Below are 72,089 nucleotides of genomic sequence, written 5' to 3' on the forward strand. Positions count from 1 at the left end.
TTTCAAAAAAAAACTTAGCTCTCATTTGTTCGTTCCCCAACCGGTCATATACTCCACCAGAAGACGACATAAATTTACGTACCAATTCATCGAATTCTCTTTCCGTTTTTCGGACATACTCAGGTTTGTTCATTTCATCATAATTCATAAACATCTATTAACTTAGACAACACATTTTGAAGAGAAAAAATCATTACAAAAGAAATATGAAAAATGTTGTCAAGCTTTGCAAACTCTGACTCAGATAATAAAAATGACATCCCTAGTTCGATGAAGCTCGTTGCCATGCAGAAATTCAACATCGTTATTTGTAACTACGGTCCTGAGCACGGGTGGGATGGGCGACCGCCCAGGGCCCCTTGCCCCATGCTAGAAGGGGCCCATCGATATATAGGTATATGTATACATATATATTATAGTATTATAATTATATTAGAAAACAAAAAATTAAGAATAGATGGGAGTGCAGGAAGCTGAGAATCGATGCTTAATTAAATAATAATTTAAAAATAGAATCGACACGGGTAGTTGAGGACACCTAATTATCTTTTATCTATTAGAATCGACACCCTAACCGGCTAACCCATTTGTCTTCTTCAATAAATTTTTTTTCAATTCGATTAATCAACGATCGTTCATTTATTTGCCGGTTTGGGCCCCATTGTCTGTTGTAACTTGTAAGTTTTCTTCTATTTGTAATTTGTTCAGTTACCTATAAGGCATTAGGGATTTACAGGCTATAAATCTATTATCCTTCAATGAGGAATGCAAATATGTAATGTTTATTTGGATATTGAGTTTTGTGATTTATGTAATATATATATATATATATATATATATATATATATATATATATATAATTTTTGAATTATAATTACTCTGAGTTACCGAGTTTAGAAGAAAAGAACAAAAAACCGTGATTGTGTAGTTGTTTGTGATACTGATACAACTGAAGACTAAGTAGAACTTTTTAAAAATATTCAAGTGTTTTTGTTATTTTCTTATACACAGTTTTTAAAATTGTTTATATAATGTTACCTAAAAAGCATTTATCTTATAGTAAAAAAAAAAGAAGATTACTTTAGTATTTAAAAAACATCAGTCACCGACGGGCATGAAAAAAGAAAAAAGATTTTTTTGTCATGATTACTTTTGTATTTTAAAAATGTCCGAAAATTTTCTAATAGTATTTCATGTTATTTGATATTATTATTTTATTTTAGTATTATTAAATTTAAATTTTAGTTTTTCATATACGGACCCATTTTTATAATTACGTCGGGGGCGCATTTTTATAATTTCGCCCAGGGTCTCAAAAATGTTTGGACCGGCCCTGTCCCCAAGTAGTTAATATAATTAGCTTCAAATTATTTTTTTAAATTTTTTTCATGGTATTAATAAAATACTTGGTAAATAAATGTATAACATTATTTTGTATTATAACTTTGATATTTAATTACAAGATATTGTAAAAATAAGATAATGAACAATGTAATAAATATCAATTGATAAATTTGAATGTAAAGAATTTTGCATGGAGAAAATAAGGACAATATAACTAATGAAATTATTTCTCTTATTTAATTTAATTTTTTGATAATGAATAACTTTTTTCAAATAAAGGTATTGCAGGCACATAATTCTAAATAAAAGAAATACATATGTATCATTTTTGTTGTAACTACTAATTTATTTAATTTAATAAGAGTAAAATAGAGTAAGAAACTTAATTATGTCAAATTTGATTGGGATGAGGTTCGAACCTAAGAACCTTCTTATAGAAATTAATGAGAAAGTTAAAAGTTAACGGAATGCTAACGGAGAAAAGAATATTTAACGAAAAACTTAACGGATAATCATATAATTAAGGATAAATTAGGAAATTTCAAGTAAAAATATAAATCTAAACAATTTGAACCATTCATTTGATTAAATAATTTGACCGCCATTTTTTCTACCCATTTTAGGCCTAACTCTCTTTGGCTCTTATTAGTATAGTATAGTATAGTATATATATATATATATATATATATATATATATATATATATATATATATATATATTAGAAATCTTGTGACTGATTTTTTTATATATCATTTTATTTGTTTGTTAAATTTAACTGTTGCTTAGTTATTTGATTTTCTTTAGTATATTGTGATTGAAGTTTTGTTATTATGTTTTAAAAAAAATTTTAATGAAAATTGACTGTTGTAATTTTTTCATTTGGGAATTATATGTCTTAATAATTTTAATGTTTGTTTGTAGAATATATGTTATTCTTTTCGAAATTTTGTTTTTCGTATTTTGTTTGAAGATCACGTATGAAATTTGTATAATTTATTTTCCAATGTTTCTAAATAAAACATTTCTATAGTTGTAAATTAGATTGAATTATATTTTTTATATAAATTAAATATTTAATATTAAAATAATATTCAAGAATTTTATATTAATAAGATGAAATTATATTAAATGGGATTTTAATTGTTTACGAAACATACATGCAATTGGTCTTAGACTCTTAGTGTATGATATCACATTTCATCTAACGATGATTAATATAATAAATAGTAAGGTAAAATTTAACCAAAGGAAATAACATTTGTTCCAATATATTATATGAATATTGGCAATATTTTTTTAGTGTTATGAGATTAAATTTTAGCTCTTCGATAAAGTTTTTGAGGTTTAAATTTACTTTATATTTGGTTTGTAATTTTAGGACATCTACGTTTAATTTAATTACTCTTATTTAATCTTTTTTATGAAATTCTTTGAATTTCCAATTTAAAAATATGGATTAAAGAATATTTAGTTTTAAATACATACAAACACCGACAAAAGATCAATACAATTTTTGTGATCTTATTTAATATTATATAATATATATGTAATATATAACTGTTTAATTATAGTATATATTGTTTCTTGTTTTGTATTGGTATTTCATTTCCAGTTTGTTTGTTTGAAAATTTTTTAGGTACGAGTACCCGTGTAAATGTTTTATCTTCTGTTGATTGTGGTTCAAGTTTTCGCAATGAAGGTTAGTTTATGATTTCAATTGATTACGACTATAACTATTTTTTTATTTTTTTTTTAAATCGTATGTTTTTTAGTATTGATTTTTTTATTTATTTTTATTTGGTTTTTTGTAGTTTCATATTGTGATCTGGGTGACCCTATATTCACTTGAAGTGATGAGAGATTGAAAAATGTTAAAAGTCATTAGTGGCCCAAAATATTCAGGCTGTTGTTCTAAAGGGAAGATAGTGTTGCCGATATTGAATGTGTCCCTATATTTATTTTTGGAATTATTTTTCAAACCATGTGCGCGAAGCAGACATTTCTTGCACCATATACGTTCGTATAATAACATGTTTAGTTTCACATCTATGGACGGTCGTATTGATAGAGATGTGAATGCAGGCCGATCACCTCCTTTTTTCGATTAAATGGACAAAACTTCCATTTGGTAGGTAGTTTGTTGCCGGTTGAGGTAGTAAACCTAAATTTGTCCAACTTTATATTCATGATCCTGATAATTAAATCTTTAATAGAATGAACTCAGTAAGGTATGTTATCTTTTGTATTTGTTACAATTGTATGGGTTATTATTGTATAGCATGTTATAGGTTAAATGTAACATTTTATTATTACTAAAATATAGGTGCCTAAAATAATGAGATAAAGTCGTTGTATGTATAATATAATGAATAATTATTATTATAATTATAATGGATAATGGATTTGCATACAAATGTTTTCATAGGAGAAGATTTATATATGTTGTGTTGTAAATAACATGTATTTGCTAAAAATATTTTATTTTAGGGGTAATAAAAATTGCAATGATCTACATGAAGATTTAGTTTTGGAACTCCAATCAACCTTTGATGCAAATAATGTATTGGTTAAGTGTTTTCGGATGGCTCAAAGTGCAATACTAACAAATCCTTCTGTTGAAGTGAAAATGAAATTGATTGGTAAACGCACTCCGGATTAGACTACGTATAATTTGCCAACAGTCCAAGAAGTTGTTACTATAGTTGTTGGTGATTTAGACTCAACAATGGGAGAGCGAGATATATTGATTGAAACGCATTCTGGTTTGCTGAAGAGGATTACAGAGATTAGTTCAGCCTATTTAAAACTGCAATACCCTATTCTGTTTCCATACGGGGAGGACAGTTACAGGGAAGAAATTCCTTTGTCTGTTGAGGGCAGGGTGAGAATGGGTGTAGGCATGCTTGTGTCTATTCGTGGATACATAGGATTTTGGGTACATGAACGACCAAATGAAATCAATACTTTTATGTTCGCTAAAAAAATATTCCAACAATTTTTAGTGGACAGTTATAGGATGGTCGAATCTCGTAGGTTACTGTATATTCGTACACGTCAACAAAGCCTGAGATGTGGGTCATATAAAGGGTTGTCTGATGCTTAACTCGTGGGGTAATTGAACCAACAACTCAAGGGAAATGAATTATACTACCGTCTTCTTTCACTAGTGGTGCACGTTATATGGTGCAGAACTACCAAGATGCCATGGCCATCTGTGGTTGGATAGGTTATACAAATATATTCATCACATTCACGTGCAATCCTAAGTGACCCGAAATCAAATGATTTTTAGAATGCCAAAATTTGAATCCTGAGGACCGTCCAGATATCTTGTGTCATGTTTTTAAGATGAAATTGGATGGTCTTATTAAAGAAGTGTGGTCTGGTAATGTTTTTGGGAAGATTATTGCAGGTATATACCGCTTTATTGGTTTGTGCATATTTGTTTCTTTATGGCTTTATACATGTAGCTCTAACACAGCTGCTGTCATTTGCAGTCATATATACAGTTGAATTCCAAAAGCGAGAACTGCCTCATGCGCACATTCTTTTCTTTATTGATCGTGTAGATGCCCGTGCTTTTGAGAGTAATGTTGATTTGGTTATCTCGACTAAGATTCCAAGTAAGGAAAAAGATGTTAAGTATTACAAAGCTGTTGAAGAGTTTATGATACATGGTCCGTGTGGTCTGGCAAACAAAAGTTGTCCATGTATGGTTAAGGGTTGTTGTTCAAAACATTTTTCGAAGAAATTTGTGGAATCATTGGTTATTGATTGCAACGGATATCCTTTTATAGGCGTCGTGATAATGGTAATACAGTTTTAAAAGGTGGTGTTGAGTTGGACAATAGATATGTCGTGTCGCATAATAGGTATTTGTTGCTGAAGTATAGAGCACATTTTGATGTAGAGTGGTGTAATCAATCTCACTCTATTAAATATTTATTTAAATATGTGAACAAAGAAAATGATAGGGTCAAAACACATTTTTATAGGACTGGTGAATCTACAAATAAGGATGAAGTTATAGATTAGATTAGTATGTATTATGATTGTCGCTATATTTCTCCTTGTGCAGCTGCATGGCGACTATTTGCCAATTTAAATGAACAAAGTATTATGTTTGATGATGATGCTGTTGGGAAATTGAATGCAACGTCAACGAAGGCTAGTAGCTCTCCTGGAACAAGAAGAATAGGGTTTTAGAAAGTCTGTGTCGTGTTACAATAACACTGCCTTAAAAGCGTTTAATTTCCGGTGACGGTCCGGAACGCTCTTGACTGGCAACACAGATTATATATTATGTGCTCAGACAATAGAAGACAAGGAAGGAAGAATAGAAGTTCTCAACTTTTTCTGTGTTTATTCTAATGGAAATGAGCTCAATTTATAGTGTAGATGTCCAACAACCAATTCCATGTAAACCACACAATTATGACAACCCACAAGAATTTGTGCTATAAAAGTGGAGTGCATCTTGAAAGAGTCCAAACATGCTGCCAACAACAAATAATGGTATGCATGGCTCTGAAAATCAAGAAGGCACAAAATAAACTAAATAAAGGCTTTCTTTATGAATGGTTTTCCAACAATCCCCCACCCATTTAAAAGAAAGGCTTAATAGAGGAATGTCTGAGCAATTCACAACAGTTGACCTTAATGTTAGTGAATGAGATCTTGAACTAACATGTAGTGACACTGAGTAATTTTCTTCCTGAGAGTGATATGAATCTTGAACTCATCGGTTAGATAAATTTTGAACACTAATGTACACATCAACTTTCACAAATCCCGTCATGTCTACCTCAATGTAGACTTTCCAAACTCGTCAAGTCTATCTCAACATAAACTTTAACTCTGTCAAGTCTATCTCAACATAGACTACACATTCTTGGTTACAGGGTGAATTATGACTACTTTACAGGTCAGACGTAAGCCTTTCCACGATTTCATTCTGACTACCTTAGTGGCATATCCCTACTTCTTAGATACTCCCAGGTCGAGTGGTGAAACAAAAGTTTACTTAAAAACCACCTTCCTAGACAGAGTATTCAAGAATGATGACTTTTCCATGCTATCAACACACTAATAAGTACTAACATGTATTCAAAGATTTAGACAACTCAACTAACATTTAGTACCAATAATATCTCATTTTATGCAAGCTCTCAGAAACTAGAGCAAATGCGAGTTAATAAAAAATAACTACTAGTTAAGGGAATGCTATACTCATCTTGCGCTTATCCAATTGATCTGTGGTTCAATCTGGTTCAGCTTTGTCCTCCACTAGTTTTGCCCTTGCGGTAATAGCATTGAAACGCTCAGTGCCCTTGCTTACCGCACACGAAGCAGACTCCTTTGAATTTCTTGATTTTTCCACTCCTTTTGTTCTTGTTATTTCTGACACTTTGACTTTCAACATCATTTGCACCATATTTTTCTGATAGTGTTTCCCAAATGATCTTTGCCGAGTCTTGTTTGACATAGATGTCAAAGAGCTTGTCATTCATCTGTGACAGAAGGTATCCTGTGGCTGCAATGGGGTTATGTGGGTCTCATGCTTACTTCCCAAGGGGTCACCCATCCCGTGACTGCCGGAAGTCAAGCACTCTTAACCACAGAGTTCTTTGGCTATCTGGTTGCTATATCCTACTTAAAACTAATTGGTGACAGGTAGGATGGTAAGCCACAACGCCACGTCTCGAATCGAGCAGGGGCTGAACTCGGCCAACCTTGCCGACGCCCAACAATCCCCCTCCCAGCACCTGCATCAACCTTTGATCACCAAGCCCAGCTATGCAGCATGCTTGACTCGGTCCTCCTGACCTACGCCCACATCCCACCTAGGACTGGACTCGGCTTTCGCCTCGCCATCGATTCGAACCCGTGACCTCGGCTCTGCCTGACTCGGTCCGCCTGACCTACGCCCACATCCCACCTGGGACTGGACTCGGCTTTCGCCTCGCCATCGATTCGAACCCGTGACCTCGGCTCTGATACCAATTGTGGATCTCAGCGCTGCACTATGCTTACTTCCCAGGGGGTCATCCATCCCGTGACTGCCGGAAGTCAAGCACGCTTAACCACAGAGTTCTTTGGCTATCTGGTTGCCATATCCTACTTAAAACCAATTGGTGATAGGTAGGTGGACATTAACCATTTAACCACATCCCTCCATGGTATGCCACAACGCCATGTCTCGAATCGAGCAGGGGCTGAACTCGGCCAACCTTGCCGACGCCCAATAGGTTACACCCCATGCTTGTCCGGGGGTGTAATCCGGTTCGGGGCTTGTTTCTCTCGATTCTTGACCAACAAAAAGGAACACTGGTTTAGCGGGTTCAGGTGGATTGGAGAACAACACATAGACCAGCTTCAGTTGTTGGAAAAGAATAAGCATCCTTCGAGCCCACCTTTCGTAATTTTTCCCATCTAGGGCAGCAATTTTGGATAGGTCGGGTATGACAGAAGGAGCCATCGATTCTAAAGGTTGACTGTTGCTAATTAAACGCTTTTAACTGTTGGGAAATTGAACGCAACGTCAACGAAGGCTAGTAGCTCTCGTGGAACAAGAAGAATAGGATTTTAGAAAGTCTGTGCCGTGTTACAATAACACTTCCTTAAAAGCCATTAATTTTCGGTGACGGTCCGGAACGCTCTCGACTGGTAACACAGATTATATATTATGTGCTCAGACAATAGAAGACAAGGAAGGAAGAATAGAAGTTCTCAACTTTTTCTGTGTTTATTCTAATGGAAATGAGCTCAATTTATAGTGTAGATGTCCAACAACCAATTCCATGTAAACCACACAATTATGACAACCCACAAGAATTTGTGCTATAAAAGTGGAGTGCATCTTGAAAGAGTCCAAACCTGCTGCCAACAACAAATAATGGTCTGCATGGTTCCGAAAATCAAGAAGGCACAAAATAAACTAAATAAAGGCTTTCTTTATGAATGGTTTTCAAACAATCCCCACCCATTTAAAAGAAAGGCTTAATAGAGGAATGTCTGAGCAATTCACAACAGTTGACCTTAATGTTAGTGAATGAGATCTTGAACTAACATGTAGTGACACTGAGTAATTTTCTTCACGAGAGTGATATGAATCTTGAACTCATCGGTTAGATAAATTTTGAACCCTAATGTACACATGAACTTTCACAAATCCCGTCATGTCTACCTCAATGTAGACTTTCCAAACTCGTCAAGTCTATCTCAACATAAACTTTAACTCTGTCAAGTCTATCTCAACATAGACTACACATTCTTGGTTACAGGGTGAATTATGACTACTTTACAGGTCAGACGTAAGCCTTTCCACGATTTCATTCTGACTACCTTAGTGGCATATCCATCATGATTTCCTTACATCATAGGTTTTAACCCATCTCCCTTGATGCTCCAAGGATGGCTTTCCGGTTTAAACCTTTTGTGAGAGGATCTATCATATTTCTCTCGGACTTCCCATGTTCCGTTGTAATCATCACGTTAACAATTAACTATCGTATGGACTTATGTCTAGCTCTTATGTGTCTATTATTTTTGCAACACAAATGACAATTTGTGAATCACAATGCATAGGTACTGAAGTTGTGGGACTCCCCCATAACTGCACATCTACCAACACATATCTTATCCACTCAGCTTCTTGGCTTGCTAGACCAAGTGCTATTAATTTTGCTCCCATAGCGGATTTAGCTATGAAGTGGCTATATCACACATAGTGAACACATATCCACTGATCACTGAACCTCAAATGCTCATGTGTGCTCTAGAAAGATAGCTCATTTTCACTCAAGTAGGTGATTTCGTTAGGTCTATCTCAATATAGACTATACCCAAGTTAGGGCATGGAATCATTAAGAGCATTTTATGCCCACCCTCTCAATTATTAAGCGGTGACTTCATTAAGTCCATCTCAATAGGCCATCTCATAGGGTTATAAATTCATTAAGAGCTATAGCTCAACCTCATCAGTACACAACTCATAGGGCTAACCAATTAGTGTACTACTTTGTGATTCTTTCCATGGCTTCGTTTGACCACAAAAGTGGGATCCACCACGAATTCATCACCTCTTGGATTTTAATTCATCCCATCAATAATTCAACGACTAACCTCATAATTAGTCCTTTCTTTTAAAGTAAGTTGATATTATCGATCAAACTTACGTACACTTTGACATGTACTTTATTTACTCACAAGTGATTCCCTTGAGATTTTCATGGTTAACATGAAACATTATTCTAGGTACAACAGAAATGCTTTAAAAAAAAAAAAAGAAGGAAATGTATAGATTTAATTTCCCCCACAATACAACACTTACAAATAATTTTCTCAAAAATATTTGTTTTCTTACCCAGAGCATACTGTGATATGCAGACTTTATAACAACTATGTACTTGGTTAATACATACTTAATAGTGGGATATATTTCTACCAATAGGTTGAAATAATATGTATAAACACTCATTGCCAGCACATTTTAGAGATAATGTTTGTTGAACATTGCTTCAGATTGTACATCACAATATAAGTTTCACATATTTTCTTAGAAAATTAGATCTCATACTCAAAGATCCAAACTGGCATGCATTAGAGAAAGATTTATTTACATAATTGTTGAAATTTAGCATCTATAACTTTAGCATTCAAAGTTAATTTCAACTTCACAATTTTCCCTTCATTACATAACTCATTATAATCTCGATGTAATGCAACGTAGTACAAATTTCATATTTATTCTCAAAAGAAATTCATACTTATAAAAAGACAATTTAAGTCAACACTATTATTGCACTACTTAAGCAATATCTATTGCAAGGCTTTGATTGTTTAATAACATATTAAAGTCAACCTCATTTCAAGTGAGGTTCAAGTAGCCCTTCACTAGCCTGCATGATCAACCCCATACTTCTTTGATACTCCCAGGTCGAGTGGTGAAACAAAAGTTTACTTAAAAACCACCTTCCTAGACAGAGTATTCAAGAATGATGACTTTTCCATGCTATCAACACACTAATAAGTACTAACATGTATTCAAAGATTTAGACAACTCAACTAACATTTAGTACTAATAATATCTCATTTTATGCAAGCTCTCAGAAACTAGAGCAAATGCGACTTAATAAAAAATAACTACTATTTAAGGGAATGCTATACTCATCTTGCTCTTGTCCAATTGATCTGTGGTTCAATTTGGTTCAGCTTTGTCCTCCACTAGTTTTGCCCTTGCGGTAATAGCATTGAAACGCTCGGTGCCCTTCCTTACCGCACACGAAGCAGACTCCTTTGAATTTCTTGATTTTTCCACTCCTTTTGTTCTTGTTATTTCTGACACTTTGACTTTCAACATCATTTGCACCATATTTTTCTGATAGTGTTTCCCAAATGATCTTTGCCGAGTCTTGTTTGGCATAGATGTCAAAGAGCTTGTCATTCATCTGTGACAGAAGGTATCCTCTGGCTGCAATGTTGTCATCTTCAAATTAGATCGAGGTTACACCTAGGGATGTCAACGGGGCAGGGCGGGGGCGGGGAATGGGGTCCCCGTCCCCGCCCTGTTCCCCAGTGGGGATGTGGTATTGTTCCCCATCCCCGTCCCCACGGGGATTTTTCGGGGACGGGGAATCCCAGCGGGGATTTTTTAAAATTATGTAAATTTAAAAAAAAACTAATATTATAAAAAAGAAACTAAGCATTGAATCCTTAAACAAAGTCCAAATTCAACATACATAAATCAATAAAATTAAAATATCCAAACTCTAAAATTATTATAAATATCCAAAAGTTTCAAACTTTCAAACAAAAATACATAATCATAAAATGCCCAAACACTTTAAACTGTTTCAAACTCCTTCAAAGTCCAAAGTCCAAATATAAGTACATAACAAAACAAATGAACTTCTAGGATATATTTTAATATTTAGTTTCTTATATACTTTGTATATAAATAATATATATAATATAATATAATATAATAATATACGGGGAATCGGGGACGGGGCGGGGAGCGGGGAGCGGGGATCGGGGTCGGGGTCGGGGCGGGGGATACCCTCCCCCNTTCACATATTTTCTTAGAAAATTAGATCTCATACTCAAAGATCCAAACTGGCATGCATTAGAGAAAGATTTATTTACATAATTGTTGAAATTTAGCATCTATAACTTTAGCATTCAAAGTTAATTTCAACTTCACAATTTTCCCTTCATTACATAACTCATTATAATCTCGATGTAATGCAACGTAGTACAAATTTCATATTTATTCTCAAAAGAAATTCATACTTATAAAAAGACAATTTAAGTCAACACTATTATTGCACTACTTAAGCAATATCTATTGCAAGGCTTTGATTGTTTAATAACATATTAAAGTCAACCTCATTTCAAGTGAGGTTCAAGTAGCCCTTCACTAGCCTGCATGATCAACCCCATACTTCTTTGATACTCCCAGGTCGAGTGGTGAAACAAAAGTTTACTTAAAAACCACCTTCCTAGACAGAGTATTCAAGAATGATGACTTTTCCATGCTATCAACACACTAATAAGTACTAACATGTATTCAAAGATTTAGACAACTCAACTAACATTTAGTACTAATAATATCTCATTTTATGCAAGCTCTCAGAAACTAGAGCAAATGCGACTTAATAAAAAATAACTACTATTTAAGGGAATGCTATACTCATCTTGCTCTTGTCCAATTGATCTGTGGTTCAATTTGGTTCAGCTTTGTCCTCCACTAGTTTTGCCCTTGCGGTAATAGCATTGAAACGCTCGGTGCCCTTCCTTACCGCACACGAAGCAGACTCCTTTGAATTTCTTGATTTTTCCACTCCTTTTGTTCTTGTTATTTCTGACACTTTGACTTTCAACATCATTTGCACCATATTTTTCTGATAGTGTTTCCCAAATGATCTTTGCCGAGTCTTGTTTGGCATAGATGTCAAAGAGCTTGTCATTCATCTGTGACAGAAGGTATCCTCTGGCTGCAATGTTGTCATCTTCAAATTAGATCGAGGTTACACCTAGGGATGTCAACGGGGCAGGGCGGGGGCGGGGAATGGGGTCCCCGTCCCCGCCCTGTTCCCCAGTGGGGATGTGGTATTGTTCCCCATCCCCGTCCCCACGGGGATTTTTCGGGGACGGGGAATCCCAGCGGGGATTTTTTAAAATTATGTAAATTTAAAAAAAAACTAATATTATAAAAAAGAAACTAAGCATTGAATCCTTAAACAAAGTCCAAATTCAACATACATAAATCAATAAAATTAAAATATCCAAACTCTAAAATTATTATAAATATCCAAAAGTTTCAAACTTTCAAACAAAAATACATAATCATAAAATGCCCAAACACTTTAAACTGTTTCAAACTCCTTCAAAGTCCAAAGTCCAAATATAAGTACATAACAAAACAAATGAACTTCTAGGATATATTTTAATATTTAGTTTCTTATATACTTTGTATATAAATAATATATATAATATAATATAATATAATAATATACGGGGAATCGGGGACGGGGCGGGGAGCGGGGAGCGGGGATCGGGGTCGGGGTCGGGGCGGGGGATACCCTCCCCGNGGGGTCGGGGTCGGGGCGGGGGATACCCTCCCCGTCCCCGTCCCCGTTCCCCGCGGGGATTAGGAATTTCTCCCCATCTCCGCCCCCGTTCGGGGTGGGGATCAGTTTTCCCCATCGAGGGTGGGTTGAATTGCCATCCCTAGTAACACCCCATGCTTGTCCGGGGGTGTAATCCGGTTCGGGGCTTGTTTCTCTCGATTCTTGACCAACAAAAGGGAACACTGGTTTAGCGGGTTCAGGTGGATTGGAGAACAACACATAGACCAGCTTCAGTTGTTGGAAAAGAATAAGCATCCTTCGAGCCCACCTTTCGTAATTTTTCCCATCTAGGGCAGCAATTTTGGATAGGTCGGGTATGACAGAAAGAGCTATCGATTCTAAAGGTTGACTGTTGCTAATTAAACGCTTTTAACTGTTGGGAAATTGAACGCAACGTCAACGAAGACTAGTAGCTCTCGTGGAACAAGAAGAATAGGATTTTAGAAAGTCTGTGCCGTGTTACAATAACACTGCCTTAAAAGCGTTTAATTTTCGGTGACGGTCCGGAACGCTCTCGACTGACAACACAGATTATATATTATGTGCTCAGACAATAGAAGACAAGGAAGGAAGAATAGAAGTTCTCAACTTTTTGTGTGTTTATTCTAATGGAAATGAGCTCAATTTATCGTGTAGATGTCCAACAACCAATTCCATGTAAACCACACAATTATGACAACCCACAAAAATTTGTGCTATAAAAGTGGAGTGCATCTTGAAAGAGTCCAAACATGCTGACAACAACAAATAATGGTCTGCATGGCTCCGAAAATCAAGAAGGCACAAAATAAATTAAATAAAGGCTTTCTTTATGAATGGTTTTCCAACAAATGCTTCTATGCAAGCTGTGCTTCAAAGAACAACAATTAAGATAGTATGTTCCTAGCATGGTTTGAAGCTAATAAGAATTATTCAAGTGCTAGGATGTTGACGAATAAAGAAATGCCAAACAGTTCTATTTAGAAAAAAAAAAAAAGGAACGAGAATGGCATATAAGAAAGCGGGGATTTTCTATCTGTCGTTTGTATTATGTGCCTCCTGGAACTAGGGAGATCTTCTACCTTAGGTGTTTATTGAATTTCATTCGTGGCCTGACATGTTTTGAAAATCATTAGGTAGTTGATGGAATTTAGTATATGACATTTCGCGATGCATGCTATGCTCGTGGTTTGATTTCTGATGAGAAAGAATATATTGATGCAATACTAGAAGCTAGCAAGTGGTCAAGGCTAGTGCCCTCCGCCGCTTATTTGTAACATTACTTACTTCTAAATCTATTACGCCCCAGAGAAGATTTGGGACGCAACTTGGGAACATTTATGTGAAGATGTAGAATATTGTTTGCGTTCAACCATGCTAGGTAAAGGTGTGTTTTAATGTATTTTATAAAATGTTTTGTTTTAATAGTCTACTTTTAGTTTTATATATTCTATATTCAAATCATAGAACATGTATCGAAATTATAGTTGCCTCTGCAGATTTTGTGATGGTAGATGAAAAGAAAAAATTGTACGTTTTGGTGGAGTTAGAAAAACTTTTGTCCCCATGGAGTCAGAGCTTGAGTGACTACCCTCAGATGCCAATACCTGATAGGTCTTCCATTCATTGTAAATGTGGATTGGACTTGCAATATTGCGAAGGGGAGTGAACTAGCAGAGTTTATAATTAAATGTAGCTTGATTATTTGGGATGAGGCACCCATGATGCATAAGCACTGCTTTGAAGCATTGGATAAGACTATGTGTGATTTGTTGAGATTTTGTAATCCTTGAAGTTCAAAACTGCCATTTGGCAGGCAAACAATGGTTTTTGGCGGTGATTTCTGACAAATTTCTGAAAAATATTACCGGTTATAACAAAGGGGTTTAGACAAGATATTGTTGGTGCATGTGTGAACTCATCGTATTTATGGGATCATTGTACTGTCTTATGGTTGACAAAGAACTTGAGGTAAGCGTTGTAGATCACCGAGAGTTAAATGATTTTGCCAATTGGATTACTGACATAGATGATGGATTGGTTGGGGCTCAAGATGACGGGGAGGCAAATGTAAATATACCATCGCAACATGTTTTGGGATTTGATGGTGATCCAATAATTGCAATAGTTGATAGTACACTCCCACTTTTTTGTGAAAGGCAACATGATGGTGCTTATTTAACTGGTCGAGCAATTTTGGCACCGACACTTGATGTTGTTGACGATGTGAATGAGTACATGAGTAGTATGAATGATGCAATTGGATGCACATATCTTAGTTGTGGTTCAGTTTGTCCGACTGAGAGTATTCCGAATGTCGTAGCGGGGCTACACACACTTGAATTATTGAAAGGGTTTAAGTGTTCTAGCCTGCCAAATCATTGCTTGTCTTTAAAAGTTGAATGTCCAATTATGCTTTTACGTAATATAGATCCATCTATTGGGTTGTGTAATAGGGCTAGGTTAATTGTTTTAAAATTGGCAGATCATGTCATCGAGGCACAAATCTTATTTGGAACTCATGTAGGAAATAAGGTTTTGATACCATGCTTATCGCTGACTCCATCAGATATGAAGTTCCCATTCAAGTTTCAACGAAAACAATTCCCAGTGATATTGTCTTATGCAATANGGGGCGGGGAATACCCTCCCCGTCCCCGTCCCCGTTCCCCGCGGGGATTAGGAATTTCTCCCCATCTCCGCCCCCGTTCGGGGTGGGGATCAGTTTTCCCCATCGAGGGTGGGTTGAATTGCCATCCCTAGTAACACCCCATGCTTGTCCGGGGGTGTAATCCGGTTCGGGGCTTGTTTCTCTCGATTCTTGACCAACAAAAGGGAACACTGGTTTAGCGGGTTCAGGTGGATTGGAGAACAACACATAGACCAGCTTCAGTTGTTGGAAAAGAATAAGCATCCTTCGAGCCCACCTTTCGTAATTTTTCCCATCTAGGGCAGCAATTTTGGATAGGTCGGGTATGACAGAAAGAGCTATCGATTCTAAAGGTTGACTGTTGCTAATTAAACGCTTTTAACTGTTGGGAAATTGAACGCAACGTCAACGAAGACTAGTAGCTCTCGTGGAACAAGAAGAATAGGATTTTAGAAAGTCTGTGCCGTGTTACAATAACACTGCCTTAAAAGCGTTTAATTTTCGGTGACGGTCCGGAACGCTCTCGACTGACAACACAGATTATATATTATGTGCTCAGACAATAGAAGACAAGGAAGGAAGAATAGAAGTTCTCAACTTTTTGTGTGTTTATTCTAATGGAAATGAGCTCAATTTATCGTGTAGATGTCCAACAACCAATTCCATGTAAACCACACAATTATGACAACCCACAAAAATTTGTGCTATAAAAGTGGAGTGCATCTTGAAAGAGTCCAAACATGCTGACAACAACAAATAATGGTCTGCATGGCTCCGAAAATCAAGAAGGCACAAAATAAATTAAATAAAGGCTTTCTTTATGAATGGTTTTCCAACAAATGCTTCTATGCAAGCTGTGCTTCAAAGAACAACAATTAAGATAGTATGTTCCTAGCATGGTTTGAAGCTAATAAGAATTATTCAAGTGCTAGGATGTTGACGAATAAAGAAATGCCAAACAGTTCTATTTAGAAAAAAAAAAAAAGGAACGAGAATGGCATATAAGAAAGCGGGGATTTTCTATCTGTCGTTTGTATTATGTGCCTCCTGGAACTAGGGAGATCTTCTACCTTAGGTGTTTATTGAATTTCATTCGTGGCCTGACATGTTTTGAAAATCATTAGGTAGTTGATGGAATTTAGTATATGACATTTCGCGATGCATGCTATGCTCGTGGTTTGATTTCTGATGAGAAAGAATATATTGATGCAATACTAGAAGCTAGCAAGTGGTCAAGGCTAGTGCCCTCCGCCGCTTATTTGTAACATTACTTACTTCTAAATCTATTACGCCCCAGAGAAGATTTGGGACGCAACTTGGGAACATTTATGTGAAGATGTAGAATATTGTTTGCGTTCAACCATGCTAGGTAAAGGTGTGTTTTAATGTATTTTATAAAATGTTTTGTTTTAATAGTCTACTTTTAGTTTTATATATTCTATATTCAAATCATAGAACATGTATCGAAATTATAGTTGCCTCTGCAGATTTTGTGATGGTAGATGAAAAGAAAAAATTGTACGTTTTGGTGGAGTTAGAAAAACTTTTGTCCCCATGGAGTCAGAGCTTGAGTGACTACCCTCAGATGCCAATACCTGATAGGTCTTCCATTCATTGTAAATGTGGATTGGACTTGCAATATTGCGAAGGGGAGTGAACTAGCAGAGTTTATAATTAAATGTAGCTTGATTATTTGGGATGAGGCACCCATGATGCATAAGCACTGCTTTGAAGCATTGGATAAGACTATGTGTGATTTGTTGAGATTTTGTAATCCTTGAAGTTCAAAACTGCCATTTGGCAGGCAAACAATGGTTTTTGGCGGTGATTTCTGACAAATTTCTGAAAAATATTACCGGTTATAACAAAGGGGTTTAGACAAGATATTGTTGGTGCATGTGTGAACTCATCGTATTTATGGGATCATTGTACTGTCTTATGGTTGACAAAGAACTTGAGGTAAGCGTTGTAGATCACCGAGAGTTAAATGATTTTGCCAATTGGATTACTGACATAGATGATGGATTGGTTGGGGCTCAAGATGACGGGGAGGCAAATGTAAATATACCATCGCAACATGTTTTGGGATTTGATGGTGATCCAATAATTGCAATAGTTGATAGTACACTCCCACTTTTTTGTGAAAGGCAACATGATGGTGCTTATTTAACTGGTCGAGCAATTTTGGCACCGACACTTGATGTTGTTGACGATGTGAATGAGTACATGAGTAGTATGAATGATGCAATTGGATGCACATATCTTAGTTGTGGTTCAGTTTGTCCGACTGAGAGTATTCCGAATGTCGTAGCGGGGCTACACACACTTGAATTATTGAAAGGGTTTAAGTGTTCTAGCCTGCCAAATCATTGCTTGTCTTTAAAAGTTGAATGTCCAATTATGCTTTTACGTAATATAGATCCATCTATTGGGTTGTGTAATAGGGCTAGGTTAATTGTTTTAAAATTGGCAGATCATGTCATCGAGGCACAAATCTTATTTGGAACTCATGTAGGAAATAAGGTTTTGATACCATGCTTATCGCTGACTCCATCAGATATGAAGTTCCCATTCAAGTTTCAACGAAAACAATTCCCAGTGATATTGTCTTATGCAATAACCATAAATAAGATCCAAAGTCAAACATTATCTGTTGTAGGTTTGCTTTTAAGAAAAACCAGTGTTTGTGCACAGTCAATTGTACGTGGCATTGTCTAGAGTTAATAACCCCGGTGGTCTGAAGTTACTCATTTGTAATGACAAAAGAGAATATGTTTCTTCTACGTCGAATGTGGTGTATAAAGAGGCCTTTAATAATTTATAAAGATATTTAGTTAGTCTGTATTATGTTATCCAAAACAATTTTTACGTGTGTGTGTGTGTGTATGTGTGTCTATATATATATGTGTGTGTATGTGTGTCTATATATATATATAATTATACATACATATATATATATATATATATATATAGATTTTTATTCAAATGTGGCCGCGCCCTTACGTGCGACCGTGCGGTTTACACCACTCAATGTTAAGAAATGCACCACTCAATGTTACGAAATACACCACTCAATAACATTGAGTGGTGTATTTCATATGACCGTGCGGTTTACACCACTCAATGTTAAGAAATGCACCACTCAATGTTACGAAATACACCACTCAATAACATTGAGTGGTGTATTTCATATTTTATGAAATACACCACTCAATGTTATTGAGTGGTGCATTTCGTAACATTGAGTGGTGCATTTCTTAACATTGAGTGGTGTAAACCGCACGACCGCACGTAAGGGCACGGCCACACCTGAACATGACCCTGTATATATATATATATATATATATATATATATATATATATATATATATATATATATATATATTCTTATACATATAATCCGTGCATCGCACCGGTGCGGTACTAGTAAGGAAGTTAAGATTGACTGAATGAGGAAACTTTTTGCATGGATGCACATGAGATAAAGCATGAAGGCCTCAAAATCACAAGTGGATAACTTCAAATATAGTTGAATATGGAATTTATTTTATCTACATCGTGGCGTATTATGAACAAAAGGCAAGGAGATTTCAGCTCCAGAATTTATGGGAACCAGTCAGCCAGCCACGTAGGCTATAATCAGCGTTCGTGAAACCAAGTCTGAAAAAATGGCATATTAATGTCACCTTTGCAATGAAGTCGGTAGGATCGCATGGTTAAACCGAGGTAGAATCACATTATTGTCAATCAACCAAGATAAAATGATGTTGCCCATATTGTTGTTGCTTCAATTGCTTTTGATCCGAATGTTTGGAGTGCAGTTTTGGCCAACCCAGGGCTCCAGGAACTCCTCATGACATAGAAAACCACTGTTTCTATGAGTTCTGTCCTTGATGGTGAATATAGCGTGGAGGAATCCGTTGTAGAAATTGATTTCTTACGTTATTCATCACTGAAGAGTGATGACTTGACATCAAAAAGACGGGTCCTCTAAGCCCGAGAATGGTTTTACAGGTTTCTTGCAGAATATTAAAGCAGCGGTTATTGATATGATAGAACTGCTTATCCGATTTCTTCCAAAATCTCTTTGGAGGTTACAAAGTATTTGCAAATGCTGATAGAAGTGCAAAAATAAGTGTGGTAGACAGGGCCTTGGGTGCATTGTTAATGGGATTGGAAATTATGGTGATAATGGTGGTACAGTGGTGCTGTAACGAGCTTAATCATATTCTGCAAAAATTCGTCGAAGCTACATAGCCATATAAATATATTATAGTACAATTTGGTTGCTAAAGTTATTTTGAAATGAACAATTAAGCATGTACTATATAAGACAGAATAAAGAAATTCATGAAACTATTAAAAAAATAGCNCGGTACTAGTAAGGAAGTTAAGATTGACTGAATGAGGAAACTTTTTGCATGGATGCACATGAGATAAAGCATGAAGGCCTCAAAATCACAAGTGGATAACTTCAAATATAGTTGAATATGGAATTTATTTTATCTACATCGTGGCGTATTATGAACAAAAGGCAAGGAGATTTCAGCTCCAGAATTTATGGGAACCAGTCAGCCAGCCACGTAGGCTATAATCAGCGTTCGTGAAACCAAGTCTGAAAAAATGGCATATTAATGTCACCTTTGCAATGAAGTCGGTAGGATCGCATGGTTAAACCGAGGTAGAATCACATTATTGTCAATCAACCAAGATAAAATGATGTTGCCCATATTGTTGTTGCTTCAATTGCTTTTGATCCGAATGTTTGGAGTGCAGTTTTGGCCAACCCAGGGCTCCAGGAACTCCTCATGACATAGAAAACCACTGTTTCTATGAGTTCTGTCCTTGATGGTGAATATAGCGTGGAGGAATCCGTTGTAGAAATTGATTTCTTACGTTATTCATCACTGAAGAGTGATGACTTGACATCAAAAAGACGGGTCCTCTAAGCCCGAGAATGGTTTTACAGGTTTCTTGCAGAATATTAAAGCAGCGGTTATTGATATGATAGAACTGCTTATCCGATTTCTTCCAAAATCTCTTTGGAGGTTACAAAGTATTTGCAAATGCTGATAGAAGTGCAAAAATAAGTGTGGTAGACAGGGCCTTGGGTGCATTGTTAATGGGATTGGAAATTATGGTGATAATGGTGGTACAGTGGTGCTGTAACGAGCTTAATCATATTCTGCAAAAATTCGTCGAAGCTACATAGCCATATAAATATATTATAGTACAATTTGGTTGCTAAAGTTATTTTGAAATGAACAATTAAGCATGTACTATATAAGACAGAATAAAGAAATTCATGAAACTATTAAAAAAATAGCACTGGAGACATGAGGTTGGCACCCCTCGGAACGTAGTGGTTGGCCTAAGGCACCACTCTCCGCAAGGCAGTTAACCTTATTTGGAGCATGAGAATGAGATATGACCTTTGCGGTCGAAGTGGGCATGCAAGCATCCTGATCTGTGTGCCGGACGACTATGCCTTCTAGAATAATAACTTGGCCTATGATATAATAGAGTCTAGAGTCGACCAGACGACCAGTCACCAGCGTGATATATGTGTGTGTGTGTGTGTGTGTGTGTACACACACACACACACACATAGATATATATATATAGGGTCATAATCAAGTGTGGTCGTCCCTTAACGTGCGGTCAGTGCGGCCTCACCACTATGTATATATAAATATACACCACTCAATGTTAGAAAATGCACCACACAAATATGCATCATTAGGTACGCATCACCAAAAAACACACCACTGGGTATGTAAATATACACCACACAATGTTAACAATCGCACCATTAGAGGTAGGGGAATTATGGTGCATGTTTTGGGTGTGTGGTGTGTTTTTAGGTGTTTTTGTGTATTTTCATTGTGGTGTGTTTTCTAACATTGAGTGGTGCGAACTGCACCAACCGCACGGGAAGGCGCGACCGCATTTGAGCATATATATATATATATATATATATATATATATATATATACGATCATATGAAACAATTGCCTTAGGTGCCTAGGGGTGTGTAGAACCCGAGTTATCCGAAAAACCCGACCGATCTGTGAACCGAGTTTGCCCAACGGAAGCCGACCGAACCCGAGATGCTGTGGACCGAACCGGCGACCAAACAGCGTTGGTTAATAGGGGTTCGGGTGGGGGGAATAAATTCCCAATCGACCCGCCCAAAAATCCGATTAAAGCTTAGGGTTGCGTATGTGTGTAAGGGTGTGACGTCGTTTGGTCATAGTATGTATATATATATATATATATATATATATGTTGGTAAGGTTGAAAGGCATTCAGTCATTTGCGCAGTCGTGATTTTGAAACTAGGGTTCCTCACTTCTTCTCCCTTCTACTTCGCGATTATGATTTCTCTCTTCTCTAATCTCTGGACTCTAGTCTAGTGGTCTCTCCCTTCTCCCTTCGCGAATCACGAATGTGATTCACTGATTTGTTCATTTGTCTAAGACTCTGGACTCTGAGTTCTCTCTATTCTAGAGTCTAGATTCTAGTTTGTTCTCGGCTTTTCGTTCGTTCTCTAGTGGTAGTCTGGTGGATACCGTGCTGGTAGCTGGTGGCTGGTGGCTGGTGCAGTGGTGCTGTGGGCTGTGGCTTGTGGTGGACTGGTGGTGTAGTCGACTGTCGACTTCGGCTGGTGATATTTGTACAAAGAAGCCCTTGTTCTCCGGGGTATTGTGAGAAACGAAGTAAATCGTCGAACCCTAGTTCTTTAAATTTGAGTTGTTAAATTTATATGCATATTCTGGTGGAAGCACTGACTTTTGATTGCAAACCCTAGTTCAATTTGTATGCTTATTATGCGATTTTGTGATATGTTCTGTCATAGTATGATATTCTAGATTTTTTGTGGAAACACTGATTTTTGATTGTATGATAATCTGGTGGAAGCACTGACTATTTAGTGTTTACTGAAAATTTTTATTCATTGGCCATTATTGGTGAAAATTTGAATAAGGTGGAAGCACTGGAAAATACTGAAATATGTATCAGGGTAAGTCCCAATGGTGAAATCCAGAAAATGATGAACTGTACAAGATGACAGGTTCCTGATTCTGGATTTCTTTGTGTGATACTGTGATTGTATCACTTTATGTTAAATTGTTTACAAATTACAAGTTTATGGATGTAAGACCCTTAAATTACAAGTTTAAGCCCCAATTATGAAATTTAGACAAATGATGAACTTTGAAATGCCTGTCTTTCTAAGTTTCTGATTCTGGATTTCTGTAGTTATGTGTTCTGTGTATAGTATATGAAATTCTACAATATGTTTACCACTTTACTGATAGTATTCCATTTCTTTAGATGGAAAATATCATAGTCTCACTACTACAAAAATCACTTTTAACGTCGGTTATTTTTGACATACGACGTTGGTTATTTTGCGACGTAGTTCTGGAAGACGTTGTAAGTAAATTATACGACGTCGGTTTAACAACCGACGTCGTATGCTTTTTTTTTAAAAACAAATAAAGAAAAGGCGTCGGTTTTTATTTTTGTAAAAAACCGACACCGTTTCTTCTTTTTATAAAAATATAAAGAAACGACGTCAGTTTTTTTAATAAACCGACGTTATTTATTTATTTATTTTAAGAAAATCAGAGAACAACGTCGGTGTTTTTTTAATAAACAATAGCGTTTTTTTTTGTTTTGTTTACAGAACTTGAGCATTGTACCAAAGAAGAAGAATGCTAATACCTGCAACATCTCAACAAATACGTATGCATATGACTGAGTGTGTATTCTTATTACAAAAGAAGAAGAATGCTTACAAAATAGTAGCTTTTTACAAAAATAAAAAATAAAAATACGCCGTGGCTGAGTTGTAGCACCGCCGCTGAGTCTTGTTCTTGGGATGTCTGATCTCTGCAAACCATTTCTTCCGGTGTTGTTGCCGCATGCGGAGCTCTGGCTTTTTTTGTGGAGCTCTTTGTGGTTTCCGGTGTTGCTGTCGCATGCACAAACCATTTCCGCCGCATGAAGCAATTCGCAGCTTTGTGGTTTATGTTGTGGAGCTCTGGCTTGCTTCATTGGGATGGATCTTATACCAAGATAGCTCATTCTCACAGATATGGAGCTCTGGCTTGCATCCAACGGCGGACTGGTTGCTGCTGAAAAAAACAAAGAGAAGAATAAAGGATGAAGATGAGTGAGAAATAATAACATAATGGATAAGAATAAACAAAATATAATAGAATAAGAAGAAAGATAAGACTATAAGAGAATGGATGTTGTATACAAATAAGAATACAAAAAGCAAAAGTAGCACAACACCCCATGAAAGCTACATTAAAAAGATACTTTGAATTTGAAATTTGAATACATTCATTTTTTATCTGGATCCCGCACCTGCCACATAATTTTTTTTAAATTAAATAAAAATCATACAACGTCGGTTATTTGAGGTTATTTCAAATAACCGACGTCGTATGTTTTTTTGAATATTTTTTAAAAATAGAAACGACTTCGGTTTTCTAAAAAACCGACGCTGTTTCCTCAAATTAAAATTTTTTAAAGATACGACGTCGGTTTTTTAAGAAAACTGACGTCGTATTATTTTTAGAAATAAAAAAAAATCCGTAATTATTAACAACGTCGGTTTTGTTAAAACCGACGTTATATGCTATTTTTGTAGTGGTGTCTGGTAGTCCCTTCCAACTCTTCCAACTCTTCAAATGATGGGTCTACAGTGGTGGAAGCCCAAACTGTTGACACAAATAGTTAACAGAATGTGCAACCTACTGCTGTAGTTCCTGCGAAGAAAAGGAAGCAAGTTGATTCCAGATCAAGAGTTTGGGACAATTTTGAAAGAATTACTAATGATAGTGATGTTACTATAAAGGAAAAGTGTATATATTGTGTCAAAGTATATCAATGTAAATCCAAAAAACATGGTACTTCATCTCTGAGAAACCACATGCTTAGTTGTCTGAAAAACCCTCACTCTAAAGACACTAGACAATCACTTCTGACCTTTCAAGTTGTTACAAATTCTGATGCATCTCAACCTACTTTGGGTGAGTTAGGAACCTAAGTTTATAATCAAGAAGCTATTAGGAGGACCTTGATTGAAATGATTATAATAGATGAACTACCTTTTAGATTTGTTAAGGGTCCAGGGTTTAGGAAGTTCATTGTGGTGGCTTGTCCTATGTTTAAGATTCCATCTAGAAGGACAATAAGTAGGGACATCAGTCTGATTTATGAAGAGGAAAGGCTGAAGGTAAAATGTTTTTTTAGGGGAAACACTCAAAGAGTCAGTATTACAACCGACTCTTGGACTTCTATTCAGAGAATTAACTACATGGTTGTGATTGCTCACTTTATAGATGAATAGTGGAAGCTGAGTAAGAAGAATATCTCATTTGTCCCTGTTGCATCACACAAGGGTGAGTACATTGCAAAAGCCCTAGAAACTTGTTTGCTTAACTGGGGGATTAGGAATGTATATACTATTACAATAGATAATGCATCATCTAATGACACTGCCCTAGGTTTTCTAAAAAAGAAATTGTTGTCTTAGGGAACATCTATTGTGAAAGCCAAATATATTCACATGAGATGCATTGCCCATATTCTAAACTTAGTTGTGCAAGATGGGCTGAAAGCCTGAAATATTGTGATGTTTCTGTGAAAAAGGTTAGGGAAGCTGTGAGATATGTGAGAAATTCACCTGCTAGGCTTAAGAAATTTAAGGACCTGTCTTCCTAGATTGGAATTGAACTGAAATCTTCCTTATGTCTAGATGTTCGAACTAGGTGGAATTCTATATATGTTATGTTACAATCTACAATCTCTTACTAGAAAGTGTTTGAGTATTTGAAGAGAGTGATAGTTCATTCAAATCATATTTAGGAGAGTCTGTTCCTGATTTTCTTGATTGGGAATCTGTTAAGAGTTCGGTGGAAGTCTTGAAATGTTTTTATGATATGACAATCAGAATTTCAAGTTCTTTATATGTCACATCTAACAGATTTTTTTCTGAAATTTCTTGTTTATATTGCCTCTTGAATGGCTTGGTGGAAGCTGGTGGGTCTGTGAAACATATGGGGCTTAATATGAAGGCCAAATTTGAAAAATATTGGGGGGAAATAGATAAGATGAATTTGATGATATTCTTTGCAAACATTCTAGACCCTAGGGACAAATTAGAGTACATGCCAACTCAAATTATTCACATGTATGGTGAGGAAAGAAGCAAAACCTACTATTAGAAAGTGCTTTCTAGTTTGACAGAATTGTTTGATGATTATGCTGCCTCTACTCCCTCTAGTACTCCTACTGTTGTCCCTACTACTCCTGTCAGTCCTTCTGAATCTTCACAGTCTACAGTTGGGAGGCCACAACATTTGTTAAAGTCCTAGATTAAGAAACAAAGGATGGAAAGTGGGGGAAAGAAAAAAGCTGAATTGGAAATTTACTTGGCTGAGGCAATTGTTGAAGAAGAAACTTCTTTTGATATACGTAGGTGGTGGAAGCTGAATGCTGCAAGATTTCCTATCCTTTCTAAGATAGCTAGGGATGTCTTAGCTATACCAATTTCCACTGTTGCCTCAGAATATACTTTCAGTACATCTGGTAGGGTTTTAGACCCTTTTAGTAGTTCATTAACTCCTAAGATTGTGAAAGTTTTGGTTTGTACACAGGATTGGCTTAGACTGACAAATACCCCCTGTCAATTGAGGAAAATCTTGAGGAATTAGAGAGATTTGAACAAGGTAACACACTAAGTCACTAACACTTCCTAGTTCTTAACATTCACACAATTTTAATTTAGTTTTAACATTCTACTGCTTTTAATTTTGCAGAATTTGGTGCTGATGGTGGCAGTGCAACTAGGAGGATTGGTGGTTCTACACTTGCTACTATTCCTGTAATGATATGCTTTATTATTTTATACTTTATACTCTTTTATTAATGTATTGTGTATACTATTATTCATGACTGTTGTTGCCCCTATTATTGAGTGATGACTTATGAGGCAGTGAGGCATTGGGGTTTGGTAACTGTTTTAATTAGTTGCTGCCCCTAGTTGTCCTATTGAGGCTTGGTAACTGTCTAGTTGCTGGCTTGCTGCCTTTGTTGGTAAGTTGGAGTGTTGGACAGTTGGTAACTAGTAAGTTCCTGGTAATGATTCTATAATTGATTATTCTATGACATTATGTAGTTATGTATTTATGGCAATGATGAAGACTTTCACCAATGATCTGAAATATAGGGGATTAAGCTGGTATGTTGCTCAATCCTCATGAGGGATGTTGTAGCAATTAATCCTAACTTTGACAAAAAGCTTACTGAGCCAACTTTATAATTGTCTAATGTTTAATTATTTTATATTGCATAACTTGTGTTTGTTATTTGCTAATATTCCTTAAGTTTGAGTTCACAGGAAGAAGAAGCACAGTATGAACTAGGAAGTACTAATCATATGGGCATATGGCTGCAAAAATGCAAAACTGCAAAGTGTATTTATTTTTGTGAAGTTGTAAAGTACTTAACTATATGTACTTAGATAGTTATAAATTTTTGTAACTGTGTGTCTGTGTCTAAGTTGTATTTTTTTGGAAAAGTTGCTGCTTCCCTGACTTGTTTAAGTTGTTTTTGTAAATTGTAATGCTGCCAATAGTATTAATTAGTATGATGTAGCTGCAACAATTATTGTGTAACATTGCAGCTTGTCATTTTTTTCCAAACATTTATAATTTTGAAGTGTTTAATTCAAATATTTATTTATTTTTGTAATTTTGAGAATTGAATTCGGATATCTGACCGATCCGAATACCCCCGAACTTTTAAAAACTTGAAGTGATTTTTATAAATATAAAACGAAATTGGATTTGGAAATTAATATCTGAAACCCGCACAGATTAGCCTTCCCGACATCCGAACCGACCCCACCCGACCAATGCACACCCCTTCTTCCAGTGCACATTTTTATGCCTTATAGTGCACATTGTTGAAGTTTGTAAGCGACGAATTCTTTTTTTAAATTTAGGGCTGAGATTCTATTTCACTTTTCACCTGCGACTTTTATCTCACCCGAACCCCTTCCTATATATATATATATATATATATATATATATATATATATATATATATATATAATGTCTGTATGAGAAGGATTAAATCAAATATGATGCCTAAGAGAAAACTCAAAACTCATCATAGTCGTGGAAATGGGAATTATCAGCTATTGTAAATTAAGGAATAATAAGGTGGTATTTTGATAAGGGAAATTGATATTTTCAACTTCAAATTTTTCTCCTAATATTTCTTCCCATTATGTGGCTTAAAAGTATTGGTGTCCATGACTTGAGTGACCTCATCATTGGTTAAAAAGAAAGTTAATTGTCCAATTAAAAAATATCATCTATGGAGGGAATGATTGGGAAGGGTAGATAGCATTACGCATCGAGTAATTTTATAAAGTGCACCCGATGATATGTGAAAGTGCAATGCACTTGTGCATAAGATGCACTTTGAGTCGCAAATGTTAATTGAGTGCACAGGTTTTGGATAGGTTAAGTCTAGGTTTAACCCTGGGCAATTTGAGTTCTTGAAGTTTTTTGGATTGGGGTTTTTTACACCCTAAAATTGAACCGAATAATGAGTAAATTGTTTTGAGTTTGGGATAGTCAAATCAATCCGGATTTAGGTTCCGATTGCTAAACCCGAAATGTTAAGAAATTGATTTTAAAATTTAAAAACTTGATTAAAACTCTAAATTGAACTGATAAACTCAAAAATAATAAAATAATATTTAAGAAATTACAACTTAATATTACAATTTACAACTTACAACTTACAAGATCGAATTGTAAACTTGTAATATTACAATTTACACTAATTACTAACAGAACAATTAGTTAGTTACAATTTATATTTTACAGGTACTTGTTCATCCAAAATTCCATATTTACCGTTATTCCACAAGTTGTAGTTCACTTGTTCGATCTTCAATATTTTAATTTTCCTTTAATAAAGAGAAAACAAAAAATATTCTTTATAAAAAAACTGTAAACACTTAGATATTTTAATAGATTGAGGCCAGGTTTGAATAATAATTGAATAAATATAGAGATATGTTAATTGTTAAACATATATACCATTACAACTTACAAGAGACTATCAGTGCAAAACCATGATTAAAAAAAATTGATAAGATATATTATCTATGAAATAAGCAAATTAAAAGAATATTATTGCAACCATTTAACTTATCAAGTATTTGGTGCTAAGTCATTGATAGATATATCTATGAAATAAAACACAAATAGTTGTGTTAGAGAAATAACAAATAGTTGACATATCAATATATCATACTATCGTAGAAAAACTATTGTATAAGAAGTTAAGAGCAAATAAAATAAGTTATCATCGTTCTCTATCTTCTCAAGAAAATTGAAATCTTCCTTTAACACTGATTAGTTTTTTGTGAGATCTAATCCAATCTTGGGTACAGATTAGTGCTTCTACCATTTTTAAGGTTAAGCTACTTCAAAATTCATCTAGTACCTTGTTATCAGTACTACTGAATATAGATTTAGATGCAACAATAGAAATTGGTGCAACTAGAACACCCTTGCTATTTCAACCAAGATTGAAAATCTTGGTTGATTAACCTTCCACCAATAAAGATTATCAAAAGATTGTGTACTTTCTATATCTTCACCCTTAATGTGAGAATGTGAAGACTAATTTTGTGCATTCATTTTTTTTTATTTAGATGGTTGAGATTTAATTTCCTAAGATGACATGGATTGATCTTTTTTGTTAATGTGGGGGTAGTAGTGTGTTTTTCTTTTCTTTTTTTTCTTTTTTTTTTTTTTTTGTAAATGTGAACGCATGGGTAATGCTTGACAAAATTTGTGTCCAATTTTCTTGGTTTATCACTGTTACGATTTGGAGTCGTAATTTCTTCATCATTGATCGAGTGTTCGTCCATGCAAAGCAATTAGTATTTTGTTTTTTTTGCTCGTTCTTTGAGTATAATATTGCCTATATTTGGATGTTGGTGTATATGTACACATGTTTGGGTAGTACGGTTGTGCATTTGGGTGTGCTGGTTATGCAACCCAGTATTGTGAGTAATCCATCGTAGGCTAGTGCGATGTGCGTTAGTGCACTTTAGTGCGGTGCATCGTAGAACATTGTGATGTCCATCGTTGATTTTTTTGGCGGTGTTTGAATGCACACCCAAAGAGTTATTGATGCACGAAATTTGGTATAGAAATGCATGTTGTTTTCTTAATCCGTGCGATTTGTTCCTTTTAATCTCATTTATGCATCATTCTAATTTAATGGTCTAGATTAGTCCTCACATTCTCACATTAAGGGTAACTTTCATGGGAGAGCGACCATAATATATATATATATATGGAAGGGTTCAAGTGCTGGGAAGGGTTCCCGTGCAGTTGTACAGTTACGCACATTAAGCATTATATGGCGCACCTTAAGTACACAAACTACGCACCTTAAGCACACAAACAAACAAAGCACCTTAAAAACACAAATCACGTGCACCTAAAGCTTTAGGCCGGCACACCTTTAAGTACACAAACCACGTACCTTAAGATCACAAACCACGCATCTACGGTTTTAAAATGGCGCACATTAAGAAAGAAAACAACACACCCTAAGAAGGAAAAACCACGCACCTTAAGCTTTAGGTTCACTCACCTTAAATTTCAACATTGACGCACCTTAAACATACAACCACGCACCTTAAAAAGGACAATTACACACCTAAAATAATCGCACAACCGCATGGGACTACATATATATATATATATATATATGACCTTTGTCTCATTTTACCTATCTTACTTTCCTTTTTAGTTTGTTCCAAAATGTTGTCCTCTTTTAAAAATTGAACATCACCATCATTCTATTTTTTCTAATTTACCCTAATAACTTTTGCTTTCTTTATTGCTTTTATTTCCAAAAGTGAAAAAGTAAGGAGCATATATAATTGAAAAGCACATTACATTTACTTTAATTTCTTAAAAATCGTGCAAAAATTAAATGAGACAACCAATTCGGGATGAAACAAAATGCTAAAAATGCTATCAATTACCCTTATTTATACTCAAATATATAGGTGTCTTGGGAGCTTATCAATGGCACACAGTTAACACAACTTGGCACACATTGCACGCAAAAGCAAAACCCAAAAATATAAGGAAACCGAGAAACATAGAATTTCCAACAAAGGCACACATTACAACCAACAAAGGCACACCCCCACACCACCCGTGGAACATGAATTGGTAAAACAAAGATTGTGTATAACCAAACAAGGCACACCCTATAACTAAAGACAGTCAAACTTGATAACCCCCGAGACATAACCCAACAACACATGCATGTGGCACACATAATAACTAGTTTAATCATGCAATAATGACCAGAAACCAAAAATTACTAAAAAGCAAAGTATTGAAAATATTTCCTTACAAGAATGACAAAACAAGACATGCAAAACAAGAATTTTAAATAAGTAAAGCAAACAAAACAATTTAAAAATACCAACATGATTCATTGACGGAAACAGTTGATATAAAATAAATGTAAACCCTCCAAACCAAACTGCGAAGATTGTACCAAACTAAATATTGCAAATTCCACTCAAAATTGAGGCACACACTAAACCCACCCTAGTCACACAACGAAAACACATGTGGCACCCATTATGAACAACAGTAAGAAATGTTGAGTTCCCTATCCACAATAACAACTAAATACTAAACATTGCCACATTGGCACATAATTGCTACCCCACGGCACACAAATATTCAATTTTAAATACTACATAAGAAGATACGAAAACAAAAAGTAAAACCCCGAAACCAAACTACCAAACTGGCAAAAATTATGCCAAAAACAAAAAAACAAAAACAAAAAAAAAAACAAAAAACAAAAAAACAAAAAACAAATAAAGATAAACAAAAAAAAAAAATTGCCCAACAAATAAAAAACACACGAACAGCAATATAATTAAAAATAAATATTACAATCACAATTATATACTCAAAAATTACAAATTCATGCTTATTAGTTTTAAAAATGTTGAGTTTCCTACTTCGGGCTTCTATTAACTGTATGTACAACGAAATTAATGTTTCCAACGACCAAAAGCATATATACTCAGCACACCAGTTTCCCAATATTAGCACACAATTACTAATCCTAGGCACACAATATTGTGAACTAAAAAATCAATCTACCGTGATATCCACAATTTTCAACTTTTAAATTTAAGTAAAAATAAAAATAAAAATACAAACATTGAAAAACCACAGCAAAAACTACAAAACTGCCAAAAATTAAAAAACAATAAAGAAAACAAACAAAAACAAAACCAAACTGCCAGTTCAATGAAAAAAAAAACAATTTTCAACAACAACTAGGCACATATGATTCCACCAACTAATAACCACAAACTTGCAATTTCTAAAAATTAATAAACAACAAAACATACATATGATTCAACCAAACACTGTACACGAACTAATTTTATTCAAAAAAAAAACACCACAACAAGAACCAAAACCCTACAATTGCTAAATATTAATAAACAAAAAAAATATCATTCAAGCATATCAAATACATGGAGTAATGAAGGAAATAACCTAAGAAACAATAACTTAAAAAACTGCCAAAGATATTTAAAAAAAATATATAATTAAAAAAAAAACAAAAACACAAAACCAAACTGCAATTACAAAAAATACATTTTCAACATTAAAAAAAAAAAACATTAATAACCAAACCCTATACACGGAATAATTAACCAAAAAAATGAAACAAGAACAACTGAAAACGAAAAACAAAATTAACAAAAAAAAAAATTTTGCGAAAATGGGTGCATGAATATTAACAAGGTAAATACTCATACTTGCAAGTGAAAATAGGTGCGAAAATAGGTGCACTTGTAAGTGAAACTAGGTGCACCAAAGTTTCAGTTATTTATGAAAATGCCACCGCGTCATTTTTTAAAAATTGCATCTGATTCGTTGATCTGGACACGTGGACGGTTGTGATTTGTCCGCAGTTCTCTCTTGAGCGACAGTACGCACGAGAGTGCAACCCTATATATATATATATATATATATATATATATATATATATATATATATATATATATGGGGACATGGGACCCGGGGTCCATTTTATTGTGGACCCGGTACCAATAAAATCACACACACACACACACACAACATATGTGTGTGTGTGTGTGTGTGTGTGAGCAAGAGAGAACTGTACGTGAAATTACGTAATTGTATTTACTTAGGCTATTTATATAGAAAAATGAAGGATGTTAATTACATATTCAAACTCAAAAAATTTAGCCATGAGTTAATCTCTCAATCTCCCATGTATCTCTCTAATAAATATATTATTATTATTATTATTATTATTATTATTATTATTACTCCATATTATAATAAAAACACATCTTTATATTAAAGAATTATTAAATAAAGACAACTTAGATATAAACAAAATACATGTGTGTATGTATGCATAATAATAATAATAATAATAATAATAATAATAATTATTATTATTATTATTATTATTATTATTATTATTATTATTTTGTATAAGGATATGTATGACTTTAAAACTTATTCCATTTCTATTCCTTTAACCAACCAAACATTAGAATACAATTCCTAAAGTCTATTCTTTCAGCGAACCAAACAATAGAATACAATTCATGTTCTATTCCTTACCTATTCTATTCCATGTGGAATAATATTCCTATTCCCTTCGTGAACCAAATGTGTTGTTATTGTGGTAGCCAATGCATTTTTTTTCTCTTGAATAGATTTAAAAGATATAAAAAATCAATTTAGTTTTGTGACAAAACTTATTTTGCAGTCGATGGAAAGTAAGTTGGAGAATGAAGATTCTCCGGGAATGTCGGTCTCAAAGGATGACAAATTTGGAGTGATTGATGCATAGCGGATCATAAGTAAGCCATGAACCTACAAAGAGCTAAATCCAAGTGTGTGCAAAAGCATTATGTTCAAAGTAACAAGTGTGTAAAGATAAAGTATTCAAGGACTATAGAGCAAATTAAACAAATCACTTAAAGAGAAACAAGTAGAATGAAATGAGTCTTCGATTAGCCTTTCCTTGCATTAGGTTCCTAAGTGTATTAGATAGGAAATGCATAATTTGCTAATTGTGATTCAAGAGAGATGATTGCTATTACTAATGTCATTTTAGGTCTCCTTGGCCTATCATGGTGTAATATAGCACCACGTGCCTATGTTACTACCATCAGACATTTTGTCGAACACCTTAATTACATCTCATTTTGGACTTTGTCCTCTTAGATTTAAGACAGGAAATGCAAGTATATTGAGGCCTTAGCTTAGTCCCAATCTCTTGGAAACTAGGCTAATTCCTAGGTCTTCCATGTGGTTGGGCCCTAACCCCATGGAGATCAACAAAACCTTCTACTTCCATCAAGAATTTAAGCAATCAACACATATTCATTCCCAATAGTAATTCAAATTCACACTAACACCATGCATGCAAATGCTAATCCAATCCCTAAGAAAATCTAGACACTCATGTTCTAGATTGTAAAGCAATTATAATTGAGCTAACAATGAAGATGGATTATGAATTAAAAGAGAAGAGAGCTTCCCGTGTAAACGTGCGGATCTACACCATTAGATATGCACGAATGCACCACCACGGCTTCAAAAATGCACCAGGGTGTGCTGCATTTGTGCATTTCTGAACACGTGGTAGTGCATTCATGCATACCTGGTGATGCAGTTTGCACGGGAAGCTCTGTCCGCATTTCATCCAACACACACACATATAAAGGGGGTGAGTTGGGGTATGGTGGGCCCCCTCCATGCATGGATCCCAAGAAAGAGCCCAACTTGCTCTTGCCCAAGGTCAGCCATAAGCAATTTTGATATGTTAAAAATATTATCTGTTTATAAATAAAATAACTAAATAAAAAAAGGTTTCATAAATTAGTTGTTTACCTGTAACTATTAACATTTTTTTTTAAAACTAAATCTAACTCTATTACAAACCAGCAAAAGTAGTTCTTGACATGTAAGGCCCTAAAGTAACCCATGAAAGGAAAGGAGGCCTAAGTCTTACATCAAATCAAGGAAAGCTAAAAAACCTAGGCCTAAGAAGGCTATAAAACATCAAGAGGGAGTTTTAATCCCATAAACCTAAGGTCTCCCTTGCCATTCCTCATCAAACTATTTCATGCAACACTCAGGTTTCTTGCCCCACACTAAAGGGTGGTACCGATACCCGAATGACACATTTCCATCATATCCTTCCTTCTCATTTCAACTATTAACATATATAGAATGACTTTTACGGACAAGTATTTTATATTTTAGATACACATTTTATAGTAATTTAATTTTATAGATTGACAACTCAAAGAGAAATTTGTGTGCTTATAATGTGATTAAAATGAAAATTCTAAGAGCTTCTCCATTGAGGGGTTTTGGTGAAATTTTTGAGAAAATGGAAAGGATTTCACTCGACGATTTGCATTTTGTTAAATAGATTTTTTTAGAAAGATTTTCTATTTGCATATGTGAGGAAGAGGAGAGAATGAGTGAAGTTTTTTTCTGCAAACTAAATTTTTGGTGTGATATTTTTAGGAGGAAAAAAACTCGTGAATTATAACAAACCCCCCCCCCCCCCCGATGCGTGCATTTCACATTTAAGTGGTCCCCAATGGATGACCATGCACTAATTTTTATTTTATTTTTTTCTCTCTTTGTTGACTCCCTTAAACTAACAAAATTTTAAAATAAAAAACCAACCATTATTGTTGCAAAGCAAACAAATTTTAGATTTTACAATTTTTAATAATTATATAAATATAAATTATAATTGTAATATATTTTATATAAATATAATTAATGATATTTTATATTATTATATAAATATAAATTAGTCATAAAATAAATATAAAGTAATAGTGTAAATTACGAGTAATTGAAAAAATAATTATTTGAGCTAAATAAATGCAATTTATTATTTGTAGGAATCGGACTCCCAAATTCTACTCTATCAATTATACTTTTTGATATGACAAGTTTCGGTAGAATATTTTTATCTTATTAGTTCAAGAAAAATTGTCTACCTCCAAACTTTGTAAAAAAAAAATAAAAATTAAAAGTAGAATTCGAAAAAATAAGTAATACTTTTCTTACCAAATACATTAACAAAATCTACATCCTTCATTTTCATGGGACAGTGATAGTCCTGTAGGACAGGCCAATAATGCAGACGATGCAGTTCTCAATTTCTCCGTTTGAGGGTACACTTAATATTTTTAATTAAAAAAAAAAAAGAAAATTTGAACTTCATCAAGGGATACAAAGTTAGAATTTTACTCTTTCAAAAGAATCACTTTTGATAAAAAGACATTCTTCCGAATAAATTTCTAGAAAGTGATACAACTTTCAATAAATTTTTAGACTGATTGATAGTTGTAGACCTTTTCAAGCAAGTTGCAAAGTTTACCTAATGCACATTTCAATAATAATTACAAAACTTTTTTATTATTCAAAAAAAAAAAACATACATATATATGTGTGTATTATATACGGAGTATTTGTTTATCACACCCTGAGATAGTAACGTAATTTACAGTTAGCGTGCAATAGTAATGGAGCGTTTCCCTTGTCACTTGAAAAGAATGATGCACTATGCCGGAGAATCGTGCCTGAGCCGCCTGCGGGCCAGGTTTGAAAACGTAACCGATGACGCCCTGCACTACCTATGAGCTCATCGCTCTCCTCACAGACTGCAATGGCGCCTGTAGATGCCAAGTATATATACCCACACCCTCCATGGAGAAATCCCATACAAAGAAGAGATTGAAATACTAAAATGGCGGCTGCTTTTATGCCTAGAGTGAAGCTTGGGAGCCAAGGACTCCAGGTTTTTCATCTCAATTTCATTTCTTTTCCTTATTCTTTTACTTGTGTGTTTATAAATTTCTGTTTTCTTCTGGATTTGATTGTTGCTGTGCTTTACAAATTACAAATTTTGTATGCTTTCAGGTGTCAAAATTGGGGTATGGTTGTATGGGGCTAACTGGAGTGTACAACAATCCGGTTTCAGAGGAAGAAGGGATAGCAGTAATAAAGGAGGCTTTTAGTAAAGGTGTTACATTTTTCGATACTTCTGACTTTTATGGAGCAGATCATGCTAATGAGTACCTGGTTGGCAAGGTAAATTTGTGCTCTTCAAAATTTAATTAGCTTCTAAGTTAATGATACCATTGTGAATTGTGAATTATGAATTAGATATCTGAGTTCAGGAACCCTCGTGAAGAAAAACCATCTTCCTATGTATATAAATTGGTTCAGTGTGTGACAGAAAGTGATTAACAGCCACAAGGTTACAAGTTTAGAAAGGAGTAACCAACAGAGTTGGTCAGATTGTTGAGTTAGTAACTACAATATTACAATTCATCTTCCAACGAGAGCGGCCTATTGACCTTCTTAGTTTGAACAAATAGCGGACTTATTAAATATGCACATTAAGAGTGAATTTACCAATGTCAAACTGAAAATGCACATTTGCTTTATTCTTCTTTTGTTTCTAACAATCATGTACTTCGATCTAGAGTTCTTCACATTTCTATTCATGGATGTACTATGATAATTTTTTTCCGGTAATGTGGAGTAGTTTTTTGTTGTGTTGCACTTAACTCGTGTTAAATTTGATTGTTGCAGGCATTGAAACATTTGCCCAGAGAAAAAGTAGAACTGGCTACAAAGTTCGGTATCTGTAGAATTGAATCTACTGAGGTTATAGTGAAAGGTACTCCTGAGTATGTTCGCTCCTGCTGTGAAGCTAGCCTGAAGCGCCTTCAAGTTGACTACATTGATCTTTACTATGTACATCGTATTGACACAACAGTGCCTATTGAGGAAACTGTAAGCGGCCTTTTTTTGCTATGTTCTGTTTTGTTTTGTTTTGTCTCCTCCATACCATTCACAACACCTCGAGCATCTAGGAGGGAAACTAATACTCCGCATTGGAATGAAGAATATTTTTTAAATAATTGCTTCCCATTTTATCCATAGCCTCTTACAATTGTAGTTTCTTTTTGTATGGGTTCAGATGAGAGAACTGAAGAAATTAGTTGAAGAAGGTAAAATAAAGTATGTTGGGCTATCTGAAGCTCACCCAGACACAATAAGGAGGGCACATGCTGTTCATCCTATCACTGCTCTGCAACAGGAGTATTCCCTATGGACTCGTGACATTGAGGAAGACATTATACCTCTTTGCAGGTCTCTATTCAGTAAACATTATACTGTAAAATGCTATATGTGTGACAAAATTAAATGTGGAGATATTATCTTCTGGTATTGAGGGAATTATAAACTTTGGTCCTCTTGCAAGATAACGTTCTGATCCTCTAAAATGGTGGTTGGTATAGCAAGCACAAAAGAAATTAAATCTGACATTGTAACTTCTATCTAACTTTAGGTCTCTTTAATTTACAGGGAACTTGGAATTGGGGTTGTTTCATACAGCCCCGTTGGCCGTGGACTTTTTGGTGGAAAGGCTGTTGTGGAGAGCTTGCCTGCTAGCAGTTTCCTGGTACAAAATGTATTTATATATATTTTAAACATCATTCAAAAGAGTGTTGAATAACAGTATTATGAATGATGAATCAAAATTGTCCATTTATCAGGGATCACAACCAAGATATAGCGGAGAGAATATTGAAAAGAACAAGGGCATATATTATCGTGTGGAAGAATTGGCCAAGAAACATGGATGCACACCTGCTCAACTTGCTATTGCTTGGGTTCTTAATCAGGGTGATGACTTTGTACCCATTCCCGGTACGTCACTCTAGCTCTTTACAGTTGAAGTACTTACGATTAATAACATTATTAGTATAATACTTAGCTTGCATATGGATATGCTGACATCAAATATATATATATGTTGTAAGTAAACAATTATATATGCTTTGATATATCACAGATTATATAGCTAGAGTCTAATTAACTGGCTTCAATTCATTTTAAGTGCCTAGTCTCGGGTTTTCTGATATGAATGCAGGAACTACTAAGATGAAAAACCTTCAGGATAACATTGATTCTGTGAAGGTGAAGCTCACTAAAGAAGAACTGAAAGAGATTTCTAATGCAGTGCCAATAAGTGAAGTGGCAGGCCAAAGAATGGGAGGTGTTTTTGACAAGACATTATATAAGTATGCGATTACCCCGCCATTGAAGTAGTAGATTGTTGAGAAATATAATGGCAGAGCTGCAAAGGATTACAAATGTGTATGGGAGGCCATTGTAGTGTTGAGAGTATCCAAGATTGTGTGTGCTAGTTTGTTTTATGTTTGCAATATGAATAATAACACGAATACATGTCTGCCTCGGCTTGCATATGTATATGTGTATGATATGTATGCAATATGAATCTTCTTATGTTGGCTGCTAAATTCTTTTGTGAAGTCTTTCAGTAGGGATGAGTAATGGTCAGTTGAAAATTTTGATCATTATAATTGACTGAAATCGATCGAAGTATATGCTATAACTGATCAAAAAAATTGATTATCCGTCTACTATCTGTTTGTTGTGATTTACCCTTGTTAACTACTTGAATAGGTTCTGACAACTTTTCTTGACTTTTGACAAATATAAAATTTAAAACCCCTATCAATTGAATGATCTTTTTGTCAGATCAAGATATCATGTGAGTCATAGTTGGGATCAAAGGCAATCCTACTTTGCTTTTGGATGATTTTTGAATATTAACCATATTCTCCATTATTTTGGAAGAATTAGTAAATGTTGCAATAACCTCATGCAGATTGTGTTCTCTTACTTCTATTGCTTTACACTCATATCTCGGTTAGACTATTTTCAGTTTCAAATTGATTTAATTTGCAAATCATTTTAGAATTTTTTACCATAATAGTCTTGAAGGATTCACGTTCAACCAATAAGCGACTATTTTCCTCTTTAAGCTTAGAGTGGGTGTTTTTCATAGATTTAAAATCCTTTATCAGTTTAACAAATGAATCCATAGGATTACACAATTATCATCACTATCACGTGATCTTAAAGAACAAAAGGTAGATGGAGAGTTTACCTCATCTTTCTTTGCCATTAAACAAAGATCATTTTCTTCTTGGTCCTTGGTGAAGAGGTAGATGAGTCCCTTCTCATCCCCTGAGTTTTCGCTCTCATCATTTGAACTGGAGGAACTTGACTCCTTGGGTAACTTATCGGTTTCTTTAGAGCATGGTTACTGGTTTCTCTTAAAAGTATTCCTCAAGTCCTCCTTGTTGGAACACCTTGGCTGATCCTGATGTTTACTCACAACTTGATACAAGCAGTCAGCCTTGAAGTGCCCAGGTCTTTGGCAATTGTAACACAAATTCTGGTACTCTTGGACCTTGCTATTCCTCGAGCCAAATGACCTTTCAAAGTTTCTCTTGTTGAAGAAGATAGACTTGCTTGAATTCAGTTATTCCTCATAAACATTTTAACTTTACGCACAAACATAGCAAATTGCTCGTTAGTTCATAAATCAGATAAGTTAGGATTTGACCTGGATGAAGTTAATGATTGTATTGCAACTAGGGTATTGTTTTTGGGTTCTTCATCATCCCTTGAGCTCATCTCAAACTCATAAGCTCTTAGATCTCTAAAAATTTGCATTGTAGGGATGGCCTTTAGATCATGATGATCTCTCATGGCAGTCAGCTTCATCTCCCAAGACTTGGGTCTCAGAACCTTCAAGTTGATTTCCTTCTGATTTATCTCCTTCTCGAGATCACTAATCTTGCTTAGTAGCTTAATGAATCTAGTCTCCATGTCAACAATTGATTCTCCAGCAACCATCTTGAAGTCCTCAAACTTCTTCATGGTTATCATCAGCTTGTTCTCCTTTTCTTGCTCGTCTCCTTCACCTATCTGAAGAAGAACCTACCAGATGTCCTTAGCTGACTTGCATTTCCTTATTCTGGGAAGATAGTCCCATCCACAACTTTGAATAATATGTCCTCGTTTGACCATTCTTGGTGAGGCTTAGGGACATATATATATAGGAGCATTAGTGTCTTAAACTATTGTTGTGTTCACCATCATTATTTGGATTAGATTTTCTGTGACAACCTCTCACATCTCATCATGTAGGGTTATCTAGTCATTAAATTTCTCTAAGTTGAATATCAAGCGTTTAGAAAGAGAGTTATCCATTTTTGAGAAAAATATTACATGCGATATAAAAACTAATTTGATTTTAAAATGGAGATCACCAGGTAGTAAAAGCAAAACTTTAACCATTCAAGCTAGGTTACTGCTCTGATACCACTTGTTGCTAGGGATTCAAGTCTAGAGGGAGGGGTGAACAACAAGGGGTGAATAGACTTGAATGGTTTTGAAAACTTTTTCAAAGTGCACAACGGAAATATATTTTTAACCCCTTTTTAATTTGTTCGCACGTAGTTTGATATTGCTAAAAGTGTAGGTTTAGTTCGATTTGTACGATAAATAAAGTACGGTAAGTAAAAGAGAGTGAGGGAGAGATTTTTGAAGTAGTTCATCCAAAATCCAGCTTGTGTCCACTCTTCTCCTTAGACTCTAAACAAGAATGCACTAACACCTTTAGTATAACTAGTAAATTACCCGTGCGATGCACGGATAATATTTTTATATTAAATATTTAAATAATAAAATTAAAGGTAATTATAAATAATCAAACAAACAAATAGATAAATATATAAAAATGAAACAACAAAAATATATATTATGATTCAATTAGTTCATATCAAAACAAACAAATAGATAAATATATAAAAATGAAACAACTGGGGTGAGAACTTCATGAGGGCATGAGCAATGATATGAGCAAAAATCACACTTTATGAATAGATAAAATTAGTAATTATATTACTACACAATTGAGATTATGGTAAACAACTAACGGTGTACTCTTTTATATAACAAATATAAATTCAAAAACTAAAAATAATAAAGAAAGACAGAAGAATTGAGAATCCAGATCAAAGCCTAAAAAGAAACAACAAAAATATATATTATGATTCAATTAGTTCATATCAAAACAAACAAATAGATAAATATAAAAATGAAACAACTAGGGTGGGAACTTCATGAATTATGATCAGATTGAAGCGATAAAAACATAAGAAATGAATATATATATATATATATATATATATATATATATATATATATATATACACACACACAATATGTAACGAACATATACCTCAACATCTTCCAACACAGATTCTAAGGTTTCTCCTCGGTTGTTCTTGACCTCGTAAAGACGAATCAATCGTACTTTGATTGCCCACGCAGTACAAAAGGCGTTTATCTTATTTATAGTAAAACAAAAATAGGCGCCATTGCATGTAGATTTTTTGTGTATGAAGCTAAAGTAGTAAGATGGAGTCAACGAAAGATGTGAAATTTGTTGCATGATTTATATAGTGGTATGGGAATTTATTAGATAGACATTTATTTGGAAACTTTAAAAATAATTGATTAATAATAATTATTGATTGATTAATATTAATAATAATAATCATTCTTGTTATTATCTTATTATTATTATTATTATTATTATTATTATTAAGAATTAAGAATTAATAATTTGTAATTTGCCTTTATTAATAATAATCAATCATTTATTATTTTAAATCAATTTACCGTAATAATAATAATAATCACTCCTGTTATTATCCAATTATTATTATTATTATTATTAAGAATTAATAATTTGTAATTTGCCTTTATTAATAATAATCAATCCTATTATTATTTTAAATTAATTTACCATTTTTCCCCGATTAAGAATTATTGCCTTTTTTATAATGTACGTTAGCATGCAATTTCTATTTTATTGTATGCAATTTGCGTTTATTAAATCATTGCAATTTGCCTTTATTTATAATATAATCACTCATGTTATTATCCGATTAAGAATTAAGAATTTGCAATTTGCCTTTATTAATAATAATCACTCCTGTTATTATTTTAAATCAATTTACTGTTTTTCAACAATTAAGAATTATTTCCTAATCAATCCTGTTATTATTTTAAATCAATTTACCGTTTTTCACCGATTAAGAATTGTTACCTTTTTTTATAATGTACGTTACCATGCAATTTCTATTTTATTGTATGCAATTTGCCTTTATTAAATCATTCCAATTTGCCTTTTATTTGACTTTGTATACTGTATTTGATGCTTAGAATAATGTCATAACGCATAAAATGAATTGTTTTACATTCTTTGGGGTGGTGGAATTCTGAGCATTCTATGTTAAATTTTTTAAATTTATAATTGATTAAATTTTTTACCAATTGATTAAATTTTTTTACCAATTGATTATAATTCATAATTGATTAAATGTTTTTACAAATTATAATTAATTTGCAATAAATCCAATAGTAATGATTTAATGAACAAACTAATCTATCTATTAATAAAAACATTATCCTCCTTCTAAAGTTTCCCGCTCAAAGTTAGGGTCATTTTGGTAAACTTAGTTATTTTATTTATTTATTAATTAATTAATTTAATAATTATTAATTTATTATGGTTAAATGTTGGTGAATTCAATAATTAGATTTATTAATTAATTAAAATGTTAAATAGGTAATATAAAAATGGTAATATATGGTGATTGAATAATTGATGATTTGGTGATATATTTGTAATTTCGATCAAGTTATTTCAATCAAATAAAATTTAATACATAATTTCAAGATGTATTCTTCATCCAGTACATTAATAATTTTCCTAATCTGATATATATTTATGTACCTAAAAAACTACGTTAATTTCCTAATCTTATACATAGTTATATATATTATATATATATTATATGCTGTACATGATTTTTTCTTATTATCATCATAATTGTCTTTCCTAATATATTTTCTTTATATATATATATATATCATCTTTTATATATATATATTATGCTATATGAATTATGTATATATATGTATATATGCACAAAGGGAAATTTAACGGATATTATTGACTGATTTATATATGTTAATCTTTTGACTGATGTATATATATGTATATATGCACAACTAAACATTTGTCTTTCTATCACATTATGAGTTTTTGATAACTACCATCTAGGAGGAAGTGATAAACCAGCAAAGGACTAGAGAATTGGAAAGGTAAGGATTAGACTATCAACTCTATTAATTTTTCATGTTTTTATTTTCGCTTATTGAATCTGTTTTCCTATTCATCAAAATCTATTTCTCCCGGTTTTTTCTGGAAAATCAAGAACCATGAGGACTCTACAAACGGTTGGTTACCGGATTGGCGATGCGGTGGAGGTGGCGAGCAACGATGAAGGCTTCGTGGGATCCTACTACGAGGCGACGGTGGTGGGTCGATTGACCACCGGCAATGTCTACATAGTTCAATACAAAATCTGATGACGGACGACTTTTCCGCCCCACTGACGGAGAACGTTCCCCTCGCACAAATCCGGCCGCAGCTGCCGCAAGTGCAGTCCACCTTTTTCAACATGTACCAGGTAGTGGACGCCTTCGACAATGACGGTTGGTGGGTCGGTCAAATCACCGGGAAAATCAGGAACCGTTATTAAGTCTACTTCGAGAATTTCGGCGAGGAGATTCTTTATCACAAAGATAATATCAGAATCCATCAAGATTGGGTTCATCACTCGTGGGTTCCCAACCAAACCCGAAACCAACCCGTTTTTTGATTAAAACTATTTGCAGGTTTTAACGAAAATATAATATAAGGACTCCCGTTATGTTTTTCTGCCATGTTATGTTTTAATATACTTTTTTCTGCCATGTTATGTTTTAATATTATGTATTATTTTTCGTTAAAACATAACATGGCAGAAAAAAGTATATTAAAACATAACATGGCAGAAAAAAGTATATTAAAACATAACATGGCAGAAAAACATAACGGGAGTCCTTATATTATATTTTCGTTAAAACCTGCAAATAGTTTTAATCAAAAAACGGGTTGGATTCGGGTTTGGTTGGGAACCCACGAGTGATGAACCCAATCTTGATGGATTCTGATATTATCTTTGTGATAAAGAATCTCCTCGCCGAAATTCTCGAAGTAGACATAATAACGGTTCCTGATTTTCCCGGTGATTTGACCGACCCACCAACCGTCATTGTCAAAGGCGTTCACTACCTGGTACATGTTGAAAAAGGTGGACTGCACTTGCAGCGGCTGCGGCCGGATTTGTGCGAGGGGAACGTTCTCCGTCAGTGGGGCGGAAAAGTCGTCCGTCATCAAATTCTTGTATTGAACTATGTAGACATTGCCGGTGGTCAATTTACCCACCACCGTCGCCTCATAGTAGGATCCCACGAAACCTTCATCGTTGCTCGCCACCTCCACCGCATCGCCAATCCGGTAACCAACCGTTTGTAGAGTCCTCATGGTTCTTGATTTTCCAGAAAAAATCGGGAGAAATAGATTTTGATGAATAGGAAAACAGATTCAATAGGCGAAAATAAAAACATGAAAAATTAATAGAGTTGATAGTCTAATCCTTACCTTTCCAATTCTCTAGTCCTTTGCTGGTTTATCACTTTCTCCTAGATGGCAATTATCAAAAACTCATAATGTGATAGAAAGAAAAATGTTTAGTTGTGCATATATACATATATATACATCAGTCAAAAGATTAACATATATAAATCAGTCAATAATTTCCGTTAAATTTCCCTTTGTGCATATATACATATATATACATAATCCGTATAGCATAATATAAATATATATATATATATATATATATATATATATATATATATATATATATATAAGATGATATATATATATAAAGAAAATAATTAGGAAAGACAATTATGATGATAATAAGAAAAAATCATGTATAGCATATAATACATATAATATATATAACTATGTATAAGATTAGGAAATTAACATAGTTTTTTAGGTACATAAATATATATAAGATTAGGAAAATTATTAATGTACTGGATGAAGAATACATCTTGAAATTATGTATTAAATTTTATTTGATTGAAATAACTTAATCAAAATTACAAATATATCACCAAATCACCAATTATATCATCAATTATTCAATCACCAATTAATATTACCATTTTTATATTACCTATTTAACATTTTAATTAATTAATAAATCCAATTATTGAATCACCAACATTTAACCATAATAAATTAATAATTATTAAATTAATAAATAAATAAATAAATAAATAAATAAAATAACTGAGTTTACCAAAATGACCCTAACTTTGAGCGGGAAACTTTAGAAGGAGGATAATGCTTTTATTAATAGATAGATATATATCATCTTATATATCATCTTATATATATATATTTATATTATGCTATACAAAATTTTTTCTTATTATCATCATAATTGTCTTTCCTAATATATTTTCTTTATAATTTAGTCTGATTGATTAGGTAACAATTTCTCAAAATAAAAATTCAATTAGTTTGAATCAAAATTAATCAAATTAATTTAATTATTAATCAAATTATTGAATTATTGAAAAAGTTTCACCCAAAGAACAATATAATTTCACCCACACGGTAATTCAATTTTAAATTAATCAAATTATTGAACAAGTTTAGTCTTTTTTTTTATTTATGTACATTACAAAAAAAAACTAATTATTTAAAATATTAACTATAGTCAAATATTTTTTATTATTATGTATTATGTATTATGTATTATTATGTATTATTTCTTTACTCCGTCATTCTACTATTATGTATCTCTTTATTATTCTACTATTACGTAAGATTATTTATCTCTTTATTATGAGTCAAATATTCAAGTTTATTACATTTTAATTTATAACCATTTATAATCAAATTTCAAATGGTAATATCCTACTAAAGTGGTCAATCTTACTCCATTTTATTCATATATATATATGCTACACCTCATGATCAATTTACATACATATTATTTTTTCTTTGTATTGTCATTCTATTGTCATTCTATTCAACAATAAAGTATGGATTCAAGTCTTCTTTCTGCATCCCAACTCTCTTTTAGGACAAGAAAAATATCCATATGCCTTCGTTTAATGCGTTATTATTTTTCTAAAGAATATCAACGCACACCACTGAACCACCAAACTCTAGAGTGCTTATTTCATGACTATAAGGTATGTATTGAATTATACATTATTTAAACAACAAAATTTTCTCTTTTATTCAATATCTACATAATAATTTTAATTATTGAATGATTCTCATAGGGAATTTGCATCCATTTAAAAATTCCAAAAGAATATGTTCAAAAATTCAATACTCTTTTGAGGGAAGGAAAGGTTTATGACGTTCAGAATTTCATTGTGCATACATCTCGCATGAGGTTTAAGACATGCGAGCACAAATACATCCTGAAAGCAAACAATGATATGGTGATCAGTTTTTCGGATCAAGATGATTCAATTTTTCCGAAAAGCATGTTTTAATTTAAGGATTTTGGATCCTTAAAAGGTTCAAGGAGGTGTTGATTGTAACCAGTTAATTGGTAAGTTACCATTCCAATGTCATTTTATATTTAATGTTATACAAATCCTATGTCATGTTAATGTATTTATTATTTTCACAGATTTGATTGGTCGTGTCGTTTCCATTCATCAGCCAAAAGATATTCAAGTTAAACAAAATTCCCAAAGGTTGATTGATTTTGTTATTGAGGATTGTAGGTATGCACTTTTGTAATTTGTTATGCCTTATTATTTTATTTCAAAATACAAAAATAATATATTGACCGTAAACATTCTTTTGTAAATAATATTAAAGGTTACATTAAGCATAATATCCAATTTACAATGTTCAGTGAAAGTCGATTGCATTAAGAATGATATCCAGACATGTGTAAACATATATCCTTTATTACAAAATTAATTTGTTTTTATTCAGGGAAAGTCGATTGACCGTAACCTTATGGGACGAGCATGTGGATTCCGTTTTGCCCTTTTTTAATGGTGTTTTAACAGACCCATTGATTGTTATACTACAATTATGTAGAGCTAGGGTCACTGATGGTGAGTAATAACATAATGGTATATTTTATTTTATTTGTGTGAGATATACTTATTTACAAATACTTTTTGTATATTAGATGGTGAGATTAGGATTTCCAGTTCGTATACTGCAACTAGGATTTTGTTCAACTATGAATGCCCCGAGCTTTTTGCTTTCAATGATAGGTATTAATACAATTTACTTTAGTCACACCGTATAATATGTTTTTGGTAATATCTTTTATGATTACAAGTTATTTTAAGTAGTTTGCCTAGGTTCTTGACTCCAATACGGAGTATAAGCTCAAGATCCAGAAACACGGGATCTGGATCGTTGGAAACTATGTCAAATAAGAATATCACAGTGACTTCTTTAATGGATATTTATGATGATAAGAAGGTCAAAAACATTTATAATCAATTTATATTAAATTCATTTCAATATTCAATTGCTCTATTTCTAAAGCATTTTAAATACCATTTATAGATTGGAGAATTTTGGGTCGTTGGAGAAATTTTAGATATTCAACGCGATTGGTACTTCATTGCATGTGCGAATAAGGGTTGTGGGAAGAAACTTCAAGAAATTAATGATCAAATGTATTGTAAGTCATGTGACCAACAGAGTCCTGACGAAATAATCAAGTATAAATTGGTTATTGATATACTTGATGATGAGCAAGATGGACAACTAATTCTTTGGGATAATGTGTGTTCGCCTCTATTAGGGATCACTGCTAGCGAGTTAAAGGGGAAATATTCTGAGGTTAGTGACTTTGTTTTTGAGCATGTTAATAATATAATCCGTTTTATACTATTTAATGTTTATTTGGTTGGAATAGGAGGGTTGTATGCCCAATGAGATTGAGGGATTAATTGGAAAGACCATGAAGTTCATGATAGTTACAAGAGATGATCAATTTAAGTACAGAGGAAATGTTGCTTTTACTGTTTTAGGAGTGCAAGCTGACGAAGCAATAAGCAATTCTTTCAAAAAGGGAGAACAAGGCAGTGTGATTAGGAAGCTTGCTGAGGAAAAAGAATTCAATGAAAATTTTGGACAAGTTTGTACTATTTAACATGTTTTTAAATACTGTTTTAAATTCTTTTATGCTAATGTTTATTATTTTTTTGAATCAGGGCATTGAACCACTAGAAGTTATACCTTCGTCTAATTCAGAATTAATCATTCTTGATGAAAACACTCTTGAAGAGAACAAACATGGATTGTTCATCATCTTCAAAGACTTGGAAAAAGCCTAAGAATGAGCCCAACCCATGCTAGCCTTTGTTATTTTGGAGTTGTTTAAGCATGAACAATATGTATTTCATTTGGTGTTTTTATTACTTTGAATAGACTTAACACTTATGTTTTATTCTGTTAAGTTTTACACTTTTGTTTAATACATGCTATAATTTCATGTTATGTTTTTGTATTATTCTTTTAAACAATCTTCAAAATGCTACCACTGTTTTGCACAACTTAACAATATTCCATTTTCGAACTTTCCATAACGCATTTAATATATTTTCACTTATTAAGGATAGTACTAATGGGGGCATATTCAAGGTCGAAATGGAGAATATTCCATAACCAAAGAAAAACCAAACTTACTCCCATGGAAGATCACCAACGAACATCCAGTCACCATCTTCGTCTTCAAAGGTAAGTACATATTCGGAACCATGCAGATCCAACAATCTACTTTCGCATAAATAAATAAAAAGAATTTGAGTAGACTAACACTCAAGCAGAAAATGTGGTGGAATTGGATGAAAATGGAAAAATGAAGTTGATATCAGAACACTGAAGTTGTACAATTGTACACACATCAGACATTTAACTTTTAAAATTAAGATGTATTGGATATGGAGGAGAAATGCATGATTGCATCTGGGATATGAATATATGATCATTTTATTTGGTCTTAAAACTTCTTAAAAGGTAATATGCAAACTTTACCAAACCCTTATTTTGCTGACAATGCTTTATAACAGAGATAAAAGTGCAAGGTAGATGTGGAGGGGCACAAGATACAACCATCTTAAAAATTAAATTCATTGGAATCAAGGCGTAAGTATTAAGTAGTATCTGGAGTAGATGATTTTGTATTTCAGACATGTTCAACATAGATTTAGGATACATATAATAGGGGATACAAAAGGAAGAGATACAAACTTACTTTAATTGAAATTAACACAAAGCTGGGAGTGATGGGGTGCTTGATAGTAATTTTCTTGGATGATAAAGTATGGAGAAAAACATTACTTTGCTGCAGGGGCAACACCATGGCTAGGTGAAGCAGAAACATGAGACTTTTTCTCCTGAGATGACCTTGGAGAGTGGGGAGGAGCCTCTTTCATTAGAGTGGAAGCCATGGAAGACTGCTGGGTGTTAGTTTCAGGAGTAAGGATCTAAACGTATACGATACCAAATGTTCATTCAATTCGATATCATATATCTTCCAAATATGCAAGAACTAATGACCCAACTTCTACAGAAAATTCAGAACAGAATGCTATTTTTTTTTTAATTCAATCAAGGAAATAAATCAAAACTACAATTATACTCCAAGTTACCTATTATGACTATTGATTGTAATAATTTTAGACATCTAATAAAGGAAAGAAATAATATTATTATAATTATTCACTCTAAATTCAATACTAGGATCATATAAATAAACAACTAAATATTAGTTTTAACTATTTTTTTTTCTTGCATCAGTTTCTCACAATTCAAACAAACAACATAATGAAGAAACTCACAGGGTCAACAATTCTTAGGGGCAGCAAGAAACAAAAAACCACTGACAAAGGTAAGTCTCAAATTCAATCTCAAATATATAGTGTTTGAATCATTGTTTTACTTATTATCTATATGTTATCTATATAATATATTTAGAGTCACACAAATCAAGATATAAAATGTTAGAACCCTATTTTAGATTAATGAAATTGATCAAACAATATATTTTGAAACACAAACATGAACATATACAGTGAGTTATGAACATATATAATATTCACGGACTTATTATTTTTGCTTTGAGTTGTTTAAAATTTTAGAAGAAAACAAAGAATATGTTTACTTGGCACATTTCTGAAAATTTCAGTTTTTTTTTTAACTTTGATTCTAATTCTCACTTCTCAGAAATTAGGAATATGCGAAGAAATATGTAACACCCCCATTTTCCAAACTCAAAATATTTGACAAAAGAAATTTATTTAATTAAAAATCATGTTCAGTTGCGGAAGCTTTAACAAAACAAGGGAAAAAGGGATGCTACCGCCACGTTTAGATACAACTTATATCTAAACGCACAGGCGAAAACTACTAACCAAAGACAACTCACGATATAAGGTTCAAAAATATCCGTTTAAAATAATAATATCCCAAGGTAGGTACTAATACAAAAACAACTAATAATCGAGTCTAACTGAAACTATTAATCCAACTAATCTAAATAGTTAATAAATTATTAATAAATCTCTAGGTGAGTCGCTCTCATGGCCAGTGCTTATGCAACATCACTTGCAAATAGAGTTAAGGAGAAAGAACACAAAGAAACAAATTCAGCATAAAGCTTGTAAGACTTACTCCACCCCGTAAAATATTTTGCACATAGCACATAAAACACACGACACATAAATGGCACATCATGTAACCCCTTATAAACTTATCTTTGTTATTTTAAATTTTCTCACGCATGATATGAAGCTAAACATGCTAGATATACGCCAGGTATGCAAATAAGCCATCATATAAAATCACATAAGAACATGCTACTGAATACACTACTACCAACATATGATATATAATACTTATAGTATTCCACCACAATAGAATGTTCACACTTAACCATCTTTAACTATTTTTGTCCAAAAGGAGGAGAAATACCATGCAAGAGCCATTACTTCGGCCCCAGTGACCAAAAGAAAAACCAACTGGAGACCCACACAGTTGGCTCGAGATCGATTCCTAAGTATGCATACCCCCAATGGGAGACCTACACCAATGGGTAGAATGAACTCAAAGAGCTAGTCTGTGGGATTAACTATCCGGCCCACTCCGGTATGTATCAATATAATCAAATTGTGGATTTCCACCACCTCATAACCAAATTGTGAGAGACCAAACTCACAAGAAGAATCCAAGTATAAATCCTCCATGTCCAAAATTAATTAAATATAATATTACTCTAAATACACCCATATCATCTACCAAATTGACCACACCATATATCATGTATTGGTAATTCCACGAATAAAGAACATATAAATATTTTCATATTATGTCTAATGATGATGCTACATGCACACGGTTCAAACAAGAGATACATGTATGCACATATATATACACAAACCATTACTAACACCAATTATATAAACACATACACATATATAGATTCCATAGTTTGTGAATTTATCTACAGTACGTACAATATTTATATGCATATATATATTACTTTTAATATAGTCATGTATTATTCATACTAAATTCATAAATAAAGAACACAGTTATCCTACATTTATATATGCACAGTACACGTATCAAACTCAAATTCCAAATTCCCTAACATTCATATGTGCGAATAACATACAATATTCATAAATATTCGCATACTACTACTTACGATTATATACATTAGTTATTTACATATATATATGCCAAAGTCATATATAACACACAAGATACAAATAATTTTCCACCTTAAATATCACAAATACAATACTAAGAATTCATGAATCACATAGTCCAATTAACCATAATCATTGCGGAAAACATTCTTGAAAGATTTTAAAAAGATTTTGCACATAATCACTTAGAAATAAAAATGATTTTTGTTATGGGGTAAAAGAATTTTGAGTGAACATAAATCTTACCTCGAAAGTCCAAAATTAACCACCTAAACTTGATGATCCTTGACCTCTAATTCTTGAATTGATGATAAACAAAGAGAAGGCTAGGGTTTTATTTATTTGAGAGAGAAAGATCGATTCCAGAGAGGATATGGGAGAGGAGGAATATATGATAGAACTAGGGTTAATTCATGGAGAATATTTAAAGAGGGAAAATATAATTAGGGAAATAATTATATATAATAAGATTAGATAAATAAATAAATAATAAATAAATATGTACATACTACCGTGTAGCATTCCTGTATAATATAATAATAATAATAATAATAATAATAATAATAATAATAATAATAATAATAGAAAACATACCTACTTACATATATTTACATAGATATATATATTAAGATTAAGATATAAATAAGATTAGGGGAATATTAAACATAACTACGTACGTATATTTATATATTAGGACATAGGTACGTACATAACATTAGGGAAATATTGTACATCTTTACTAGGATTTTTTTTTTAAAAATTAGGAAAGTATAAGACTCAATATAATATATGTTTGGCAAAAACTTGTGTGAGACCGTCTCACCATGAGACGAGTCGGGTCGGGTCGGGTCAAGATGCAAATGTAACATTTATATGCACAAATGTCATACTTATATGCTCAAATGTAATACTAATCAGGAATAAAAATTTTATTACTTATTAGGGTAAAATATAATACTTTTAAGGGAAAATACAATACTTTTACATTTCGATTTAAAAGTATTACATTTTTCCTCAAAAGTATTATATTTGCCCTTATAAGTGAGAGGCACTTGTCAACATTACTTATTATGAAAAATGTATTACTTTTTCTCTTATAAGTAACAAAAATTGTATTTTTGATTAGTGTTATATTTGAGCATATAAGTGTGAGATTTGCACATATAAGTATGACATTTGCATGGTGCTTTGACCCGACCCGACCCGTCTCACGAATAAGGATCCGTGAGACGATCTCACACAAGTGTGATCCTATATGTTTAGGGTGATTTTAGACTAGACTTGGAGCCCAAGAAATAATATAAAATTAGGAAACAAGGATTCCGAAACTAGGAATAATTTTGAGGAGAGTAATAAAATAATTTCAATATTATTTGAGCCAGATAATATGATAGAATAATTTAAAATGGACCAATTTAAGGACACAACACTTAGTAAATTAATTTTAAGGTGCCCTAAAATCAGTGGTGTTACAAAAAAAAATCACAAAAACGTAAATTATAAATTTTAACAACCTCATCTCTAATTACTCCTTCATAAAACCAAAAATTAGGTTTTCACACAAAAACCACGAATCAGAAATGCAAATAATCGAAAAGAATCACAAAATCGTTACGAACCTTACCTGACGATTTTGAGAACCACGGCTTACCAACCAAATTTCGACTACATCGATAAAATGCCGCTTCTCCTATATCATCAACCAAAAAATAAAATCAAATAAATAAACAAATTCAAAACTCAAAAAAAAATCCTAACCAGTTTAACTCCAATACACGCCTCCAGATACACACAAACACACAAAAAATAGCAATAATCAGTAAGAATGAGAGAAAGAAAATATATATAATCTTACGGAATGGAGAGAGAAATGAGATTCCGGAGAGCGAGAGCGAGAGAGAGAAAGAGAGATGAAAAAGGAAATGAGATTCGCACCCAGCAACTGCAGAAGAGCAGTCAAGCTAAAAGACCGACGAGAGTTCCTCTAGACTGGCCTCGGGAAAAAAGTATTGTGCCTATCTTGAACATTAAAGGACTTATTATTATAATTATTTTTTTAATATTTTATTTTTAATTAAATTTATTATTATATGAATTATTTTAATTAAATGTATTATTATATACAGTATAAGTTTTCCTACTCTGTAATATTAAAGATAATGTATTTAATTGAACGTAAATGTGTAATTGTACGGAATTCATAAAAAATGTTTTTTTCTTTTACAATTTGGGACTTTGTTGCACTGGGTTATGCCATTTTAAATACAATATGTAATTCAAAATTGGAAAAAAAAATATACAATAAAAATACATATCCAAATAAGATATAATATTTAATTTTTTATTGTGCTCATTGCTCTAAATTTAAATCACGGGTCATTATTTAACAATCATTTTAACTGTCTTTTTTTTTTTAGAAAACGAGCCGTTATGTAATGATAATAATACACAAGCATCGTTATTGCAATCGAATATTTTGTTTGATAATGCTCAGTCATCGTTACAATCAGTTGTTGGTTCACCTGCATTTACACCAGTTAATCCCATTGTAACCCCTCGGTTTTTCCGACAAAGTTAAGGCTCGAAAATATTTTTAAGCTATGACACTTATGAGATGATCTCTCGGTACTTCAGAAGGATTTTTTTTATAAGTAAGACTAATTATCGATAAGCTGCGAACTACGTACCGGTCACGAATCGAGGAAATTTTAAGGACGTAGATTCAATTCGAATTTTCCAGAATTGGGATTATTAAGTATCATACGATTAGGCCTGAATTTTTAATTAGTTCAAGAGAAGTTCTAAATGGACCATAAGGGATAAATGGTTACGGACTCTGAACCTAAAATTGGCGGATTACCGGAAAATTCCCAAAATTGGTGATTTGCGACAGGAATATTTTTACGGTAATTTTGGTATTAGAATTTTCCCGAATTAAGTTATAATCCTCCGAACATTCATCAGATTTAAGCACAAACTGGCCAATTAAATTAATATCTTCATAAGGGATCCATGGGGTGATGACATGTGGCAAATCCAATCCTAGACTAAGATTTGGCCATTTAATGTAACATTAATGAGGTATGGAGGCTTTGTACTTAATTGCTTGGTCTTCAAGAACAATATCAAACAAGATCACACTCATCTCTCTCCTATCTCTCTCTCTCATTTTCGTGTAACACACTTAGGGAAGAAGAGGAAAATTATTTTAGTTTGGTCTTCCATTGTGATCCAAGAATTCCTTAGGCATTTCTTCAACTCCAAGAGTTCTTCTATAGGTAAGAACTTCGGTTTTGTTCAGTTCAATCCCTCATAGGATTTAAGCTTGAACTTAAGATTTATGAAAATATTGTTATTATGGTATTATGTTAGGATCTTTGGTGAAGGAATCCAAGGAAAACACCATCAACTAGTACGGTTTTTTTTTAAAGGTTTCTACAAAGGTAAGGAATTCCCTTAAGTTGGAATTAGTCACTTGAATTTGGATAATTGATTATTTGGTTGAAATATGGTGTTTTTGAGCTTTGGAAATATTTTTGTATACATGTTCATAGCTTGGATATGCATGTATATGTTATATTTATGTCCATATAGGCTTATACTTGTGAAAATATTGAAGTAAAATCAAGTTAGTCTCTGGCAGTGACTTCCGTGAATTTCTGGGAAAAATCGGTAAGGTATTTTGATCCAATTTTTTTTATACATGTAGTTCTATAAGTGTAGAAGCTGCATATAAAATTTCATAATTTTTGGAGTAGTATAAGTATGGTTTTCGATTTTTTTTTCCAAAACTGGTCCAGAGAGGAAAAATGCTGGACAGCACACTGCCAAGGGCAAAAATGGAATTTTCTGTGATAATTCGTGAACCTTGATGACCAAAACTGTTTATGAACATCAAGTACTATGAGTTAGGGTCCTACCATAAAAATTTCAAGTGAAAAAGAGTTCGGGAACTATTTTTACCGGCTCAATCTTTCGGACTGCGCCAAGCTGAAATTTTCTGAAAAAGAATGGTTAGAAACAATTTTGACAAATATTATTTTTGTGCATTATATTAACATGGAAAATAATTATATTTTGAAAATTATTATGACTCTATACTTGATTTTCTGTGACGTGACTAATACTAACCTAAGCATGCGGGTTGGGAAAATATATCTGAGTGAGTTAATGGTGATGGAGTCGTGTGATGAATTAATAGTGGATGTGTTTCGTACCCCACTCGTGAGTTAAAGGTGGATGTGTTTCGTACCCACCGTGAGTTAAACGTGGATGTGTTTCGTACCCCACGTGAGAGTTGGAAAGGTGGATGTGTTGTGTACCCCACCGAGATCTAATAGTGGATGTGTTTCGTACCCCACGTGAGAGTTGGAAGGAGGATGTGTTGTGTACCCCGCCGAGATCTAATAGTGGATGGGTTTCGTACCCCACCGTGAGGTAAACGTGGATGTGTTTCGTACCCCACGTGAGAGTTGGAAGGAGGATGTGTTGTGTACCCCGCCGAGATCTAATAGTGGATGGGTTTCGTACCCCACCGTGAGGTAAACGTGGATGTGTTTCGTACCCCACGTGAGAGTTGGAAAGGTGGATGTGTTGTGTACCCCACCGAGATCTAATAGTGGATGTGTTTCGTATCCCACTCGTGACTTAAAGGTGGATGTGTTTCGTACCCCACCGTGAGTTAAACGTGGATGTGTTTCGTACCCCACGTGAGAGTTGGAAAGGTGGATGTGTTGTGTACCCCACCGAGATCTAATAGTGGATGTGTTTCGTACCCCACTTATGAGTAAGGCGAGAATTGTGTACCACGAGTGATGTGTGAGAGCTAACCATCGGGTGAATCAATGACTGTGTTATATGCTTGAATTACTGAAATAAAGTGAAACTGCTTGTTGTTAGAATGTTTGCAGGTTGATTGCGACTGTTGGGTAATGTTACCTTACCTTATTATTATTGATAATTATTTTTGAAAACCTTTGTTTATTTTCAAGTGACCTTGGATCTCCTTACTTAGCCGTCGCGCTAACTGCACTTCATTGTGTACCTTATCAGATGAAGTCTAGCGTGGGTATGCTCAGGTAGCCGATGAGCTCTGAATAGGATGGAGGTTGAGGTTGAGATCCTAGAATAGCCACCTTGGAAGAATTATGTCCACTTGTATTAAGTTGGACTTTGGATGTATTTTGATGTTGTAAGTTTAGCCTGTGTGTTTGGGTATAGGAGAGATACCTAAGCGTGGCGGTAACACCCAGTTTTCTGCTTTTTGAATTATTAGCTTCCGCTGTGATGTATACTATTAGGGATTTTGAATTATTAGCTTCCGCTGTGATGTATACTATTAGGGATTTCGTAATAAAAGCTTCCGCTGTGATGTATACTATTAGGGATTTCGTAATAAACCCTAGATGTGAAAAATTGGGGTGTTACACCCATAGTGAACGGTAAGCAAATATGTTATATCAAAACCCTACCTGCTAGCTCTTTTACTTAATCATTTTAAAATTTTCTTCATTTATATAAATAATTGCAGTGGTCGGTAGTGAACGATTGTACGGTGGATTTATGATGTGCTCTCCGAGGAAACCTATTAACATGTCTACTAATGGTAATTAAACTCTCATTCAATTTAATTTTAATAATTTCTACATTTTATTTTATTATAAACACATTTCCATTTAATTGTTTTTTTAAATTAACGATTATAAACACATTTCCATTTAATTGTTTTTTTAAATTAACGATTGTACGGTCATTTCCATTTAATTGTTTTTTTAAATTAACGATTGTACGGTGGATTTAATGGAATTGTTTTTTTAAATTAACGATTGTACGGTGGATTTAATGGTTGCTCTTCATTAACACCTATTAACAGACCAAGCAACGGTACTATTACTCAAAAATAAAATAAAACATAATTTGTTAAAAGATACTCAAATTTTTATTAAAATAAAACATAATTTGTTAAAAGATACTCAAATTTTTATTCCTGTATTCTATTAAATTGTTGCAGTTAATGTTCATCCAAGTCCATTCGAAGATAATTATGTTGCCACTAATGTTCATCCAAGTCCATTCGAAGATAATTATGTTGCCACTAGAGGAACACCATTAAGTTCAATCACAAATGGTATATATTATATTCAATTTATTATATATCTCATCATGACTAAAGTAATTTGTTAATTTCTTTTAATGTATTTAGTCATTTAATCATTGTTTAAATTTTACGTGTTAACATTATTTTAGTGTTTATTTGTTTCTATTATTTTTTTTTAAAAAAAAATATTGCAGTTGCAAGCAACCCAAATTCATATGCATTGAACGTTGAAATTCCACCTGTCACACCTTTATCTGTCATCACAGATGGTAACACTTTTATCTATTAATTCAATACCTATTTCTTCATCTGTTGTCTATGCTAAATGTTTTGTTATATATGTTTAAATAAAAGTAAAATATATATTGTCAATTTCATGTTATATATATTTCATTATAAAATTTTGCAGTTAATATGCGTGACATATCTTCACCGTTCACTCAATGTTCATTTAACATGTCAAATATGTTAACTTCAACGTCTTCATCACGCCAACCATTATGTATCAAATGGTAATTTAAACTTCATTGTTCAATATTTTTTTTTCTTCTGAGTATTCGTAGTCTGTGTTAACAACTTTTTTCATTAATTAACACTAAATTAACAATTCATTATGTTTTTTAAAAGTGGAAAGAGCATTGGATCCTCAATGTAATCGCGCTTTGTTGTCAACTGTGAGAAATTCCAGTAAGGTGTCATCAAGGACAAATGTCAGGAATTTAAACACGGATTATGAACAAGTTGCATCTCACAATAATGGATATGGTAATTATTTATTTTAAATTACAAAACTTCCTTTTGTTCATTTTTTACACAACACAAATAATATATGTTAATTATAAATTATTTACGTTACTAGATTCGTATTTCGACCTTGGAGATGCTTCTCATTTGTGTAATTATTGTGGTGCCTTATTTTGGCGCCAAGAGCGCTCAAATCAAAATGTTACACGCGGATTGCCGAAATACACAAAGTGTTGTTACGAGGGCAAGATACAATTACCTCGCATGAAGGATCCTCCTCCTGTGCTACAGAGCTTATACTTTGGTGATACTGAACAGAGCACACACTTCCTCAATAATATTCGAAGGTATAACAACATGTTTTGCTTCACATCTCTAGGTGGTAGAGTGAATAGGTCAATCAACACTGGTAACGCACCTCCGGTGTTTAGAATTAGTGGTCAAAATTATCATTGCATTGGAAGTTTAGTTCCAGGAGAAGGGTCTACCCCAAAATTTGCGCAACTATATATTTACGACACAGATAATAAGATTAACAATCGCATCAATTCTGTCAGGTATGTTTTCGAAAGAAATTCATTTTAACTTTCATTCGTTATCCATAAAGATATTCAAATATTATTTATTTAGTCCCTTTTTTTCTTATGCAGACGAGATAATAACTCAGGTGATATCCGCGAAGATATTGTGAAAAAATTAAAAAACATGTTGGACCAAAATAATGTTTTGGTCAAATGTTTTAGAATGGCAAGATCCGAGATCCAATCTAACCCAGTTGTTGAGGTTAAGATGAATTTAATTGGCAGGCGGAGCAAAGATGGAAGGACATATAATTTACCAAGCGCTAATGAGGTAGCTGCACTTATTGTTGGGGATCTGGACCCATCAATGGGTGATCTAGACATATTGATAGAGAGCAGGACTGGGCAGTTGAAGAGAATAAACCAATTAAACCCTGCGTATCTGCCGCTACAGTACCCTTTGTTGTTCCCATACGGTGAAGATGGTTACCGTGAAGATATTTCATTCTCTGATGCATGGCGCCAAGGACATCATGGTGGTAGGAAAAGAATTAGTCCTGAAGAGTATTTTTCATTCTATATACATGAGAGAGTAAATGAAAACCATACATTATTGTATTCTAGGAGGTTATTTCAACAATACTTGGTTGATGCATATACAATGATTGAATCTACACGATTGATCTACATTAGAACTCATCAGAAGGCTTTGCGTTGTGAAGCTTATCAAGGATTGAGCGATGCATTAACAAGGGGAGAATTAGACCCTACAGGATTGAGCGATGCATTAACAAGGGGAGAATTAGACCCTACCGGTCGGGGTAAAAGAATTATACTACCATCATCATTCACAACCGGTCGGGGTAAAAGAATTATACTACCATCATCATTCACAGGTGGAGCCAGTAAAAGAATTATACTACCATCATCATTCACAGGTGGAGCCAGGTATATGATTATACTACCATCATCATTCACAGGTGGAGCCAGGTATATGATTAAGAACTATCAAGATGCAATGGCAATATGCAGACAAATCGGTTATCCACATTTGTTCATAACATTCACTTGTAACCCGAAGTGGCCTGAGATTGAGCGGTATGTTGCCCATCATGGCCTTAAATTAGAGGATAGACCCGATATTATATGTGGAGGTATTTCATTATCATACGTATTTGAATTTGTCTTAATTAAATCTAATTTAAATGTATAAACTTTAATCTTCATTTTTATTTAATTTATTTTCAGTTATCTACACTATTGAATTCCAAAAGAGAGGACTTCCCCACGCACACATATTGCTATTTGCCAAAAAAATAAACAGGGCGAATTCCGCAACCGAGATTGATGCTATTATTTCAACTGAAATTCCTGACCCAGATGCTGACACTAAGTACCATGACGTAGTCGGCGAATTCATGTTGCACAGACCGTGCGGACAACTTCGGAAGAATTCGCCCTGTATGATAAATGGTAAATGTTCAAAGTTTTTTCCAAAAAAATATGTTACTCATACGTGTTTGGATAAATATGGTTACCCGATCTACAGAAGGCGTGATAATGGGCATATAATCGCTAGGAATGGAATCAAACTTGATAGTCGTTATGTTGTTGCGCATAATAAACATCTGCTCCTAAAATATCGCGCACATATTAACGTTGAATGGTGCAACCAATCCAAATCTATTAAATATTTGTTCAAATACGTGATCAAGGGAAATGATAAGGGTCACGGCAGAGTTCATGAGTAGTTCTACAAATGGACGAAATGGTGATGTGGTTGATGAAATTAACATGTACTATGATTGTCGGTACATATCAGCATGTGAAGCAACGTGGAGGCTTTTTGGGTATGTGATACATTATCGGACGCCACTTGTGGAAAGGTTAAATTTTCACTTAGAGCACCAACAGAATGTTGTCTATGGTGAAGATCAGACACTCGATGAGATTGTGGAGAACCAAACAGTTAAGCAGAGCCAATTCACAGCTTGGTTTGAGGCAAATAAGAAATACGAAGATGCACGTTCTCTCAGTTATGCAGAGTTCCCAGTAAGTTTGTTTGGAGACAAGATCTGCGTGAATGGCAACCAAGGAAGAGAGGATTTTCCATAGGACGATTGTTCTATGTTCCGCTAGGATGTGGAGAATTATACTATCTAAGATGCCTCTTAAATCTAATACGTGGACCTTCAAGCCACGATGATATACGCACTGTTGCTGGAGTCATTCACAAATCATATAGAGATGCGTGTTATGAATATAGATTATTAGATGATGACAAGGAATACATCGACAGCATAACTGATTTGAGTTACTGGGCATCCGCGTCTGCTTTAAGACAATTGTTTGCTACGCTTCTGAGTTCAAGTACAATCAGTAGGCCAGAGGTCGTACGGGATGCTGTTTGGGAATTTCTTGCAGAAGATGCACAGTTTCATCATCGACGTCGCATGAACAATCTAGGTATTTCGACATACAAAAAATTTATTCCACTTATTCATTTGCTTATCATAATTTATTATTTATAAAATTAAATTATTTGATCATTTTTTTTGGACCATCAAGATTTGTGTTTATCAGATTCCGATAAGAAACAGTTTGCTCTTGTGGAGTTGGAGAAATTGTTATCTTTGTGGGGGAAGAGTCTGAGAGACTTTCCAGATATGCCTCTTCTAGATGAAACCAACATCGGGTTTATGGAAAACATGTTGATAGCTGAAGAGTTGGCGTATGATAAGGAATCGTTGAAGATAGAGCATGAAACATTGGCGTATGATAAGGAATCGTTGAAGATAGAGCATGAAACATTAGTATATGATAAGGAATCGTTGAAGATAGAGCATGAAACATTAGTAACACAATTGGAATCGTTGAAGATAGAGCATGAAACATTAGTAACACAATTGACATCGTTGAAGATAGAGCATGAAACATTAGTAACACAATTGACAGATGAGCAAAAGAATGTTTACGACTCTGTGATGAATGATATTGATTGTAATGGAGGTGGACTCTTCTTTGTGTATGGTTATGGAGGAACAGGCAAGACATTCGTGTGGAGGACGTTATCCTCAATGGTAAGGAGCCGCGGAGATATTGTTCTAAATGTTGCTTCAAGTGGAATAGCATCTTTATTATTACCGGGAGGAAGGACAGCACATTCTAGATTTGCTATACCACTCTCATTGAATGAAGATTCCACGTGTAATATATCGCAAGGTAGTGACCTTGCTGAGCTTATAATTAGGAGAAAATTGATAATATGGGACGAAGCACCAATGACTCACAAACACTGTTTTGAGGCTTTGGACAAAACCATGAGGGATCTATTGAGGTTTGTCATACCGGGTAGTGCTGAAAAGACATTTGGTGGAAAGACAGTAGTTTTGGGCGGTGATTTTAGACAAATTCTTCTAGTTATTCCCAAAGCAACGAGACCGATAGTTGTCGGAGCAACTATTAATTCTTCATACCTCTGGACAAATTGCAAGGTATTGAGGCTCACGAAGAACTTGAGACTACGGAGCTTAGCTTCAGATGAAGATAGGCAGACGGTTGATTGGTTTTCAAAATGGATTGCAAACATAGGAGATGGGATAACAGGGGTTGTAAACAATGGTTTGTCTGAGATCGATATTCCGCAAAGGTTTCTCTTAAACTGTGGACATAATCCCATAGCAACTATAGTGGAAAGCACATTCCCAAGCGCGAGATATGTCATGATTGATGAGTTAGACCTAGAAGGGCGAGCGATCCTTTCACCGACTTTAGATGTGGTTGATCAAATTAATCAATACATGTGCAACATGAACACTGCAGAAGGTCGAACTTATTTAAGTTGTGACTCTTTGTGTAAGGCAGAATCAAACAGCGAAAATCTATCACAAGTACACACTCCTGAATTTTTAAATAGTCTGAGATTGTCTGGGCTTCCCAATCATTCATTGATATTAAAGGTTGGTGCACATGTTATGTTATTGTGGAACATAGATCACTCTCTTGGTCTTTGCAATGGTACGCGCCTCATTGTCACAAGATTGACAGATCATATTGTGGAAGCAAAAATAGTTAATGGGAGACATCAAGGGACCAAAGTTCTTATTGCCCGAATGTCTCTCACCCCATCTGATACGAGATTGCCCTTCAAGTTCCAGCGTAAACAATTTCCATTGATGCTTGCATATGCAATGACTATCAATAAAAGTCCGGGTCAAACACTAACTCACGTTGGGTTATTGCTAAAAAAATCGGTCTTTAATCACGGTCAGTTGTACGTGGCTTTTTCGCGAGTAACTCATCCTGATGGTTTGAAAGTTTTAGCTCTAGACGAATATGGACAAACTTCTTTTACTACTACCAATGTCGTCTACAAAGAAGTTTTCAATAATGTGTAATTCAAAAAAGTTAATATTATATATTTCTTTTTTTATACAAAGATGACAAATTTTTTTATATATCTATATAAAACATATATCTTGCGTACATATAATTTCTATAATTGAGTTTCTACCCAACGAAGTAATTAAACCAATTAATACAAATCCTAAACATTGATATGCAAATTGTTTAATGTATCAACACCAAATGTGTATATCTACATGTTTGTTTTTTTTTTTTTTTGAGTACTACTAACTCTGTTACAAGTAATTACATGTTTGTTATTAATTGGTAATTATTTGTTCATATTCAAGTTATTTGAAAAAAAAATTTGTTCATATTCAAGCAATAATAACATCACAAAACACAATGAATTAAACTCAATTCTCCAATTACATTATATAATATTTTATATTACGGTTTACACAATTGTATTACGATATAAATATTATTCACATATTATAACAAATCCATTCCGTGCAACGCACGGGTGGAAATACTAGTTTATTAAAATTATTCTTACAAAGACTTTCATATATTATTATATTATGAATCTATAATGATATATCACCAATTATATATCACCAATCACTTATTACCTTATGGCATTACATATATTACGAATATATAATGATATATTACCAATTACATATCACCAATCACCAATCACCAATTAATATTAACAATATCACCATATTAGATACATCACAAATTATATATCACTATTCACTAAACACCAATTAATATTAACAACACAATATTATATTAGATATATCACAAATTATGTATCACCAATCACCAATCAATATTAACAACACAATATTACCATATTACCTTATGGCATTACATTATTAATAAATATGGATAATTAATAAAATTAATAAAATAATAAATAAATAAATATTAACAATATTACCATATTTGATATATCACAAATTATATATCACCAATCACCAATATGGATAATAGCATTACATTATTAATAAATATGGATAATTAATAAAATTAATAAAATAATAAATAAATAAATAATATTCATTATGTTGTTACTAAAATGCCTTCCAGTTTTGGGGGGAAAACTTTTTCTAGGCATTTCTATTGTTATTATTATTATTATTATTATTATTATTATTATTATTATTATATATAAAAGACCACTTGAGCCTTGATCACAAAGGGTTACACTTGTGTGAGACGGGTCGGGTCGGGTTGAAGCAATACCAGATGTCATGCTTTTATGCGCAAATGCCATACTTATATGCTCAAATATAATACTAATCAGGAATACAATTTTTATTACTTATAAGAGAAAATGTAATGCTTTTGAGGAAAAATGTAATACTTATGAATTTTGATGTAAAAGTATTATATTTTCCATCAAAAGTATTACATTTTCCATAATAAATAATGTTGACAAGTGCCCCTTATAAGGGAGAATATAATACTTTTGAGAAAAAATGTAATACTTTTAAATCGACATGTAAAAGTATTACATTTACCCTTAAAAGTATTACATTTCTACTATACTAATAACAGCCAAAGAGAGTTAGGCCTAAAATGGGAAGAAAAAATGACAGTCAAATTATTTAATCAAATGGATGGTTCAGATGAATTATTTAATCAAATATTCTCTTCTCCGTTAAGATAATTCAGATTAATATTATTAATAGAGATTACCTAATTTTTTATGATTATCCGTTAAGTTTTCCATTAAATATTCTCTTCTCCGTTAATATTCCATTAACTTTTAACTTATCTATTAATATCTATAAGAAATGTCTTAGGTTCGAACCTCATCTCAATCAAATTTGACATAATTAAGTTTCTCACTCTATTTTACTCTTAATAAATTAAATAAATTAGTAGCTACAACAAAAAATGATACATATGTATTTCTTTAATTTAGAATTATGTATCTACAATACCTTTATTTGAACAAATTATTCATTATCAAAAAATTAAATTAAATAAGAGAAATAATTTTATTAGTTATATTGTCTTTATTTTCTCTAATGCAAAGATTCTTTACATTCAAATTTATCAATTGATATTCATTACATTGTCCATTATCTTATTTTTACAATATCTTGTAATTAAATATCAAAGTTATAGTACAAAATAATGTTATATATTTATTTACCAAGTATTTTATTGATACTATGAACAAAAAATTAAAATTATTTGAAGCTAATTATATTAACTACTTGGGGATTGGTTGACAAAGAGAGTACTCAAATAATAACCCAACAAATTGAAGCGGAATCACTCTATTTTACTCTTATTGAATTAAATAAATTAGTAATTACACCAAAAAATGATACATATGTATTTCTTTAATACCATGAAAAAAAATAAAAAAGAATAGTTTGAGACCAATCATATTAACTACTTGGGGGATTTGTTGACAATGAAAGTACTCAAATAACCCATTACCCAGCAAATTGAAGCGAGAAACTACCTTTTAATATCTTTAGAATACATAATATTTTAAATTTTTAAATTTTTATTAATTAATTTAATCTTTTTTCTTAAACTATGGATATCTTTATCCACAATAACTCGTTCAACAATAATGGTTGAACCAAATGAACCCCAAGCAGAACACCTAAAGGAAAGTCCATAGCTCCTATATCATAATCTCATTGCATGACGTTGTCATCTATGCTACCAACAATATCCGAATTGCAAATAACACACTACCAACAAAAAGAAAGAGAACAAATAGTAAAGATGAAGACAATGACAATGTTACTCAAAAGAGAATTAATAACACTTAGAAAAATTCAAATTAAAAGTAATATTTATTTAGACTATCATTTTTAGACCAAATATTTAGACTATCGATTTTACAATGTCGCAAACATTTATTTTAGTAATAATTATAATGAATTTTCTATATTATCTTGGATTCATATACTTTGAGTTAGATATTTAAATAAAAAAAATTCGACATTCAATTACCCAGGTATAAACTTCTCCTATATAATCTTGCATTGATATACTTTCAAATATTTATTTAAATATAAACATTGGGCATTAACTCATTCGCGCAATGCGCGTATAAAACTAGTAACCCTTATAAGTAACAAAAATTGTATTCCTGATTAGTATTACATTTGAGCATATAAGTATGACATTTGTGCGTATAAGTATTACATTTTCAACTTGATCCAACCCAACCCGTCTCATGGTGAGACGGTCTCACACAAGTTTTTGTCGATCATAAAACTGGTCTAAGCGTCGAGATTTTTCACAAGCTAAACTTGTTACTCCACCTCTTTATACTAATCCTAGTAGAGAATGGATGGTTTTAACCTACATGAAATTCATATATATTTTCATAACTTAAATTTAAATTAAATAAGGGAAAAAATACTAATGTCAAATAACTTGATATAATATTCACAAGTTTTTAACAATTTTACCTATACAATAATAATAATTATTATGAACACAATTCTAGATGCGTTCCTAAATGCAAAATAATCAATAATCACATCAGTGATGTCTTTATAAATAAAGGATTGTAGTTTATAAACATGAATACACAATTTAAAACCAAATAAGCTTATATAAAACCACATTGTTATTACAACAAATACTCCGTAATATATTAATTATTATAAAAAATTATAAAACAAAACTTACAAATAAAAATAGGGCATGAAATCTTAATTATTGGGAGCAATAAATCAAAACACTTTGAAACATGATAAAAGATATTAATAACAAAATATGAATCATAATTAATTGGATAAACAGTTCGAATAATAGAAACACATTATAAATCACACATATTCTCTATTGATATCATATTTATAAATACTTTTTTCTTTTAGTTAGATCAATTTCAAATTTTTCTAGATTAATTTGAATACGACGATGACGCACAATAAAACTTCTAAACTAAATTGACTAGATAATTCTTAAAAAAAAAAAAGAATAAACTATCTTTAAAATATTTTTCATAGAAAACTCACAAAATATACTACATATACATAACTCATTATAAAATTCACAAAACACCACATGTTTTAAATATGAGTAGTAAATTACTCGAATAGAAATAAATTTAAAATTTGATATTAATCACAAATCAATCTATATTATAAATCTCACTATAATTATAAAAAGGTAAAAAAAAAACAAAATTACAAATTAAAAAATACATATTAGAAATAGAAAAGAAATTCATAACTCATTATCAATTTTTTCTTTTTTACAATTCAATATCCTATTTGAACATTATTTATATTATATATTATAATCACAAATTTAAAAACTTCAAGGTGTTAATTAAAAAGTTTGTGGCCAGTGTCACCTAGCGCCCCTGGTAATTTATATCGTGGATCAGGGTGCACCCGATCCAAAACGACGTCATTTTAGTTCTTTTAATTTACGATTTTTTTGTTTTTTTTTCAGCCTTAACTTATAAGATGAGTTCTGTGCATTCTGTTGTGACATTCTATGTATTCTAGTCATTGATTCTGTGTATTCAAGTATGTAATTCTGTACATTATTGATTTCCAATACCATACCTCATGAAACATAAGAGATAATACTTAGGCTTATATTCTGTGTATCATTTTCATTGATTCTGTGTATTTTGAATCTTTTAACTAACGTCTTTTCCGTTTCTCATTCGACCTTAACTTATAAGATGAGTTATGTGTATTTTGTTGTGACATTCTGTGTATTCTAGTCATTGATTCTGTGTATTTTAGTATGTAATTCTGTACATTATTGATTTCCAATACCATACCTCATGGAACATAAAAGATAATACTTAGGCTTATATTTTGTGTATCATTTTCATTGATTATGTGTATGTTGGTATGTAATTCTGTACATTATTGATTTCCAATATCATACCTCATGAAGAGATAATACTTAGGCTAATAATTCTATGTATCTACAATCTTAATAAGAGCCAATAATGTTAGGGTTTTAACGGGAAGACAAAAATGTCGATGTAATCATTTACTCAAACGAATGGTTCATATTATTTTGATTTTAGTAATCTTTTATTATTTTCCTTCTTTACCCTCTATTATATTATTTTCTTCCCTTAAATAACCCTACATTCCGTTAACTTTTAACTTTAGTAACGGAATATTCCGTTAACTTTTAACTTACCCATTAATTTCTATCAAAAAGGTCTTAGCTTCGAATCTCATCCTAATCAGAATTCGTATAATTATTAAACATATATTCTTGAAAATTAAGTACCCATTATATTACTCTTATAGTCTTATTAAATTAAATAAATTATGCATTTCTTTAATTTAGATGTTTACAATGGCTTTATTCAAAAAAAAAATATTCATTATCAAAAAATTAAAAAAGAGATATAATTTAATTAGTTATATTGTCTTTATTTTCTACAATAAAAATTATTCATTATCCAAAAAATTAAAAAGTAGATATAATTTCATTAGTTATAGTCTTTATTTTCTATAGTAAAAATTATTCATTATCAAAAAAATTTAAAAAGAGATAATTTCATTACTGTCTTTATTTTCTACAATGCAAAAATTCATTACATTCAAATTCATTAATTAATTATATTCACTACATTATTCATTGTTTTCTTTTTACACTATCTTGTAATTAAATATTCTGTATCAATGTTATAATACAAAATAATGTTATATATTTATTTACCAAGCTATTAATAACATAGAAAAAATTTTAAAAAAAAATTAATTTGAAACCAATCATATTAACTACGTAGAGGATTTGTTGACAAAGAAGACATTCAAATAACCTAATAAATTGAAGAGGGAAATTACCCCGTAATATTTTTTGGACTACATCACAGTTGTTCACTTTAAAGGTAAATCGTATTTCTTTATTAATATGATTTAAAATGTAGAAATTTTTATTACCAAAAGTAGTATTTATTTATACTATCATTTTAGACTAAGTATTTTGACTATCGTTTTTACAAAATTGTAAACATTTATCTTAGTGACAATTATAATCAATCTCTCATATATTATCTTGCAATTCATATACTTTGAATTACTGATTTAAATAAACAAATTAAACATTCAATTACATACGCATGAACATCTCCTATATAATCTTGTATTGATATATTTTGAAGTATTTATTTAAAAAATAAATATTGGGCATTATTCTATTCGCGCAACGCGCGTGAAAAAAACTAGTTCTATTCATAAATTCTGTGTATTTTGGTATATGATTTTGTGTATTCTGGTATATGATATTGTACATTATTGATTTCGAATACCATACCTCATGAACTAGTAATGCTAATACTTAGGCTATTGATTGTGTGTATTCTATTGAAAGATATGTGTATTCTTTTATATACTTCTGTACATTAATGATCTAATTTTTTGTACTTAATGTTATTGCGGTATTGAAAACCAATAATGCACAGAATTATGGTATTGAAATTACTAATGTACAGAAATGTATAATAGAATACACATAAACACTTAATAGAATACATAGAATTACACATAAGAATACACAGAATTACACATAATGGGAATTGGACGGACGGAATGATGTCCTTTGCGCGTCAACTCCCTATTACTTAGTTAAACGATGTCGTTTCGGACCAGTGTCCATAGTGCACTGTGGACCCTGGTCCACGATATAACGATTGAGCGCCCCTAGTTCTGTCCCTTTATAACGGCAAATTATGCTATGGACTGGAGTCCAAGGTGAACCCAGGTCAATGTTTACAATTTTAAAATTTTATGTTCACAATTTTAAAACTTTATATTCACATTTGAGATCTCAAAATATACAAAATTACATTACTCAATATTCACAATTTTTGAACTCTATATTTACAATTTTGTTATATAAATTCAAAAATTGTGTTATACTATTTAATATAGAATTAATTATGAAATTGTGAATATAGAGTTATGAAATTGTGAATATATATGGAGTTTTGAAATTGCGAACATAGAGTTTTGAAATTGTGAACATAGACTTTTGTAATTGTGAATATAAAGTTCAAAAATTATGAATATAGAATTCAAAATTTGTGAACATAGAGTTTATAATTATGAACATAGAGTTCTAAAATTGTTAAACATGGACTTAGTCCACCTTACGCATAACAACCGCTTTATAACGTAGACGGTGAAGTAGGCGAAGCATGCTTGTTTTTCTTCTCCTCAATTTCTTCTTTAAGTTACAAACTTCATCAAGATTCAAGGATACAAAGTTAGAATTTTACTCTCGCAAAAGAATCACTTTTGATAAAAAGTTATTCTCCCACAAAAATTTCTAGAAAGTAGGTAATACAGCTTTCAATCAAAATCAAAAGCCCACTTGCTCTATCTGAGTTGATTTTTTAACCCTCCACTAAAGGGTGCCTATCACCTTACTATATGCTTTGAAATGAAATACACAATGCAATTCTTTAATATGTCAAATTTTATTGTTTGGTTGCAATTTCTTACTTTTGTTGAATTAGAATTGAGTTAATACCCAATATAGTCCTCGACTATAGTGGTTTTACTCGATTTAGTCCTAAATGACTTTTTGTATTTAATTTAGTCATCGACTTTGATGGTTTTACTCACTTTAGTCATCTGTTAGCAATTCCGTTTGTTGGCTGTTAAAAGAAGGGTCAACATGGTAATTTCTCCTCCCTCTTTTTTTTGTCAAATTACCCCCTCTCCAATGGTGTAAACTACTGAGTTTGTTTTATAAGAATGCTTTGTATCAACTTCATAGTTTCTCTTTATTAGAGCCTGTCATCGGCTTAGCATTCCATACTTTAATGTTTAAACTTTTCAAAATTCTTTCTTTGAATTAAAATAACTATACAACCATTATTACTACATTGAGATTTTGGGGATGGCATGCCCAGTAATATCCCCATACTTGGCTGCATCATATTTCATGATATTGTTCCGTCAAATATTAAAAAATTGACATAAAGAAAAGAAAACTTGGTAAGAACAACATATCATGTAC

At 32.9% G+C, this 72,089-nt stretch overlaps 4 protein-coding genes across 4 annotated transcripts; all 4 read left to right on the top strand.

Moving 5' to 3' along the window:
• The first annotated feature begins 17,523 nt into the window (after positions 1 to 17,523).
• Positions 17,524 to 25,350, top strand: LOC116024306. Its single transcript, XM_031265201.1, has 4 exons — positions 17,524 to 18,182; positions 24,742 to 24,862; positions 24,977 to 25,084; positions 25,279 to 25,350. Exons 1-4 carry the CDS (start codon positions 17,524 to 17,526, stop codon positions 25,348 to 25,350), a joined length of 960 nt encoding a protein of 319 aa, XP_031121061.1.
• Positions 25,351 to 36,347: 10,997 nt separating this feature from the next.
• Positions 36,348 to 39,150, top strand: LOC116024630 (perakine reductase-like). The gene is made up of 7 exons (XM_031265572.1): positions 36,348 to 36,591; positions 36,714 to 36,884; positions 37,392 to 37,595; positions 37,783 to 37,955; positions 38,172 to 38,268; positions 38,363 to 38,516; positions 38,740 to 39,150. The coding sequence occupies exons 1-7, from the start codon at positions 36,541 to 36,543 to the stop codon at positions 38,916 to 38,918; spliced, it is 1,029 nt and encodes a 342-aa protein (XP_031121432.1). The 5' UTR covers positions 36,348 to 36,540; the 3' UTR covers positions 38,919 to 39,150.
• Positions 39,151 to 47,069: 7,919 nt separating this feature from the next.
• LOC116024307 lies at positions 47,070 to 48,998 on the top strand. Its single transcript, XM_031265202.1, has 9 exons — positions 47,070 to 47,123; positions 47,203 to 47,236; positions 47,318 to 47,414; positions 47,632 to 47,756; positions 47,834 to 47,921; positions 48,003 to 48,135; positions 48,223 to 48,501; positions 48,578 to 48,799; positions 48,876 to 48,998. Exons 1-9 carry the CDS (start codon positions 47,070 to 47,072, stop codon positions 48,996 to 48,998), a joined length of 1,155 nt encoding a protein of 384 aa, XP_031121062.1.
• Positions 48,999 to 59,961: 10,963 nt separating this feature from the next.
• On the top strand, positions 59,962 to 63,813 carry LOC116024309. Its single transcript, XM_031265203.1, has 6 exons — positions 59,962 to 60,892; positions 60,987 to 61,224; positions 61,454 to 61,794; positions 61,878 to 62,204; positions 62,322 to 63,387; positions 63,732 to 63,813. The coding sequence occupies exons 1-6, from the start codon at positions 59,962 to 59,964 to the stop codon at positions 63,811 to 63,813; spliced, it is 2,985 nt and encodes a 994-aa protein (XP_031121063.1).
• The last annotated feature ends 8,276 nt before the right edge of the window (positions 63,814 to 72,089 follow it).

Source organism: Ipomoea triloba, chromosome 7, assembly GCF_003576645.1.
Source record: "Ipomoea triloba cultivar NCNSP0323 chromosome 7, ASM357664v1".
NCBI lineage: Eukaryota > Viridiplantae > Streptophyta > Magnoliopsida > Solanales > Convolvulaceae > Ipomoea > Ipomoea triloba.

Excerpts from the sequence above, each read along its gene's own strand:
- LOC116024630 (XM_031265572.1), top strand. The coding sequence starts at position 36,541 with ATGGCGGCTGCTTTTATGCCTAGAGTGAAGCTTGGGAGCCAAGGACTC. Across the intron at positions 36,592-36,713 it reads TTGGGAGCCAAGGACTCCAG|GTGTCAAAATTGGGGTATGG; the intron begins GTTTTTCATCTC and ends GTATGCTTTCAG. Across the intron at positions 37,956-38,171 it reads GACATTATACCTCTTTGCAG|GGAACTTGGAATTGGGGTTG; the intron begins GTCTCTATTCAG and ends TTTAATTTACAG.
- LOC116024309 (XM_031265203.1), top strand. The coding sequence starts at position 59,962 with ATGGCAAGATCCGAGATCCAATCTAACCCAGTTGTTGAGGTTAAGATG. Across the intron at positions 60,893-60,986 it reads ACCCGATATTATATGTGGAG|TTATCTACACTATTGAATTC; the intron begins GTATTTCATTAT and ends ATTTATTTTCAG. Across the intron at positions 61,225-61,453 it reads ATAAATGGTAAATGTTCAAA|GGAAATGATAAGGGTCACGG; the intron begins GTTTTTTCCAAA and ends TACGTGATCAAG.
- LOC116024307 (XM_031265202.1), top strand. The coding sequence starts at position 47,070 with ATGAGGTTTAAGACATGCGAGCACAAATACATCCTGAAAGCAAACAAT. Across the intron at positions 47,415-47,631 it reads TTTGTTATTGAGGATTGTAG|GGAAAGTCGATTGACCGTAA; the intron begins GTATGCACTTTT and ends GTTTTTATTCAG. Across the intron at positions 48,800-48,875 it reads TCAATGAAAATTTTGGACAA|GGCATTGAACCACTAGAAGT; the intron begins GTTTGTACTATT and ends TTTTTGAATCAG.
- LOC116024306 (XM_031265201.1), top strand. The coding sequence starts at position 17,524 with ATGGGATCATTGTACTGTCTTATGGTTGACAAAGAACTTGAGGTAAGC. Across the intron at positions 24,863-24,976 it reads ATGAAGAGGAAAGGCTGAAG|TGGAAGCTGAGTAAGAAGAA; the intron begins GTAAAATGTTTT and ends ATAGATGAATAG. Across the intron at positions 25,085-25,278 it reads TTAACTGGGGGATTAGGAAT|GTTAGGGAAGCTGTGAGATA; the intron begins GTATATACTATT and ends TCTGTGAAAAAG.